General features: G+C 42.0%; 1 protein-coding gene across 3 annotated transcripts; it reads left to right on the top strand.

Annotated features, from left to right (window-relative positions):
* The first annotated feature begins 12,549 nt into the window (after nucleotides 1–12,549).
* Nucleotides 12,550–40,590, top strand: LOC101470583 (TSC22 domain family protein 1). 3 transcript variants are annotated; one of them, XM_014411551.3, is made up of 3 exons: nucleotides 12,550–15,349; nucleotides 37,020–37,071; nucleotides 38,683–40,590. In XM_014411551.3, exons 1-3 carry the CDS (start codon nucleotides 13,311–13,313, stop codon nucleotides 38,929–38,931), a joined length of 2,340 nt encoding a protein of 779 aa, XP_014267037.2. In that variant the 5' UTR covers nucleotides 12,550–13,310; the 3' UTR covers nucleotides 38,932–40,590. The 3 variants fall into 3 exon arrangements, with proteins under 3 accessions (XP_014267037.2, XP_076736864.1, XP_024654437.1); XM_076880749.1 differs by lacking the exon at nucleotides 12,550–15,349 and adding an exon at nucleotides 32,143–32,402; XM_024798669.2 differs by lacking the exon at nucleotides 12,550–15,349 and adding an exon at nucleotides 36,515–36,825.
* Nucleotides 40,591–72,089: the final 31,499 nt, after the last annotated feature.

The following is a 72,089-nucleotide window of genomic DNA, read 5'->3' as shown; positions in this document are numbered from 1 at the left end:
AATTATATGGTCCTAAGTTTGAGTACATACACTCATGAAGGGTTTAGTAACTTCAGATCCCTGCGACAAGCCCAGGTCCAGTTTACTGACGCATGGGTACAGGACCTTGAGATGTTCAGAGTAGAACATAAGACCGTTGTCCGTACAAAGGTAAGTTTACCAGTCACACAAAACTGTCTTCATAAATACCCATTAGAAAACCGTGGAATAACATTCTGTGAAAATATGACAAAATATATCAAATTAGAGATGTTATAGGGCTTTGGAGCGTGATATCACGGGGGTGGGCGTAGAAAGGATTTTGGCCTGATCCGCCATTTTCGGGGTCAAAACAAAGTGCAAGCGAAAAGGGAGCGAAGGCACACACAACAGCCATGGTTCGTATTTGCTGTGTGGTCAGCTGCAATGTTTGATTGCACGACCGGCAAGAGAATAAGCTTGAAAATGGTTTATCTTTTCATTCTTTCCCCACCTAGAAGCAACATGAGGGAGCTCGTGTATCGGATGTTACCATACGAAGGTGTCTAGCCTGGATAACAGCTGTGAGACGAGCTGATATCCAGTTCCCTTCCATCTCCAAATATCTGTTGGTGCTCCAGACATTTTCATTCCGGTAACTGCTAAATATGTTTATATCACTCTTTATAGCCTGTTAGTTTTATTTTCGATGCGCTCTGAGGTCATAGCAAATTAGAACAAACATCCTACTGAGTGATTTTGCAGAACTACCTTCTATTTATAGACTTGCTAATTATTTGGCATTATTGCAGCAAACCAGCCTATGAAATGGATGAAACACATCGTGACTGGGTTCCAGCGCTACACAAGGGACCTGCTTCAAACATACCACCATGCCAATCAGATTACTTCTTCCATGTGAGGGTGAAGAGGTGACCCTTCTGGATAAGATGGCGAAGGTTTGGTGAACAGTGTGGTAGTAAAACCAGGGGAAAGTGAAACTTGCTCCTGTTAAATATTCTTTAGTCTTGTGCTGTATAAATAGCGGTATTTTTTTCAAAAGATACAGTAAATAAAGTAATGTTAGTAGTCGGTGATATCATGTAAACACTGTCATGATTTTGTGTAAACATTTTGTCATTTGTAAACTATAAATGACATGGATCCTACATTGTAACTGATGTGATGTTCTATAAAGTGGTTTTAATTAAAAAAAAAAAGAGGCAAAAATTAGTTTGTTTCTTTATTCAATTTTTGAACAGAGTGGGACTCACTCAGTACATATTCAGTAAATGCAAATTATTTACATGGCAGTGCACTTCAGGCATAAATCTAGACCCCTAGATAAAACATTATGGGTCATTCCCACAACCCACAGCTTTACTGTGTGCCAGCAAAGTATTCAATAGCAGTGACAACTCCTCCACAGTAGCAGGTGGGATTTTTCTTTTTTGAGGACGGCTACTTTGACCTTTCAATACAGATGGTCTGTTTATGTTTTGATTGAGAGCCTTTTTTTGGGCAGCTGAAGAGGAGAAGTCTATCTTATGGCCAACCTCTGGCTGTATCTTGGTCATATTACCCAGCAAAACCCAGTATGCAGGTTTATCTGTAACAGTCCTTGTGCCACGGATCCGCACTGCTGCTTCTACTTTAAACAGAAGAGCAGGGACAGGTCTCCACGACTCCAGCCTTACAGGTGCAGTGGGCGGCTTCAACCTTCCCTGTGATGCGCAGTGACCCATGACTGCAATGCTGGTTCAGTCAGTCTTTAAGAGTGCAGGACCTGAAACACACACAAAGTTCATTTAAAGACAAGAACTATGAGCCAAGGCAGACATAAATGTGTTTTATCTACTTTATCATAAATGTAACAAAGTGTTTAGAAAGTTAGCACATACATATAATTTTTCATTTTTTATGCATCCATCTATAGAATGCTGCATATTATATTCTACATCTGCCTGTTATCTCTCAGAAACCTGCCTGCAGAAAATGAACCTAAAGTATGTAATGCAAGGATGTCATCACTTTAGAGATGGAGAAAGCATAAAGTGACAATTATGAATCACTTAATATGATAAGGAGATTCTGCAGGTCATTAATCAATGTATAAAACTAAAATAAAATGTATTTTTAGTGACACAGGATACAAACATGGAAGCAAGATGTATAATTAGGATTATTTATAATAAATATGAATAAATTATTGCAATTTCTTTAACCATAAAGAATAACTAAATCCTTCAGGACAATGTCACATCAATGCACTGAACTCACTATGTTATCCCTCTAACAGCCTCCACATGTTCTCACTGTAATTTCCCCCTCATGAATGAATTTATGCTGAGAGAGAGAAGAAAGATACTGTGGCTGTAGACACTAGTTATGTTCCTCTTATGCACTCCAGATGCACCTTAATATGCGTATCACCTTCAGAACTATTTTACTCTGACTCTCTTTTTGACCCTTTTTATCTCTTACTGGTAAAATTTAGAGAGAATTATTTTCATTTTAATGCACTGTTCTGTGCCCATCTGTTCTCAGAACTGTACTTTGTTCCATCCCATGTTAAAGTTCCTAAAGTTAAGTGAAGTTAGGTTTGCAGTCCCCCCTCCCATGGTTCACAGGGTACCAAGGCCTCTAAGCCTCTAAGCGATGGCTTGAAGAAGGCAGCAGTCAAAACAGTTCACTTCAGTATTTAAAATTTGATGGCTCAATCACCGATGAGCCAAAGAAAATAGCCAACTTCTGCTCAAAGTTTTACAGTAATCTCTACACATTTGTCAGAAGTCGGCTTCTCAGTTCTTTGACTCCATCCCTAATGTGAACCAGCTGTCCAAAGAGGACAGTGATTTCTGTAACAGACCAGTCTCTTTGAAAGAAGTTTCAGATGCAGCAAGTCAGCTAAAATGTAATAAATCCCCAGGTCCTGATGTTTTGTTTTGTTTTTATATATTATATTTTTATTGAAAAAGGACTTGTTACAATAAAGTGCATAGATATTATTTAGTCAAAAAAAAAAGACCAAAAAAAAAGACTTTTTCTTAGTCCTTTCGTTTTACATTCAAATAACAAAAGTGAACTCGGTGGCTTGACAGTGTATACATAATGCAGCATGTTCAACTTATTTACATAAAGTACATTCAATACATATTATAAGTAGAGGGTCGACCTGACATTGTACAATACATTGGAGATACACCAAGTCAGGGCTGCTCTTACCCAAATTCAGGGGGGGGGGGGGACGACGACGACACACAAAGCTAATCCATTTATTCCATATTTTGTAGAATTTGTCTTTTCAAATTTTTCAGGAGAATGTAAATTTTTCCATTTTAAATATTTCAAAAACCACATTAAACCAGTCCTCAAGTGTTGGCGGAGTTGGATTTAGCCACTTTCTGGTTATTGATTTTTTGCTGGCCGCTAATAGCGCTTGTAAGAGCTTTGTGTCCCCTCCCCAGACCGAGCCAGCAACCAGGTCCAAATACAAATTTACAAAATTAATATCAAATTTTATCTTAAAAACCTCACACAGACTCACAGACTTTCTCCAGAGCATCTGGCCTCTCCCTTAACCTCAATAAGTGTGAACTGCTACCAGTGAACAAGTGTACTGTGTCCTGTGTTTACGGTATTCCAGTGAAAAGTTGTGTAACATATTCGGGAATCCTTATTACCAAGGATAAGAATTCTAGGAACGCTCTAAACTTTAACCCTATCATCAATAAAACTCAAATGTCCTCAACAATTGGTTGCAAAAAGATTTGTCCCTAAAGGGTAGAATGCTGCTCACCAAGGCTGAGGGTTTGTCTCGCCTGACCTATGCTGCTCAATCTTTACATGTCGATAACTCTACATGCAAATCTGTTGATAAATTGTTATGTAATTTTCTATGGAAAAACAAAATTCACTACATTTGCAAATCCGTAGTTATGAACAATTACAACAATGGTGGCTTAAATTTTATAGATTTCAGCTCCCTAAATTATACTTTCAAAATAAATTGGATTAAAAAATATCTCAAAAACCCTTAACTCTCTCATCATATCTTTTCACATTTGGGTGGCTTGGACTTTATTCTTCTCTGCAACTACAATATTCAGAAAATCCCAATTAAACTCTCAAACTTTCATCAACAAGCTTTTTTGGCATGGTCCTTGATCTATAAACATAACTTTTCTCCACAAAGATATTATATTTGGAACAACTGTAACATTCTTTACAAGAACAAGTCGCTGTTCTTTGAAAACTGGTTTAATAATGGTATACTTCTGGTAGGTCAACTATTCAATAACGCAGGCTTATTATACAATTACTCAGAGTTCCTATCCAGATATAACATCCCAGTATCCCCAAAGGAGTTTTGTATTGTTTTTGATGCCATACCACCTGGTCTGTCCATGTCGTTTAGAAATACCACTGCCTCCCCACACCTGTTCATGTCCCGCCCTATCTTGAGAGGCACTCCTTTAGGTCAGATTTGTTTCTCCTCTTGTAAAGGTGTGAATGCAAAGATTAAGTCTCTTTTCCAAGAGTCACATATCTCTATTCCTCCTTCCATTTCTTTCTGGTCTAATTTTGTCAAGGACACTGACTGGAAAAACGTTTGGTCTTTGCCACAAAAATTCCTCCTTACTAACAAAGTGAAGGAAATTTCATTTAAACTAATTCATAGATTCTACCCTGTTAAATGATTACTTCAAAAATGTAAGAGGGATATAGATACTTTTTGGTCCTTCTGTAAGATCATCTCGGAGACCTGCTCGCACCTATTCTGGTCTTGTGCCTTTACACAGATTTTGTGGAAAGACATCGCTAGTTTTATCTCTAAGAACATATTATCAAATTTTGTGCTTTTTTTACCAAAATGTGTTATTTGGTTATACTGACTTTAGTTGGAAAGACTCAAATGCTCTTTACCTCATTAATCTGATTTTACTCCTTGCCAAATATCATATCCATAAATGTAAGTTCTCGAGCAAGAAACCTCACTTTTTAAGAAAGAAATTGAACTCTATGTGAATATAATTTGTCGGAGCATTACGGCTATCGTAGGCAGGAGCCTTGCGGAGTGATATGTACTGTGCTTCAACATAATATTACCATATTGTGTGTGTATAACCTCTTTTTACGTTTTGTGGATATTATACATGGTTATGCTGAGGATATGTCCTTGCATTTGCACTGTTGAATTTTTATATAACTTTAATGCACATAAAAAACAGCTGCTTGTTTAAGTGAAACAAGCAGCTGTTCTGCGAGAGGGCGGTAATCCTTTGCGGCCAGCAGCATTGAGTTGGTGAGGCGACCTCGCACTGGCAACTGTTGGAGGAAGACATGAGTGAAGAGGAATCGACTGTCATCCATTCCTAGGAAGGACAGCATGCTCTCCATGGGCTCGAGAGCGGTACCATCACCCATGCCTGAGAGAGAGAGGAGTTTCATGGCCCACTTTATGTGAGAGAGGGAGTACCGCTGCAGCAGCGGTGTTTTGAGAGCGGTGTATTTCCCTTGGCTGGGGGGATCCTGGAGGCGGGTCATCACATGGCGGGTGGACAGCAGATCCAGCAAGGCCACCACATTTCGGCTCGTGTGCTGAAACGCCACGAAGAGCAAACCGAGCTTCGACATACATGAGCTATAAAGGAGGGTAGTGAAGCCAAAAATCCGGCAGCTTAACCACCACAGCAAAGATTAAAATGTACAGCTCTGCTATCACTTCTGATATAAATGAAGACAGAAAACTAAAGCTCAGCAGTAGCTTTTGTAGGGTTACTGTCTGAAGTTGGGCTAGCTGGTATATTTAATGATGTTCTGTGTGGTGGCTAGCTACACAGCTATGGTTAGCATAACATAAACACAGTGAAGCTGGAGAGTGAACGCTAACCTTTTTCTCTCAATAAAATAATAATAATAATAATAATAATAATAATAATAATAATAATAAATTTTATTTATGAGCGCCTTTCAAGTCACCCAAGGACACTTTACAATAAGATAAAACACTTAGTAAAACAATGGCAGAATAAGAACAATAAAATAAAAGCACAAGATAAAATGAACAAACAGTGGATTCACAGTGAATATGCAGATTTGAACAGATGAGTTTTGAGTTGGGATTTAAACTGGGGGAGAGAACCAATATTTCTTATTTCTGGGGGCAGAGAGTTCCACAGCCTGGGAGCAGAGCAGCTGAAAGCTCTGCTTCCCATGGTGGTGAGGCGAAAGGAAGGTACAGTAAGCTGGATAGAAGAAGAAGAACGAAGTGAACGGGCAGAACAAGTGGTGGTTAACAGGTCAGAAAGGTAAGAAGGAGCGAGGTTATGAATGGCCTTGAAGGTGAGCAGAAGAAGTTTGAAAATTATCCGGAATTTCACAGGGAGCCAGTGAAGTTCCTGAAGAACAGGGGTGATGTGCTGGTAAGAGGGGATTCTGGTGATAATGCGAGCAGCAGAGTTCTGAACCAGTTGAAGCTTATGGAGGGATTTTTGGGGGAGACCATGCAAAAGAGAATTGCAGTAGTCAATACGGAAGGTAACAAGACTATGTACAAGAATGGACGTAGACTGGGTGGAAAGAGAAGGAAGCAATCTGTTAATGTTACGTAGATGGAAGTAGGCAGAACGGGTGAGATTATTGATGTGAGATTTATAGGAAAGTGAACTGTCTAGGATGACACCAAGGCTCTTAACCTGAGGAGAGGGGAAAACTGTGGAGTTATCGATGGTGAGTGAGAAATGGTTTGCCTTCAAAAGGTTGGATTTGGTGCCAATAAGGAGGATCTCAGTTTTATCCTCATTGAGCTTTAGAAAATTAGAGGTAAACCAGGATTTTAACTCGGATAGACATTCTGTAAGGGAAGAAGGTGGGAGGGAGGAATCAGGTTTGCAAGAGAGATATAACTAGGTGTCATCAGCAAAACAGTGAAACTGAAGATCAAATTTGCGGAAGATGGTACCTAGAGGGAGGATGTATATTATAAAGAGAAGAGGGCCTAAAACTGAGCCTGGGGGAACACCAGAGGTGACGGGGAATAGACGAGAGCGGAATGATCTTAGTTGAATAAACTGGGAACGGTCGAGGAGATATGATTGAAACCAGGCGAGGGGTGTGTCAGAGATGCCGAGAGAGGAAAGTCTGCTTAGAAGGACAGAGTGAGAAATGGTGTCAAAGGCTGAGCTCAGATCTAAAAGGACGAGAATGGTGAGAAGACCAGAGTCAGCTCCGATTAGAAGATCGTTAGTGACTTTAAGTAGAGCAGTTTCGGTACTGTGACATGAGCGAAAACCAGATTGAAATCTCTCATAGATGTTATTATTAACCAGGTGTAAATGAAGTTGAGCTGCAACCACTTCTTCGAGTATCTTAGAAATGAAGGGTAGATTGGAAATCGGACGGAGGTTGTTAAAGTTGTTAGGATCTAAAAAAGGTTTTTTCAGTATAGGAGTGACTAGAGCAGTCTTCAATAAGGAGGGAACAATACCGGTGGTGAGAGAAGAGTGAATGATAGCAGAAATGAGTGGGAGTAAAGAAGAGAGGCAGGATTTCACAAGTCCCGTGGGCATGGGGTCAAGATGACATGTGGCAGGCTTTGATTTACATATTAACTCGGAAATATCAGATAAATCAGGAAGATGAAAAGTGGAAAACGGCTCAAAAAGGAGAAAAGGTTCTGGAGAGGGCGTAGACACAACATTTGATCTGAGTTGCTGGTGGATGTTATTGATTTTCGTAGTCCAGAACAGGATCAAGGAGTTGCAGGTTTCAGAGGAATAGAAGTGCGGTGGTAAAGCGTCGGGGGGTTGAATTAGTTTGTTGAGAACTGAAAACAGAGTCCTTGCATTACCCTCATAAGAACTGATAATACCAGAGTAGAAGCTTTGTTTGGCCTTGTTGATGGAGTCTTTATACTGAAGTACGTGGTATTTATAGATTTCTGAATCAACAGTTAAACCAGATTTCTTATATTTACGCTCTAGCTGCCGAGCTTTGGCCTTCAGAGCTCGGAGGTCAGAGGTAAACCAGGGAGCAGAGCGAGCAAAGGAAACAGAGTGGGTTTTTACAGGAGCCAGAGAATCAAGGACAGTGCGTAGACAATTATTATAATATAACAACAAATCATCAGGAGTAGAATAGAAGTCCGAAATCTGAACATTGTCCAAACTGGTAGTGAGAATGTCCATATCGATGTTCTTGATGTTGCGGAACGAGATGAGACGGGTTGGCTTGGTAGAAGAGCAGCAGAGAGTGAGGTTAAATGAAAGGAGGAAGTGGTCAGTTATGGGGATTTCAGTAGCAGAAAGATTCGAGGGAGTACGACCAGAACAGCAGACAAAGTCCAGGGTGTGTCCTTTAGAGTGAGTGGGAAAGTCGATAAATTGTTTAAATTCAGAGCCTTCGAGACAGGAGGAAAAGTCTCTGGTGAGCAGAAGGTCATTATTGTCCATGTGAATGTTGAAATCTCCCACCAAGATCACATTTGGGGAGAGAGATGAAAGATGGGTTAGTAGATTAGCAAAGTCACTGAGGAAGACAGGGTTAGGTTTGGGGGGACGGTATACAGTAGCTATGATGGTGGGAATGGGTCCAGTCAGCTCACATGCAAGGACCTCTAGAGAACTAAAGGTATCAACGTTAACTGGCAGGACTTTCAAGTGCTGGCGAAAAAGGATCGCGAGACCACCCCCACGACCTGAGCAGCGGGGTTTAGAAAAGTAAACAAACCCCAGAGGATCAGATTCGGTTAGCTGAGAAAAGTCATCAGGTTGTTGCCAGGTTTCAGTCAAGCAGAAAAAGTCAAACTTACGGTCAGATAGGAGGTCTTGGATGAGAGGTCCCTTACTTGTCAATGAACGAATGTTTAGAAGACTGAAGTTGAGTGGAGTATCTTCTTTTTTGCTAATCGCGGTGGGCGCCCTGGGCAGGTGGGCTAGAGATCGATGGTTGACAGCCCGATCAGGGTTCCTGCGAGGGCGGCGAGTAGCAGACCAGAACGATTTAGTTCCATTGGAGTTATGGAAAATCCTGCGGGACCCGCGATGGATGTATCTCCGGCGAGGCTGGAAAGTGATGCCCGGGTGGTAGTGGAGCTCCGCCGGCGACGGGAGCGATAGCTGCCCGCGAAGGCGCAGGAGCTCAGTGGCTGTATAGCGGAGCAGTCCAGCCGTAGGATGGTAGACGAGCGTTAGGAGAATCCAAAATAGTGTCGACCAGCTCAGGAACATCTTGGTCCACATCTTCGATTATGTGGAGGAAAAGGAGCCGAGCCGGCCGGAGCAACGAACAGGTAGGCAAAAATAGCTCAAACAGTTAAGCTAGTGCAGCTCACTGAGAAGAAGACGTGAGAACACATTCAGCTGAAATAACAGAAGTTGAGGACAAGCGTTGCAAATCAATCCCTGGCAGAGATCGATCTGGTCCTGAGTGAAAATGTTCCTGTTCATTCAAATCTGAATCCAAATAATCCAATTAATCCAAATAAATCCAAATAATCAAAAAATGTACCGGTGAGTAGCGGCAGCCAGACGCGCCAGCGTTCACTCAAGCTGGAAATAAAAATCAAAGTTAATGTGAGGGTTCCTGAAGGTTAGGGACAAAGGCAATCGCATGTCGGGATGATGTAAACGGATCAAACTTCAGTGAGGAGAACAACTGCAATATAATGTAGTCATTAATATACTGCTGCATGGGCTGGCTGTATTTTAAAAGTTTTAAAAACTGAGCTTTCAAATGAATAGTGATGAGGAAAACCGAGAGAGGCCTACAGTGATCACCGCCTTTTTTAGGGGCTTGTTCAGATTAAATAGAACAAAAACATTAAAACATGTAAAAACACAACAGCCTTAATAAATGCAGAGTAGTTTGGACCTGGAAGCAGGGTTCATCATGTTATCACCTAAAGATTGGATATCCCACCTGCTGTGAATGTTTTAATGCAGTACAGTTGTTATTATTATCACTTGTCACATCCTGTTTATGACAGTTACAATAAAGAACATTCATATAAGAAATAAAATTGTCTTGTGTAAACTGTATGTGGTGTTAAATAGGCCTATACTACTGTACTTTAATGTCAGTCATAAGGGTGGGACTTCAAGAGCCATATATTTTATGAGGTGGTACTTATTGTGAAAAGTTTGAGAAACACTGTTCTAGGGGATCCTGTGAACGAAGACTAAGACTAATATTTTGCTTTCAGTGTGAGTCCAGAAGAGCTAAACAACAGTGTAGAAGTTCCCCACAACAGGTTGCTTCCCTATTTTTCAGGTTTAAAATCAGTTTTTCTGCCCTGATGCAATGACATGTTCAGGTGGCCAAAGGAACAGTGAACAGTAGCATTTAGTGTGTGAATGTGTGTGTGAATGGGTGGATGACTGGGTGTGTGTAAAGCGCTTTGGGGTCCCTAGGGGGGACTAGTAAAAGCGCTATACAAATACAGGCCATTTACCATTTAGTACTATGCTGAATCTCCTCATACCCGTGTGCTGATGTGTGTGCACTGCTCTGCTATTAAGACTGAACTTGAGAAGCTCATGCAACCTAATAAATCTTGAACAGTACTTTTACTGAAACCCAATTAGGAGAGAAGACGCCAAAGTTGATGGAGGTTCTAGACATATTGTAAAAGTGATGAAAATGAGGAAAAACTGGATTTGTTTACAATTAATCCAAGGGTATTTATTTTATGTTCCTTTCAGCATGGACAGCTTTTATTGGAACACCTGTATGAATTAGTAGCACCAGCTTTCAAGGCTTGATCAACCTCCATTGCTGCAGAACAGCTTTAAACTGTTAACCCATTTTGTGTTTCCTGGAAAAGGCCTTTTTGCATAATTCTGAAGTTTACATTATTTTTCAGTTTTGGGTAACCTTATCTTTTTTTTTTAACGTCAAGCAGTTCACCACTTACCTTTGTACCATTTCAAGCTATTTATTGGACTTGAACTGCAAAAAATATAAATGGAAAAATTGGGGTGTTCTAAAACTGTTGACCGGTAGTGTAATTTTTTTACTTTTCCTAAATTAGAATTAGAATTATATGATATTTTATTGCAGCTTTATAAATAGCACTAAAAACGAAAGGTATTTATAAAGTGCAAAAAATAAATGTTGGTGGTTTTATACTGAAATCATTCCACCTTGAATATTTTTTTCTCCTAGGGTGTGCTCTAATACTTCTGTCATAACATGCTTTCATTGCTTCATGCTCTTTAAGTTTAGAAAGCTGCAGTGGCACTTACTTTAGAGCTATTTTATTAAACGTGTTTGTCAAAAAAATATAAGAAACATTAGCCTGTAGTAGTTAATAAGAAGACACTCTGGCTTCACAATCACATAATTTCTGCATGGGCGAAGATTTCGAATAAACCTTAAAAACAAATTAGCATATAAATGTTCATCTAACCACCTGTGGTTTGGATGGTGCTTTTGACCTTTTTTAACGTTAGCTCATTAGATGATTGTTATTTGTCATATTATGTTACAATATGATTTGAAGAGTTAAATCACAGCACCCTGTATTTATGAGCTTGATTGTTTTGTGTAGTTCAATTAGTTATTTGAAATTGCCTGTGTCAGTCCGATGTAAACACAGTGTAAATTCCTGAGGCTGTCCAGGAACGGTGTTCATGATCCAGTTGATCGTTTACAGAAAGCATGACTTGCATCTCACTGTTTACTTTCTGCGGCATCAATATTATGCAATCTTTGGAAACGGACTTCACAGTGGAACTTTCCCAGAGCACACCCTCCCCTCCAGGTGTACATGACGTGTTTGATTTCTGTAGTACTGACATCCTGGAAAAGATTTGACAGGCCCTGCTCAGATCTTTAATTTCTCTTTTTATCTCCTTTTAATTAAATGGCACCAATTCTACCTGCAGTCCTGATTCAATATGTTAAACATGAGAATCTATTGCTAGAAGGCAGGCACAGCAGGCAGGTACAATATCTGAAAAAGGGGATCCTCGTTGGTTGAATAGGTCCCAACAGGCAGAACAAGGCGATCCTATCTGATGAGGTGGTTAGTTTGTGTCAGCATTATAGTTATGGCCTGTTGTCAGCAATAAAAGGGTTGAAACCCTGCCCATAAAAAAGAATACATAAATTTCTTGCATATGTATAGATGTGATTGTTTGAAGTAATAACTCACAATAAGGAAATAAAAACAGGGGTAAGACCCATGCTTGAAACAGGCTTAAAGACATCAATCAGTGCTGTTTATTTTAACAGTTTAGTAGTTCTTTCAAAACAGTGGCTTCCTAGAAAAAAACAAACACAACACTTAGGCTGATGCTGCCTTTCATGTGCAATCAGGTCAATTTGTGAAACATATTCTATCTATGTCGCATATGATGTTTTTACTGTTTTTGAAATTCCTGAAGCCAAATCTGTTACACCCATGGTCCAGAAGTTGGGTCATCAAAAAATTAAATTCATTATTAAGCTCAAAACCCGTTCTATTACGCGACAGTGTTCTAGTGTTTGGGGAAATCCGTTCCAACAATCCAACATGAACGTTGCACTAGTGTGAAGAAATGGACCCGGATACGCATGCGCAGTGGTTATGTTTGCGTTCCTCCTCCCTCCTCTGAGACTGACAGCCCGTTAGCTGCTGCCGCTGCTCACCGGCAATGAGACAGCAAACACGGACGTGATACGACAACCTGAGATGGACTTAACGAGTACTTTTTACCACTACAAAGACGGATATTATTTAACACCGTCGTTCATTAAGAGCAGAAGGTGTCTCTGACTCATTTTTTGGTCTCTGAGGTGTAAAACGAGACTCGACGTCCGGGAGAAGGAATGGATGCGACGGCTGATTTCCTGCGACACGCACCGGCCAGCTAAGAGGCTTGCAGATTCGCGTTGAGGAGCGGTTGAGTGCAGCTGAATTTGCTCACGGTTTGCCTTATTTCTCCGTGCTTAAAGTGGCAGCAATATCCTCAAAAATACAGTCGTAATCGGGAGGGTGAAAGGATACACGAAGTTCCAGAGGAGCGTATCTAATCGACCCAGCGCAGCTTTAGCTAGCCAGCGGCTACCTGGATTTCGCATTCTGTTGATTTATTTTGTAATCGATTATAGTGTTGTTTTTATTGTCATGCAGCTTAGCTCCTGCAGAGTTAGGAAGAGGAACACCGCCTGCAAGCTTGGGTTTTAGCCTGACTGCAGCTGGGAGCGTTTGGCTTGTGTGTGTGTGTGTGTGTGTGTGTGTGTATATGTGTGTTTGTTTGTTTTTCAAGGCACGTTAATCACGTGACTTTTTCACTTATGGCTCGCTATTTGCGCTAGCTAGTAGGCAGCGCAGCTTTTTGGCCTCGAGAAACTCTTTCAGCATAAAAATGCACCACCAAGACTTCCCCGGAGACCTGTCCGGGACCGGGAGCCGGAAAACCGCTTACCACTACAGGAGAGGCAGCAGCGGGGCGCCCCCAGCCTCCTCCGCTGCCGGTGTCAGCGCAGTGGACGACAATCCAACCCAGGTTGGATCCTCCTCTCCTGGACTCCACCATCAGCCTCAGTCCCAAGTGGCTGGAGCTCAGGTGAAGAAGAAAAGCGGCTTCCAGATCACAAGTGTCACTTCTGCTCAGATAAACGTTAGCGGCAACAACAGCTTGGCAGATGATACTGAGAGCTACGACGACATGGATGAGTCCCACACTGAGGACCTGTCCTCCTCTGACATGCTAGATGTGTCCGTGTCAAAGGCCACGGATACGGGTGTGCCGGAGAGGAGCTCCTCTGATGAGACTTTGAACAGCCTCCATGGAGTCGACACGCCTGGACTGGTGTCACCCAATGAGCCTCTCCAGCCTCATTCTATCCCACAGGGGTCTCAGCATCACCCCTCTATGGTAAACGGGACTGTGCATCATCAGTACTACCCTCAGCAGCACAGCCAGGCCCACCATCATCACTCTGACAGCTTAGGAGGAGGTGAAGCATCACTGCCAACACTTCCCATTGCTCCTTTGGCAAGCTCCAGCCCATCTATAGCTTCCAAAGTTGGTCTTAACCAGCCTCAGAGGCCACCAGCAGTGTTTGATAACACTAAAACTGCAGGGGGGGCAAGCCAGCCTGCAGCCTCTGTTGTTGGTGGGGCAGCCACTGATCCACTTGTACAAGGCAGTGTGAACATTTCTACTGTGTCGGCTGTTGCTGCTGCTCCAGGTTTTGATAACACTAACATGGGTGGGCAGGTGGCTCCTGTTGGTGGAGGAACTGGTCCATCTGCTGCTACTGCTCCTCCTCCCAGCACTCAGACTCACCACACCCAAACTCAGACAGCCACCGGCTCTCGCTTCAGGGTGGTCAAACTAGACACAAATTCGGAGCCGTTCCGCAAAGGGAGATGGACTTGCACAGAGTATTACGAAAAGGAGGTTCCTCATCCTCCTATGGCGGAGGCAGCAAAAGGTGCAGAGGTGGTTGCAGACCCTGAAGCAGGTAATGCTGGGATCAGTCCAGGTGTAGCTGCCGTACAGCTCCCTCACACCGTGCAGCCCTATCAGCCACCAAGCCAGGACTTCACTAGTCCACAAGCCATGCAGAGTCCACTGCTGGGACTGGCACAAACCACACCTGTAACCTATGTTTCACCTCAGGAGGTTGTTGTAGGGAAGCCAGCGGTTCCTGTCAGTATCCCTCCTGCATCACCACAGGTGACACCACAGACTGGTGTAAGCCAGCCTCCACTAGTAAAACCCCAGCAGCCCTATTCTGTGGATCCTCTACAGCCTCAGCCACAGGGAGGGTATCCTGCACCTCAGCTCCAAACGGGGGTCAGACAACCAGACTTTATTCAGCCCACCGCACCTTTCCAGACACAAGTCCAACCTCCACTGCCGCATGCCACGGCTATAGTCTCTGTGACGCCACTGTCAGGGGTCACGGTGCAGCAGCCCGTAAGCATTACCCAGCAGCTGCCCCATCATGGTCAGGTTGCCCCATCTGCTACAGCAACCATTGCCGCAGGACAGCCCCAGACCCTCCCAGCTCCACCTCAACCCCAGATTCGTCCACAGCCACAAACCCAACCCCATTCTGCTGGCACCATCACCATAGCACCCACCCACGGGACCCCCTACATGCCTCTGACTGCGCTGCAAGCTGATCTTCAGCCCATCCTCACGCCAGGCACAACCTTCACCCATGTTCCTGCCATAACAGCGTCCCAGCTGGAGGACGCCCAGAAGCTTCTGCTCCAGCACCAAGGTCTGCTCGGGCTGCCCAGGCTGGGGGCTGCAGCAGGTGGAGACGGCGTCGCAGAAGCTGGCAGTGCTGCTAGAACTCTGGCCCACATGGGGATGTCCGCTGAGGCCAGTGCCTTCATGGTGGCTGCAGGCCTGAGAACTCATCATGGTGAAGGAGAGGAGGACAGGTGAGGATGAATGGCTTGTGCTACCTAAACTGTTTGATTCTAATGTAAACTGTGAAGGTCTTTAATTAAACAAAAAGCTATTCTTGGTACATTGTAGGCAAAGCTGAGGTACAAACAAAATAAGTCTTTCCCATTCCTGTAATTTCTTTTTCCCCCCCACATCAGTGGTACACACTCTGGTCTTGTTGTTTAAATCAGAACTAGAAGTTCAGTGTCACATGTGCTTGATCCTGTGTCCCTTGAGGTGGTCCCCCTGACAGCTATCAACACACCAGACATCAGAAAAAAAAAGCCGACTGGACACTGCTGCTGTAAAACATCAGTGGCTGCGGAGCTGCTGACTCACTGAGGTGCTTGTGACTCAGCAGATGCTGTAGCCTGTTCATCCCCCCACCCCCCATTTCTATCCATCTACTGGACACTTGTCCAGTTTTTTAGTCTGAGTTTCCTTTCCCTTCACTCTCCCCTTAGATTTAATCTTTTGTTAGACACCAGCTCTGTTGATATGTGCCATGATATGGAGAACTGTGCAGCAGTTTATTTATATGCACACATACCAAATGCTCATTTTCTAGAGTTAGTAGTTTCTAAAAAAAAAAAAAAAGCAAGCTTTGTTTAAATTTAGTTGCTTCGGGGGGGACTTGACCCATTTGCGTAAAGTTGTGTTGCATAAATCTAAAAACTGTGGCGACAGAGAGAAACAGAATAGTGTCATGGAAGCATTCTCCTGTTACCATAGTGCTGCCCTGTGAGCTGGTTAAGCAGGAGATCCATGTTGTGAGTACCGTTAACCCCCCCTCCCCAGAGTGTAGAGGGCATTTGATGGACTGCCACCAGGCTCCACTGAAGACCACTAGGAGAAAAGGACAACATATTCTGTGGATGTTGTGGTGTTTTTGTAACCAACTGTTGGCAACAAATAGACTTTTTTTTTTTTTTTTTTTGCTTCCAAATTGTTAGCAGCAAAAGAGAGAATATTTAAAGCTGAATTCAGTTATCACGTCATGATTTCAGTTGTCTTCTTGGCGTTCGAGTTTAAGAAACAGAGAAACAAATGATTGCTGGCTTAATGTTGACGTAATCTCAGTAACGCTGAGCCACAGACAGAGCAGGACAGTGTTCGCTTGTGGAGGCTTTTGTCAGCAGTTCGTGGCACCCCATCAAGGCCGTGTGCAAGTGCGTTTCTGTCTGTCAGTCAGCTTCTTTTCTTGCCATGAATCAGCTACTGTCCTGCAGCAGCAGACTGTCTTGCTGTGTGTGTGTATCATCTTTGTTTATAGTCATTGTCCTGTCATGCTGCGATCAGGCTGTGTGTTTCCGTTACTGTCACAGCTTTCGTTCCACCCCCTCTGTCACAGTCTCTTTTCTTCCTGTTTCCTTTCTTTGTGAAAGCATCTGAGGTGATCTCTCTTCTCTTAGACACCAGGGCTTTTGTCTTTCCAATCCTAAGATGCTCCTTTCTTCTCTACAGGTTGTGACCTTAATGATGACTAACATTTGTACACATCCAGTTGTAGGTGTAGCTTTTCATGAAAAATAGGGTGGAAATTGTTGTCTGTGGCTGTTGGCTTATTGGAAACATGTCAGTGGCTATCGCTGAGGAAAAATAATTTCCAAAGAGTTTCAGAGGTCTCTTTCCACTTCCACCTCTGAATCGACACTAACTCATTATCCTGGGTGATCGGTTTCCTGTTGAGCCCAATCAGCCCTGTTCACACCCAATATTGTTGCTTCTGTGTGTCAGAGTCCAGATTGAGTCTTTAAAAGCCGTCACGTTGCAGCTGTCAGGAGGTCGAAAACGCTTGATCTAGCACAGCTGCGGACACGGACACTGCCAAGTTCTGAAACAAAGATGCAAGGGTGTGTCTGCAAAGGATCCTGCTCTCGTTTTTTTTTTTTTTATATCTGCCCCTGTGATGTTAATTAGTAATATCACAGCAAGACCAGGGTCCTCCTCCCTAGGGCAGAATATCAGCTTGCTGTAATTGGACTTTGGGATATCAGAGTAGAAGGAAAACACTCATGACCTCACACAAACACACTTCTAGGTGACCGTGCACTTGCCGTCTGTGTCCTGCACACACGTTTCTCCATTTCTGTCAACAACACTGTGTAGAAGTGCGAATCTGCAGAGAAAGTGACTTTAGGAGTAGCCTCCTTTTCAACCTCTGCAGGTAGTTTCAACTCAGAGTGTACATGGTCTCCTGTGCAAATTTTTTCCTTTTACTTCCTTTATGTATGATGCCGTATGTAAATATCTGTCATGTGCTCTTTTAGACTTTCAGCTGACTGAATGTCAAAGTTACCTGAGCTTTCAGTTTGCTTGCAGCACATTTTGCATGGATATTTACCCATATGACTTCATCCTCAGCTGTAAAAGCTAGAGGTGTGCTCTAGTGATTTATGGCCTGTAAACTTTTTACACAGCTTCTTTTTTCAGCTTTAGATTAGCAGCATTGTGTCTCATCTTGAAGCTTTCTTCTGTGTTTTACAACCCTTTTCAATGAAGTCCACATCCTTGGCAGCAGTTAAAACATTTGTTCATTGTTGGATTAATTCCACTATTATTATTGATCATTTTTAAGAGTCTTCATCTGATCTGATTCATGAGCATCAGAGTGTAGCTCTTCCTTCCTGTTTAAATGACTCCCTTTTAGATATTTTAGCAGAAAAGGGCCATATGAATTTGAGATGTTCGGCTTCTTAAAACCTCTTCAGGTCATAGAGATAATAAGCCACCTGTCAAGCTGTATTTGTAGTTATACTGGCTCGGCCTCATGATTCATGTTTGCTAATATTGGCACACCTGCTTTTAACTGACTTGTCATTCATAGCTAAGCTTTGACAAAGCAGAGGAAGTCCCCGATGGCTAAGATTAAACTTGACTGTAGCTGGCATCAAAGAGAAGTTGCTCTGGGTGCCCTTTTATTTCAGGGAAATCCAGCTGAGCACTCCCACAGTTACCAGGAGAAGGTCCAACAAGTCCAAAGCAAGTAATATGATGCTTTAAAAAAAAAAAAAATTACCTGGGAAAAGCAAATGTTACCAAAAAACCTCATACTGTTCTGTTAATGGCAATGGTATTAAGCTTTAAAACAGTCATAGTGCAGCACACATTTTTGCACCATGACTACTACAAACAAGCTGAGACAACAAATTAAAGAGTAAAATAGAAACTCATGCCTGACAGCATCAGACTCTCAGGTGTCCAGGAATGTTTTATTCTATTTTTGCATCTGGGTGTTGGATTTAAAGCTTTCAGTAATACTAGTTCCTAAATGAAACCTTTTGAGGTCTTGTTTTTTCCACGTAGAGCCTTTAGGGTGTTCAGTAGCATTTATGGTTTCATGCCAGTTGTACCTGTTGGAGCAGTGTGCTCAAGGTGAGTGACTTTTCCATTTATTTCTTTTTTTTTTTTTTGTGGTTAAGGCAAACCGACAGACACACCTGTGGCAAACTGTCTCAATGCCGGTGGTTCTCAAACTGTGGGGCAGGCAAACAACCAGGTGAAAAATGTGATGGGAATTCAGGGCTGTGTAATTGTGTTTTGATTTTGGAAAGTTTCTCAGGGGGAGATACAAAGTACACATTTAACCTTACTGCACACGGAGAGACATGGAGCAGACTTCTGATCAGATTTTGTAATTGATACCTTAGATTTGTCTACGAGAACGCTGAAGGGTAGTTTTTATTCAGTTATTGTCTTGTCTATCACATGGGGAAAAAAGTTAATGCCCATCACAGTTCTTCAAAATTACCCCACTACTGATTAAAATTTTTAAGGTGTGGGGCGGTCCTCATTTTCTGAGGAGGGCATGTCACCCAAAAAAAAGATCTGAAATGTGCTCAGTTCCTTTTACGTTCCCATCAGATGAAGGTTTTGCAGTAAGCCCCACCAGTACATAACTTTCCTCCATCACCTCATCAGACGCTTCTCCTCAACTTCAACAAGCATTCTGATCCAGCTTTTTATGAGATTGACCAGGTTTTTCTTAGAAAGGATGTTTGGCTTCCAGGTGCCTCTTCAGCTTTGTATAGCAATATGGTAGCATTTGCTAAAATTCATTGAAGCCACAAAATAGTAGCTTTCACTATAGTTTCTGCTGATAGTGTTATATCTCTTTATTTTAGGTGGTGAGTTATCTGCACTGGTAGTTAATTGTTAGCTTATGGATGGGTACCAAAGGATGGTAGTTTTGATTCGGCATTTGCATGCTTGCCTGTGTAAATTTATATCATTTGCACAACATGAATGCAGAAATACTTCCTTTATATACAATGCTGATATGTAAATGTCTGTCAAGTACTTATTTTAGGCTTTCAGCTGACTGAATGTCAAAGTTACCTGAGCTTTCAGTTTGCTTGCAGCAAATATTATGGGGATATTTCTTTATGAATTAATTCTCAATCAAGTGATTTACTGCCTATAAAACTTGCACATTCGCATCTTTATATTAGCGACATTGTTTTGTAGTTTGATTGCAAGCATTTGGATTTCATTGAAAAAGGTATTTCATTGGTTATGGTAGAAGTTTTGCCAATACCAAAGTATTGACCGTTAGAAAGCAGCAGCTAATTTCATAGCATAATGCAGTTTAATTAAAGACAATGCGTGTGAAGAGGTGGTTTCGGTTAAGCAGGTTAACACCAGCAAGCTCCTCGCAGGTTGGCCTGCTTGAAGCTTTCCTGATCATTTCAGATAATACACCTTATGAAAATGAATTGCTCACAGCTGTTTTCAACAGGAGAGAGAGATGCCAGATGCTGGCAGCAGAGGTGCATAATATTGAAGGTTGAGATAGAAAGATGTAAAGTTTCATTGGTAACAAGGTCTGTCAAAGCTAGCATTAACTACTTTTATGTCATTATTTTACACCCACATATGGATAGCAGCACTGATAATAGTATTGATAAGTGTCATTGAGTAAATCAATAAAATCTGAATGATAGCCACCCCAGTAAAACTCATAAGGCAGTAATACCCCCCCCCCCCACACACACACACACACACACGTTTTATTGTTCTCTTTACCATCAGTCAGAACTGTTTGATGTGAACTAATATAATTATGTAATATTGGTTTCCACATGGGAACCACTTTTTTTCTTGATAAACCAAGCTTCAGTTTTTCCCACGTGGAATGTTTGCTTTGATCAAGACAAACCTATGAAATCACAGATGTTTTCTGGCAAAAGATGGCTTTGTTTTGCAAGTGGAATCAAATGTTTTCAATGGTATTTGGGGTCATTTCTTTGAGGGAACACAAAGACTTTCATGAGGTCAAACTCAATGAGTTCACAAGCACAAGTTGTTCCCTCTTTACCATAGGTGTCAAACTCTAATTACATTTGGCCCGTGAAGCCATATCAAATTATTATTAGAGCTGGCCTACTGGTGTTATACAGCTAATATATATATTGTTTAGTATTAAGCTTTCCTTGTTCCATATTCAGTTTTTCAGCAAAACTTGTTTGAGTCCATAAGAAGAGATTCATTCTTAAATCTGGAGGAAGATTATTATTATTATTTTTTTCAATAAATATTAATGTTAGCCCGCGACTTTGTTCCAGTTTTGAATTTTGGCCCACTGTGTATTAGAGTTTGACACCCCTGCTCTATACAAATATGTCTGTGAAGTTTTGTGAAATCCTGCAGCAGAATTTGTCTTGAGTTGGCCAGCTTAAACCCTTTCCTGCAGGCGCCTCTCCAAGCACGCTCATCACAGGTGTATTATTTGAACTGTGAACTGCCGCAAGAGCTCAGCAGGTTTCCCTTTGAGTTGTCGTGGATGGTTTAGCTCTGCTTCAGGTTTACTGGGCGGCATCTCCTATCTGTCATGAGCGATAAGTCACACCTGAGGGCTGTTGTTTCTCCGGTAATTAGTTTTAACATCACGTTACGCTTCAGTAGAGACGTTGACTCAACTGTTGGTCTGCTCTGTTGTGCTGCTGCTGAACCACGAGGTGGCAGTGTGGGCTCATAAATGATCACAGCATTGAAACGTGGTTGTTTATGTAACCGTAATATGCTTGTAGAGTCACTGACCTAAAATATGCCTTACAGCTAAGCGGACACATCCCTCCTGCGTGCAGTGTACAAACAAAATGAGCAGTTTAGGATCTTCTCTGTGCTTGCTGTCAGAAATCGGCATGTAATAACTGTTTGGACAGTTGCTGCATGCAGGGGTTGTTATGATTTATCCCAGGGAAGGGTTTGAAATGCACTGGAGGTTATTTCTGAGATGGATTTGCTCCTATAAGCATATTTGCATCAACTTGTCGCATAAATATGCATCCCCTTTGCCTCAGTGTAGAAACATTTTGTATATAGTTGCATTTGAAAGGCAGTAGATGAAGTTGTCATGGCACAGTGTAATTTTTCTGTGTGGTGACAAACCTAAATTCTGCACATTAATTTCAAGGTCATTGGGGATTTATATGCAGTGTAACCTGCACGCAAATGTCTGCTTTCTACATGCGCATTTGATTTTCTGTCATGTTTGAGACTAGGGCTGCCACAAACGATTATTTTGATAGTCGACTAGTCACCGATTATTTTTGCGATTAGTCGACTAATCAGATCATCATCCATTGGACGTAAAACTACAGCTTATTGCACCAGCAGCATCTGCTCTTATATAACTATCATTAGCTTACAGCTTTAAGTGTTTAAGGTCTGTGCTAACTAAAAATAAAGACAAGATGATAGTTTATTAAATTTTAATGAAATTTGCAGATTGTTTCGGTGAAGTTTAATAAACTCCTTGCTATCTAAAATATAACAGGACACTGGAGTATATTCTGGAGCATCTCACACTTCTGATAATCAGTTGTCTGCTTGACGTTTATTCAGCTGTGTAAAAACTATAACTTTAATCTCAGACAAACTGATTTACTCAGGAACAAATAAAATACTAAAAAAAAAAAAGTCAAACAATAACATTTTAAGTTATCTAAGTGACTCATATATATTTAACCTGAGTAGCGAAAGACGGCGGTGGGTTTGAAAACGATTTGCGGGGAGTCCGGTGTTCTCACGGCGCTAGTGACCTAGCCCCCGGCTCGCTAACGAGCTAGTGGGTAACAGATGTCTCCGAAAACGTCGGAGCGCTTTTGAAAATATGTGGTGTCCTGATAAACTGAGCAGATATTTGAGGTTTACACAGCTACATTCTCACCTGAAAATATGTTAAACGTTTATTTTGTGACCCAGAAAGAATAATAAGAGTAACATTAAAACTAACTAACTGCCGCCATTGTTGGAAACTGCATTGGGCCGCGCTATGAATTCTGGGACACAGCTGCTTCTTCTTCTTCTTCTTCTTCTTCTTCTTCAGGGTTTAACGGTAGCTGACATCCTTGTACATGCAATGCTGCCATCTTCTGTTTCAGTCCGTTATTACACTCTTAAATCCTGCCACTTATTCCTGCGTCTTTTGTGATCTTACAAAGCTTCAAACGACGCGTCGACTATTAAATCAGTCGTCGACGATTTTGATAGTCGACGTAATCGTGACTAGTCGACAAATCGTGGCAGCCCTATTTGAGACTGTGCTATCATCTCTGAAAGTGCATCTTTGTGCGTGCGTGCGTGTGTGTGTGTGTGTGTGTGTGTGTGTGTGTGCGTGTGCCTGCGTGTCCTGAGATCAAGATCAGAGTGTCCGCTGGCTCTGACGGGTTCTGTTTTGGGCAGCATGTGTTGGGGTTTTAGGGCAAACGAGTGTCACGTTTCTCCGCCTTGTGCCTTCATGCAGAGCTGCTCCTAAAGAAAGTCCCACACCATTGAGATCATAATGTGGGTCCATGCATGTAGAAGCGTGTTTATGGCTTGAGCTGCTGGCATGGTTTATGGTGCATGTATGTGTGAAGTTGTCGCTGTTTACAGGAGAGGGAGTTTATTGGAATGAGTGAGCTGCTGTTTTCCTCCAGGCTTTTGTACTGAACGGAAAAGATAAGCAGGGAGGTGCATTTATGATTTTAACTGGCTGTGTCACAATAACTGTGGTGTTATTTTTTTTTTTTTCTTTTTAATTCTCTGGCTTTTCTCACACTGACCTAAGAAGTAAGAAATGTGATGATATTGAACATGAATCCATGCATTTATGGTAGGTAACTGAGCATATAGTAATTTCATATCCTCAGCGTAGCTAGGAAGTGGGAGACTGCTTGTACTACTGAAAGTTTTGTTTTTGCAAATGTAAAGAGGATCTACTTAAAAGTTTCCACATGCTCAAACTACATTCTTTAAGTTTAATTAAAGCTGATCTCCAGGGAAAAAAATTCTCTACTAAACCGTCCAAAATAACTATTCTTCTGACAACCCAAAGCACATGGCACATTTCTGAATTCATCTTCTATAGCCTAATGCACCTTCTTGGAATTTTCTTTTAAAGATACCCGTTATGGGGGGAAAAAAATCCTTATTTACTTAATCCCTTTCCCTTTATTCCATCCTTCTTCTGACTGGCTGCCCTTCACAAACAGAACGTTTGAACAGCAGGTGCGTGGGACTGGTGTGCATGAGATGACAAAGTCTCTGAGTAGTGAAAACCATCTGAAACAAAACATTTCAGAATGTGGAACTTTTAAAATCATGGCGTAGTATGCTCATAATGCCTGGCTTTCTAAATTATTTGAAAGGCTGATCCTTACAGCTTCACAAAGTAAACTCTGTAAGGAGTGTAACTAATCAGTACATTTTTACAAAGCCTCAAATATATCCCTCTAGATATACATGGGATTTCTGACTGTCCTTAGTTATTATTTTGCGAGTTGGTCATATTGGCTTTTAAAAATTTTTTTTTGAAAGCCACTTTATCATATAGCAAACAGTATATTAATGGGTGTATAAATCTAGTGTTTGTAAAGCTAATGTATAAAAATGTCTGAGACAAGAGGCCCAAGCAAGAAAACCTCTGTGGCACATGTTTGATTACAATTTATCTATAATTAATTATTGTTTTTATGTTTTATTTTTTTAACTCATCAACACTAAATAAATGAGAATAACCACAGACATGATTCTAGATTATTGGATGGCCATGCTGCCTTATTGTTTGGCCTGTTTGTGGTGTTGGTAAACTGACACACTAAATCACCTGGAGAGACTAAAGACATGGTGTTGGATTTGGTTTATATGCTAAAAGTGGATCATTTTAGCCTTTTGCCAGGTTGGTGTGTAACCTTTGTGGTTATACATGAGAGCTCATTGTCATTGCGAAATTGAAAAAATGGGATGCTTTGATAAGGTGTTGTAGCAGCATCGAGGCTAAAATCGGGCCTTTTTCAGCCTTTTGATAGCTGGTTGCCAGGTAATGTGATGGCATCATAATATTAGCATCCTTCAGAGAGCTAAGCTGTAGTTTTTGTTAGTTTGTTTTTGTATTTGAACAACCAAACAGGCAAATAGATTCTGTGTTATAGTGAAAAAGTAATAGTAACAAAGTATAGAAATTAGGCGTATTTTTTTTATGCTTTAAGCTATAAGACCTGAGCTTATACACCTAGGTTTTTTTGTTTGATTGGGGGGTGATTTTAATCACAGTCTGATCACTTGATCTTGATTGGATCATTAACACAAAATAAACTTAGTTATTGTTATGCATTTCTAGTTCATTGATTGCAGACTAGCATGCTTTAAGGCAGCATTAGCAGCTCTACATGGGTGTTTTGGTGATAGTAATGTGGAATATGATATTGGCGATGTTTGCATTGTGGTTTCAGTTTCAGTGCTGAGGAGTTTCTGTCCCAAAATAAACTTCGTGGGGAACCCGTGTGCTGTAGTTTGATATGGCTGTGTTTCTTCAGGGGGACTCTGTGCAGTCATTACCCTACACCTGCTCTCCTGAGCTTCTCCTTTCCAGTTTCTCTGGTCTGTTTTTGAACACCTTTCATTCTCACATGACAAGAACATGAGAATTGTAGCACCCATCCAAGAAAAACATTTCCCCCTGAAAGTGAAGCGGTAAAATCGTAATTGTGTGTGAAGCCTCTGCGGTTCTCATTGTTCAAACACATTAAATTCACTACGTGATGCCTGCTGACCACGGAGAGCTGCAAGCAAAGTTTCTCAACTGCTGGTGAGAAGATCTTTACTGTTACTGTAGTGACAAGCAAGCTCGCTGTGTTTCCACCGAGTGCTCGAACTTAAAACAAAACACTTACCCATATGACCGAGGCTTGGCAACATAACTTCCTCTATATTGTAATTGTGTCCAAGGTTGTCTAATATTTGGATGTATAATCATTTAACCCATGGATTATAGTGAGTAAAGTGTGCAGGGGAAGCATCATTCTGGGTACTTGGAAAAGCTTGGAAAAGCTTTTTAGTACTACAGAAATATAGTCAGGCTCATAAATATTTAAACACTGGCATTTCAGGTATTTCTTGTATACTCAACCACCACAGTGCGCTTGAAATTCAAGGTGTTTAACAAAAAAGTATTGCAACACCTCCTAGAATTACAGGCGTTGTTATAGACCTCCTACCTTCACAAGCTTTAGGGGTAAACTGTTGATTGACAATCGATTATTTAATTGTTCAATTTGAGCTCCGTTTGTTGGGAACTACACATTATCACCTTATTTTGAGTGTAACTAAATTTATAGACATTCTGTCGACCACATGATTACAAAAGTGATGTCTAAATTCCCTCATCGAGTCTTGTCATTCAACGTAATTTGAGAAATTTTTAAAACATTAAAGTGACGTCTCCCATATTTTCCTTATTTCTATTTGTTTGATGCGGGTAAGATTTATTGCAGAATGTCTTTTTCTTCTTCTTCACTGTGTCCAGTGGTATAGAATCTGGATTGACATGTTTATAAGATCACTTCTAAGTTTGCGCGTAGTCCCACCTCCAGTATTATGAATGGATAGTCATAGAGGCCTATCAACAAGTCAATGATCCCCTGGCAACTGCTGGTCAATGGTCAAAAATCTTGCCATCTCCTAGTTTGCATTGAAGACACGGACTTGTCTGGAACTCCTTGCTAACTGCTTGCGAAGTCTTAATCATTAGTTATTAGTAATCTCTGGCTCTCTTCCAGTGTGTGTCTGTTGTCCCGTCTTCCTCCCTTCACCTCTAACCGATCACAGCAGATGGCCGCCTCTCCCTGAGCCTGGTCCTGCTGGAGGTTTTTTCCTGTTAAAAGGGAGTTTTTCCTTTCCACTGTTGCCAAGTGCTTGCTCATAGTCAGCCATTTGATTGTTGGTGTTTTCTGTATTATTGTCGAATTTTTACGCTATAAAGCACCTTGTATTGTGAGTTGGCGCTACATTAATGAAACTTTATGTAACTTTATGTTGAAGAGTGCGACACAAACTGGTAACAAACTTTTATCATTAAAATTAGTCATGCCATTTGAAGCATGTTAGTTACAACTTTAAGTTACAACTAGTAATCACAGGGAGGCTTTTGGTGTGGCACCCTCTTGGCAGCTGATTTTAATTAGCAAACATTTCCAACCAGTTAAAGAATACACCTTTTTCGCCCTAGTGACTGTCAGGGGTTTTCTGACTGGTAGGTAGGCTTGTGTGACCGAGGGCACCTATTGCCCACAAACACAAAAAAACGAGCTACCCACATAACCTCATTCAAGGAGGTAAAATATGTAGATTACAGTTATGTGTATCACATTCGGTCTTACAGTCTCCTCCCTTGGCTGTTTCTGATTGTCTCCTTTTTTGGCAATTATTTATTGTTGCACTTACTCCTCCCAGCTTTATGGCAGATCATTATCTGTCAGATGGCAGATAATGATATCTCTTTTTTTTATTTTTTTTCCCATGAGGAGAAGAGGGCACATCTGCACCATCACGAACTAGTCGCTCAGTCTACATCTCGCTGTCTTCCCTCCCTTTCCTGGACCATATGGCACTGAGGCTGGTTATGTAAGGCATTGCGTGCACGGCAGTGAGCTATTCTCTTTCGCTTCACTGAGCTTCAGCCCTGAAGGTCTGATGCCATGAGACGTATTGGAGTTTTGTCTGTGTTTGGGCATAGATCAAGGCAGATTATCCTCTGCTGCGTGCCTCTCATAGGCGTGAGATGGTAACATGAAAAATGTAACTATTTAAAACTAAATACTTTTTAAACTACATGTAAATTGAAATAATCAGACGGGTAGAATGGTGGCTTTCATCGCTACCTCTGCCCAGTCAGGTGTTCCACCCTTCAAAATACTAAAATGACTCAGTTGTCATTCCAAATTCAGTTCAAACACACCTTTGTTTTTTCCACATTTGGAAAAATTATCTGAGATGTCATCTGTTGCTGAGTAAAGGACAGAGTTAAAGCCTCCCAAACTGGATTCTGCCAGTCTGCATACATGACCTCAGACGCACACACAAACATGATGCACATGCCCAGGGAGACACACACAAGCTCACGCCTACCAAAGCTGGATGCTTTTATGAGGCAGAACATAGATAAACGGAAGTAAAATACACTAAAGGGCATTTATGTTGCTGTTGGTGCAGTTGGTTTCTCACTTTTCTACAGCATAAAGCTACTAAAGCCTAAAGACATCCTCTGCTTCGCTTGTTTTGGCATTTATCTCCATTTCTCTCTTCCTATTTCTGTACACTCTTCAGACACAGAACAGTGCTGCTCCTCTAGATTTACAGAATATTTAACGCTCCACGATTTTTATTTTTAATGGTCCCTATCCTGCAGATTAAATTGATACTGCCTGACTGTGCAGTTCCCAGTGTTGAACAGAAAAGCCCTAACACTCAATTCTGAAGCTAGGAGCCACAAACTGGGTGCGATAACAATCAAACTGAAGCAAGGTGTAAAACAAAACATTTTAGTTAACTGAAATATGAATTTAAACTAGGGCTAAGAGAAATATATTAAGTAACTGAAGCAATACAGAGCATAGGCGTGAGATGGTAACATGAAAAATGTAACTATTTAAAACTAAATACTTTTTAAACTACATGTAAATTGAAATAATCAGATGGGTAGAATGGTGGCTTTCATCGCTACCTCTGCCCAGTCAGGTGTTCCACCCTTCAAAATACTAAAATGACTCAGTTGTCATTCCAAATTCAGTTCAAACACACCTTTGTTTTTTCCACATTTGGAAAAATTATCTGAGATGTCATCTGTTGCTGAGTAAAGGACAGAGTTAAAGCCTCCCAAACTGGATTCTGCCAGTCTGCATACATGACCTCAGACGCACACACAAACATGATGCACATGCCCAGGGAGACACACACAAGCTCACGCCTACCAAATGCTCGAGAAGAAGTGATGCGGAAGGAGGTGGGTGATGTGCAGCTTGGAGGACGGGAGAGATAAAGAGAGGGATGTAAGGGGAAAAAATGGAAGCAGAGGAATCTTACTTGAGGGATAAGCTGAATACCAAAGTGTGTGAATAATTCAATTTGAGCTTTTCTGAATGCTGCTGCTCTCTCTGGTCATTTTTGAGAGGACCCCCCCCCCCCCCCCCCCCCAAAAAAAAAAAAAAACAGCAGCCGACAGCACTGTACATGACTCGTGCGTAATAAGCGAATGAATATTGCAGAAAACAGAGATTTGAGATAGAAAACTGTTCTTGAAGAACATTGAGAGAAAGAGCTGTGCAGCAAGTGTGATTTTTTTTTTTTTTTTATCGTGGTGGAAGCAAAACAGCACAAGTTAGAGGAAATTCATGACGATGTTTATGTGAAGCTAAATGTGAAGCTTGGTTTTGATCTTCTTTTGCTGCTGGTTCAGTCAATTTTGGTTGGAGAGAGACAAAACCTGCAGCAAAGAATATAGCACAAAAAAAGATGTAAACGCAGGGCGCGGAGCTGATGCATGAGAATCTGTGAGCTGTCGGCTTTCAGCACCGATTGTGTGTTCGTGTACGTGCCGTCGGGTGAGAAAGCCGATATCTCAACAATTCTGATGCGCCAGGTTCGCGCCCTGCGTTTACGTCTTTATGTGGAATCCGTTTATCTGCTCTCACTTACTGTTTTAGTTGCTTGGTGGTTGTTGAAATAGTTTTGAGGTTTAACCTCAGATTCCGGGGTTTCTGACAAAATACAATTACATTTAAAAGTCAATTCAGGATTTAATGAATTGATATCGCGTTATTCAAGCTACTCACCTCTCTCTATCCGCCTGCTCTTTCAAACATATACACGGGAAGGACTACAAGAATATCTGGACCACAACCAATCAGAGAGGTCCTGGCCCTGACTATCTTAGATCGTGATATGGGCATAATGTGTCTGTTGTTGATAACGCAGAGACTTCCAGAGTTGCGGAGACCCTTTTTTTTTTCTTTTTCTTTTTTTTTTCGCATAGGAGACCAAATTGGTCACACTGTAAAGCCCTGGTGTTGGTCGCCCAGCTCTGCTTCCTCTCAAACCACATAATAAAAATGAGGTGGAAGTGCTAGTTACACTCAGCTGGATGCTTTTATGAGGCAGAACATAGATAAACGGAAGTAAAATACACTAAAGGGCATTTATGTTGCTGTTGGTGCAGTTGGTTTCTCACTTTTCTACAGCATAAAGCTACTAAAGCCTAAAGACATCCTCTGCTTCGCTTGTTTTGGCATTTATCTCCATTTCTCTCTTCCTATTTCTGTACACTCTTCAGACACAGAACAGTGCTACTCCTCTAGATTTACAGAATATTTAACGCTCCACGATTTTTATTTTTAATGGTCCCTATCCTGCAGATTAAATTGATACTGCCTGACTGTGCAGTTCCCAGTGTTGAACAGAAAAGCCCTAACACTCAATTCTGAAGCTAGGAGCCACAAACTGGGTGCGATAACAATCAAACTGAAGCAAGGTGTAAAACAAAACATTTTAGTTAACTGAAATATGAATTTAAACTAGGGCTAAGAGAAATATATTAAGTAACTGAAGCAATACAGAGCATAGGCGTGAGATGGTAACATGAAAAATGTAACTATTTAAAACTAAATACTTTTTAAACTACATGTAAATTGAAATAATCAAACCCAGTGTGGGAACTAAATGAAAATAAAAATGGGAGAAAATGCATTCAAATTAATTTAACCCCCCCCAAAAGAAGCAAAACATTATATTTAGACTAATATATTTAACTAGGTGAACAACATAAACCCTGCATCATCTGCTACCACATTGTGGCAGCGCATCCACTCTTATGTAAGCTCCACAGGGTGTGGCAAACGATGTACCCCACCACTGTTTTGCCTTCTGCTCGGAGCTGTACAAAAAGGTGGACAACAGTGTTGGTCGAGTTCTGCTTGTATTGAATGAAGAGAAGGGTGAAGCTGTTGCAAAGGTGCGCTGCTAAAGCGTTAAATTGAGCACAGACTCCTGCTTGTTGTTTTGTGCAGCGTTTGGGACGTTACCTAACTAAGTCAGTCTCATAGCTTGATGCAGTTGCACAACAACGTATCACCGCCAAAACTAAGAGGATTTTAATTTGCTATTAAAGTCCCTGAAACATCAGGGTCACATCAGTGTTACTACATTAGTTCTTATAGGCTGTAGTCTTCAGGGTCCAATATCTACAGTAACATACAGGTCAGACTTTTGTACAGGCCACACACAGAAGCTTTAGAGGGACTTGGATGCATAATGAATGAAAGCAGCCCATATGCGATGTCATGACGTCAAGGTCTGCCACAATTGGCTGAGCCAAGTCTGTTGCGGCACCAGTGATTGGCTGAAAGTAAAACTGCCTGAACATCAGTGAAGGCTTAACTCAGACCTTTTGTTCCAAGCGAGCATGCGTGCGAGCACACAATGTACAGATATACAGCGTGAGCAGTAACGCTGGCCGTCTTGCATCGGTGCTTCAAGTCAAGTAATTGCACTGATTATTTCCGATACCAGCCAACTTCCAGCTGTTACTAGGATTAGTGGCACTGGCAGTTAAGGAAAGAAAAGATGATGTGACTTCCACCTAATGGGGTTAATAATTTCACTGTGTGCATCGAGTTGAATCCCACCAACAAACTCCCCAAGTGTGCCCTTTTTCCGCCATTTTGTGGCGCCCACGGCTCCTCGCCATCATCACTCTTCAGAGTTGCCCTTTTCCCTCTTTGTTCTCTACTTTTCTTCAAGTCAGCAACTCACAGAGCTGCTCTCTGTGCTGCTGATTGACCTGATTGACGATGTTGGCAACAACAATTGGGCTCAGTTTGTTGTTATTGTGGCCTTTGTTCAGACACTAGTGTAGACTTTGTATGTGCTTGTGTTTGTTTGAAGTATTTCCCCATCTCTTTTTTTTTAATTTTTTTTTTAAAATTTTGCTAGTGTGGAGGTACACGTGAGGCGTGCTATAGCTGAGACCCACACTCAGGGCACGTGTGCGACCACTGATGAGAGGTGGCAGCATGGCTAAAAATGTGAACGTTCTCCGCGAAATGAGTTGAAGAGTCGGTGCGGTGTGCGGGGAAGTGCCTGGTGTATTCAGGGCTTACCTCTCTTATCATCAAAGACAGGCTGTTACAGAAAAGATGAAAGGGAGACGAGGTGTAGAGCAAAGGGAGTGATTTAAAGACAGCCAGGAGAGTTCTTATGGGGGGTGCGTGGTCAAAAGTGGCTCATCCTATTGGACGGATCACCCTGATTTCTGCTGACAGTTTACATAACAACAGAAGAGGAGGTGACGTGACTCCTTACGCAGTGACATCACTGCCCACCCTCCTATGCTTTTGCTCCACGTACCCAATCATCTCAGCCTCTACTTGTAATTCAGGCCTAGTTAGGAGGCAAATCAGGAGGACGTAACACACTAAGGTGCACTCCTGTTGTGTACGCGCACACACTCCTCTCCTAGTCTCTGCTGCTGGTCAGACGCCCCTATGTGAAGCTCCCACAGCTGAAGGGAGTGAGGGGGTCGGGCCCAAAGGACATAGGTCAGGAGGACAGAGGAGGGGGTGCGGTTGTAGTGTTGGTGGCAGTGGTGTTTGTTTTGGGGACACTTTGGTGGGGAAGTGGGTTTGCATCAATGAGAGACAAGGGGCTGGCCAGGGCAGGAGCAGCAGAGCAGGACAGGGACGGAATGGCCCTGAAGCTGCTCTTCTGGGAGCTGGAGAAGCATCTGAAGAGGTAACGATAGCTGTGGTTTTGTCACATTGTCAGAGGACTTGCAGCGGCTAGGTGGGGTTAAATCCAGGCGGATGGCAGCGGGGCTGTGCGGTGATGTGTCTGTGTGCTGTTGTTGATCTTGTGGTGCAGTTTCCAGTATAAACGTGCATCAGCGTGTGAATGTGTTTCCCACTTCTACCTGCAGCAAAGGCCGCTTAAACTCCAGCTGCCAATTTGTTCAGTGACAATGCGGGCTTGCTTCTACATGTGCACGTTCCCCTCGACTGTGAGAGCACGAGGGCGTGACTGGCTGTAGCTGCTTTGTCTTTGTCATTTTTCCCTCCAGTCCAAACTGTCAGTGATAAGCACTGTGTTAAAGTCACTCTAATGAGCCACTCAACACGACCAGACCCCAATAAAATATTTGCATAACAATCTTTTTTAGTAGATAAATTGCCTTACTTTTTATAGTGGGCGTGCAGCCCCCTCACCTCCCCATTGTTTTCTTTTTATAAGCAGATATCACCGCAGCATGTGATGATGCTTCTTAGGATGTGAAGTGTGCTAAAGGGGGGAAAGCAGAAGTAACTGGAGATGTTATTTTTCCGACTTCTCTAAAATCACTAGATCCTATCAAAGTTCCTTCATCAGAGCCACCACAGTCAATGCCGGAGCCAGAGGAAGTGAAACACAAAGATATTAGCAGGCCACAGGCCTTGTCGTCCTCCTCCTCCCCAGAGAGGGGTCTGATCTCCAACCTTCAACACTCCCTTGTTTAAACACAGCTATTTTTTTAATGAATATCCCAGCCAGGGACTGATATAACCCAACTAAAGTGCTTAAAAGGTGCAGATTGTTCCAAGCTCTGATTACAGTCTCTTACATGCGTGCAGTCAGTCAATGAAATTCAAACCGAAAACCACAACACGAATGCCAGGACAGTAACGGCTTCTTTTTTTTCATGCTTTGTTTCCAGTAAATTTACTTCCTTTATTTTATGTCCACTCCTCCATACCGTAAAAATCACACGGTTAAATAATCTGATTGACCATTTAAGGAAAATATTGATCCTATTGGAGAGGTTTGTGCTTTTGTAGTGATCTGAAATATAATTATCACAGTATGGTGGTTTTTCTTTTGTTTTGTTTTGTTTTGTTTTGTTAATTTATTACTGCATAACATTTTAGTTTTCCAAGGTGGAATATTAAAAAAGAAACTAAATATTTACATTTGAAATTGAGAAATTTCTATTTTGCTTTTTCTTTTTTTTCTTTTTCTTTTTTAAAGGAAAAAAAATCCATGATCATATATAGATGATGATGATGATGTATGGAGGGTTAATTTGAGAGTCATTGCCATTTTTTCCCACTAATCTTGTTCCACCAGTGCTGAAAGCAAATAATGGTTAATTAATTTATAATTTAAAAAAGTAAATCTGGGGGCTGGACAAAAATAAATAACTCCTTAATTAATGAGAGATAAGATGTCAGCTCTGCAGTTTTCCTATGCCTCATTTAATGTTTTGTTTTACTCGTAATAGTAGTAGTATTACACAGTTGTAATTGATATGTTTCAGGTAGAGTTGCTTTATTAATTTAAACTGGAATAATATATATTTAATGTGATTACACATTGTATTTCCCAATAATTACATAAAAAATGTTTTTTAAAAAAAGTCAAACCATCCAGTTGTTTAAATGAAATTAGAACGAAATTAATCAGGAAACTATGGAAGTTTGTTTCCACCACTGGAAAAAAAAACCCTAAACAAATTTAAAACAAAACAAAACAAAGAAATAAGTCAAAATTTTAAGAATTCTTCTATGAAGAAAAATAAATGAGAAAATCTGTGGCAGCAACAAACAGCAAAGTGCCGAATTTGGGTTAACACCCATTCGTTTCTGTTTAATGATTAACAGTTAATGAAATTCAGTGCTGAGCTTTCCTCCAGCTGAATCGTTGTTCTGGCAAAAGAAGAGCAGGAGGGAGTTTATAAATAATCTGCAACAACGCCTCCTCGCTAACAAAGAAGAGAGGGTGGTCCAGTGTGACTGTACAGCAGAGTGCATCCACATATCAAACAGGCCTGGAGAGGAGAAAAAGCTGCTGCACTGTTTGGTATGAAACATGAAAACCACTCGGCAGACTTTCAGGCTTTGTGTTTATATTTATCTTTGACATCTGGCCAGTGCCAAGGTTGGCTTTTACCTGCTTTTAGGGTCAACTCCTGGTCAGTTTGATAACATTTGCTCAAAGCCCATGGTAGTGCCAGTAATGCATTCAGATGTATGAGTGGCTTTAATACACGACTTACACCCAATAGGGGGCGACATTGTTTTACATAACAGCTTCTGAAGGTTTGCCATACCTGCATTACATTTTTATCCTGTGTATGATGTGAGAAAGCAAAAAAAGGCTTGTTGTGTCTGAACAGCTGCCCTGTTGTGTGACCCTCTTTTAGCGGTGGCAAACCTAAGGCTCCGGTGCAAGAATCTGCCCACTAGTGACTCCAATCTGTCCCACTGGTCAGTTTTGGAAAATGTGAAGAAGGGGCATAAATCTTAGATCTTTAACTGTATTTTTACAACCTTTGCAGCTTTTACTACTGATAAAGACCTTCCCCATGGTCAGTCATACTACACGAAAGCAAATAAAGTACATAAATAACAACTAAGTAAATAAACAAGTAGATGATGAAAAGTTTTTGCTTTTTCTCTACACTTTTTTTTTTCACTAAAATTTTCATCTATTGTAAAAATACATGGGTTTTTTCAGTTTTTTATTATTTTATGTATTTTATGATCACAGGACAGTCTGCACAATAAGCTAACAGAAACTTTACTGTCATTTTAAAATATTTACTTCCTTCAGTTTAAGCCAAGAGTCATGCTGACACACTTCTGCCATTAAATATAACAGTGTTTCTTTATCATGTAGAAAAACTAAGTTGAACTGGTCAAGTTACATTTACTAAAATGATTTTGTGAACTTGGAAAACTAACGAAAATAAAACAAAATATGGAGGAAATACTCGTTTTAGTATTTGTTAGTCTGGTTAAAAAAATGTTACAACTTGCCTGATGATTGACAAACATGATTAATAACAATTTGGACGTCTGCTTTACTGAGTCAACTGCTTTCAAGAAGTTTGTTTTTATTGTAATATTTGTGCTGATTTTCCTCAAACTTACGTGGGACATATTTCTTCCATACAATAAGAAGTCATAATCAGTCAAAGTGAAATAAAAAATAAAAGCTAATTAGAAAACACAACTGTAATAACTCTTGAGGTGTGACAGGCAAAACAGGGATGTTCTTGTTTTATTTAGTGAGCCACCTACAGCCCAGTTTGATATCAATGGGAGCCGGACCAGTAACAAAAAAAAAAAAAAGAAAAAAGAACTATCAGTGTACAAACATTCAATTACACATTTAATCTCCAAGATATCTCAATGTAAGATAAAGTAGTGCAGTTTAAACATCACGCCCCAGTTTTTTAATATGATAAAAAAAATTCTGCTTGAGTAAATAGGAGACATGAGTCAGCGTGACTCTGGGCTTATATTGTAAGATATGGGTAAAATTACAGAAAAGGTTCTGATGGACTTTTTTTTTTTTTTTAAATTATAAAACACAAGGTTTTTGTTTTAAAAGGACAGAAAAATGTCCCATCTACATTTCTACTGTAGATAGTGGGGGTGGGGAACGCAGTAATTTTCTGTCATTATGTTTTTTAATATATTAAGTAATTACTCTTTCGTAGCATAAATAGCCATGGGGGAGGTCTTTATCAGCAAGAAGCTGTAAAAAAACAACAAAACAAAAAACATTAAAAGTCCAAATATGCCTGTCCTACTTCACGTTATCCAAAACCATCCGTTAGTCCGTATTGGAGTCTTTGTCGGGCCGATTCTGGGTCCCCGGGCCTCATGTTTGACACCCCCTGAGATAGCTTAAAAAAAAAATATATATATATATATATATATATATATTTTTAAGCTGTGTGTCGCATATATTGTTATAAGCAGCTTCCTCTCCGCCAATCAGGCGCCAGCCAGCCGCATGTGTTATGCAAATGAGCTATCTCGTCCTCCAATCAGCGGGCTGCTGGAGCTGTTTTCCCGCATGCATCAGGGAGAGAGGGAGCGGAGCTGCAGCCCGCCGCTTTCAGTCTTTGTGTGCTCTCTCCCGGCCGGTCGCCCGGAGAGCTGTGGCAGCACCCGGCTCTCAATAATGCGCTGTTTTTTCTACTTTTATACCGCCGGAGTCCAACTTTGTACACACGATGCGTCGCCTGCGGGGCTTTTAATGGACGGGATAGCATGAGCTCCCAGTGCTACCCGGTGGCGATGGACCTTGGCGTTTGTCAACTGAGGAATTTCTCGATTTCGTTTCTGTCCTCTGCGCTTGGGAAGGAGAGTGCATCAGTCAGGGTTGACAATAGGTAAATGTCAGCACTCTGTCTTTGAGGCTGTAAGCAGAAAATTAGAAGGGGGGGAAGGTGCCTTTGCAGACTTCTTAAAATCCCTCTCAGCGCTGTCTTTAAGGGGAGAAGGAGAAAAACAACAGCCGCAGTGGTCACAGCTAATGTTGCATCATCATCATCATCAAACAGGTTTTCCTCTCTCTGTCTTGCAGCTCCTCGGGTGCAAGTGTGGTGGCCATCGACAACAAGATCGAGCAAGCAATGGTAGGTGACACTTTGTACCCCTTTAAAAAATGTATTTATTTTTAAACCATCTGCAGTATGCTTTCTGCACGTACTTGCAGCCCTGTGGTGTTATGTAACCCGAGCACCTACAGCGGTAAACTGTGCCCCTCCTGCCTTTTTATTTTCGCGTTTTCTTGCACTGCATGCAGTGTAGTGAGCACAGAGCGCTGGAAACTGGAAAGAGCTTTCTAGAAATTAAGATGCAGATGCGTCGGAAGGGTTTTTTTTTTTTTGTTTTGTTTTTTGCGCACTAGGGCACCTGCGGGTTTGCGGGGAAGCTTTCTGCTCTGTCGCGATTTGTCCCGATGACCCTCGAGCTCTCTGGTAGCTCAGTTTGAGTCGGGCTAAGGATTCACACGCCGCCCCCACCCCCTCCCCCCCAAATACATCTACATACGCCCCTTCTCTCTCTAGTTTCCAAGTGTTGCTAGGCAAGCAGGAGCCTCCCCTCCGCGCGGTATAAATAACTCGGCCGCTGATTGGCTCCTCCCACTCCGGTGCAGGAACATTTTGTTCCCTAGTTGCTACATATCAGGGCAGGGGGGAGGAGGAAGGAGGGTCCACCAAGGATGCTCAGATTATTAAACCCAAATCCCCCTTCAGCTCTGTTCTGCCTTCATCATCACCGTCATCGTCGTCATGGGAATAATCTGTGAAGCTGTTTCTGCAGGAGTTCATGTCGCCCTTGTTTTCCTCGTGCTGCTGAGACAGCTGGCATGCCCCTGCAAGACTCATGCTAATTTAGCCTTTGCTGTGTTACCCATTTCCCCCAGCAGCCTGTCAATGTCTGCTTGTTTTTATTCTGCAGAAATTACTCAAATTACATTTGTGCATTGTGCATTGCAAGTGCATTGTGCAAGCTTGCCGACTAACCCTTTTGCTTATAAAAAGTCTTAAATATTGAAAAAAACATGCATAAATATTTACCTCACAGTGATGTAAAGTAGAGGAAAATGGCGTTTAGTCATATTGGAAATGCCAAATCGTGGCAGGTGCACGGAGGAAAAACTTTGTAGTCTACTCATGGGTTTCTTCTTTTAGTATGTTTTATAAAATGTCAACAAAAATGCGAAACCTGACTGTAGGGGAAATCTAAATGTAACCATTTAAAGCCTGAAAAATAATTGCCAGAAAATTTGTTTATTGAACCTTATGACAGTTTATTTTCATTAATTAAATATTCATTTAAATGTATGGATTTTAATTTGTCATATTTGCAAAAAAAATGGATGTAACAATCTATTGCTTCAAACTGTATTGTGCAAATTATTCAGTTTTTTGGAGCCGTGCACCTCTGACACATCCATATCACACTGATGTAGACGTGTCAAACTGTGTAACCCCTTTTGAAAGGGGTTAAGGAGCCTCAAATAGTACAGTTTGAGTTTTAATTTAGCTTAAAAACTACGATAATTGTTGCTAGCTTAGCTTTCTGTTGAACAACCAGCCAGTAAACATTCAATAATTTCACTTCTGACTGGAAATATAAAGTTGAAAGAAGCACATTTGTAATTGTTGTCGTCATTGTGTAAGGAGCCCAGTGCCGCTGTATTATTTACTCATTCTTTATCCCCCACCCTCTTCCTCCAGGATCTGGTGAAGAGCCACCTGATGTACGCCGTGCGCGAGGAGGTGGAGGTGTTGAAGGAGCAGATCAAAGAGCTAATCGAGCGCAACACTCAGCTGGAGCAGGAGAACAATCTGCTCAAGACCCTGGCCAGCCCCGAGCAGATGGCTCAGTTCCAGGCTCAAGTCCAGACTGGTGGCTCCCCGACCGGCACCGCCCAACCTCCGGTCCCGGCTGGCCCCTCCACGCAGAGCTCCGGCACATCTGCGTAACCCAGACATTGGAGAGCCCTCTGACGATGAGAGACCGGGGGGATGGAAGAAAGAAGATGAGAAGGAGGAGAAAGGAGTCTCGTCATACTGTGAACAGACTCTAGCATTAAGACTCTGCCAGTGTTTGGAGGAGCACACACTCGGGCTCAGCCGGAGGATGAACCACTCTCTTTTGTTGCACATTTTATTTAACTGACTTTGGAGTCACACCGATGTGTAATGTGTAAGTGTGTGTGCGTCTGCGTGCGCGTCTTTGCCTCGTTTCTGACTTTTAACCACCCGCTTCAGACAATCCTCATTGTCATGCTGGTTGTTGTTGTAATCATCATCATGGTGACAACAACAATGTGGGGAAAGGGACAGAGCTAACAGGAACCGACCCTGCCGCCATCTTCAGGGCCGCTAAAAAAAAAAAAAAAAAAAGAGGGCGGGAGGAGTTAACCAAGGGCCCGGCCAATCAAAGAAGCAGGCTCTTGTCAGTGCCGTTGAATACGTTGCGGTGTGACCCCCTCCCCACTGAAAACATGTGCCATCGTCCCCTACCCCGCCTTGCCGCACCCTGACTGTCCATCAGCGCACAGTGTTTTTTTTTTTTTTGTTTTTTTTAATTCAACATCTTCCTGTTTTCCTGTTGCACTTTTTTTTTCCAAGCGGACTTTTAACGGATGACCGAAGATTCATACAACCCACCCTCAATCCGGGAAAGTCCCAGATCTCTGAGGATCACCAGTCTTGACATTCTTCAAGGGGAGGATGGTCATAAAATCTATGAATTAAATATCAGCTGCTTCTCATTGTTCACTTTGAGAACTGAGTTTGAGGTCCACGTTGCCCACCCTTGACACCCCCTCCTTGTTCTTTCTCAGACAACGCATTAAAGATTTATGCAGGGGATCAATGTTTTTTGGCGTTTTTTTAAGGAGGGCTGGGAGAAGCTTGTTTTGTCTGTCCTATTAATTTTGTTTTGGCTCTTGTTAATGTAATAATGTCCAAGTGATCTGTAAAAATAAATGGCAGGAAGGCAGTTCGATAGGACATGACTGTTTCTAGCTAGTGATCTTTGTATAGGTGAAAATTTTCCAGTTCAACTCTGCCAAGTGCCTGGTTTCCAACCATAGATACATATATAGAAGCCTTTTTGTTGTTGTTGTTGTTCTACTATTTTGTATATATATCTATGGTATGGCCAGGTTTTTCTCTGATCTACCTGTGATGTCATTACTCAGGGTGGCAACAGAAGAGGACCTTTTACCTCCACACTAAGATGCTGTCTCTCCTGTGGTGACACACGGCCTTGTACTGTATCTGCCGTTGCTTCAAACTCACTCGCTCAAATGTTCTGGACTCTTTAACCATTTGGAGACGTGTGTAGTTTTAGTTTTTTTTGTTTTGTTTTGTTTAAATAAATCTTAGCATTTTTTTTTTATTATTATTATTATTTTTTTTTTTGTACAGCCAAGTGTTTGAGTTGCTCAGTGCAACTGGAGCGCTGAACACAATAATGAGACATCTGGCTTAAAAAAAAGAAAGAAAAGGAAAATGCCCAGCAGCAGAAGTATGTTGATGTTTTGTGCATGTTCCTCAGCCCATCACAAATGTGACGTTACAATTGCACTAGACAGTTGCACCTCAAATAAAAAAAGAAAAACATGACAAAAATGGGAATGTTTTTTTGTTTGTTTGTTTTAAGTCATAAATTTATCATATGTTTACATCTTTTCTCCTCTGGAAGCTGAAAAATTATAGGTATTAGAAAAATGGTAATTTATAAATATTTATGGCTTCCCAGTTTACAACATGAATGGCTGGCTCTGCCAAACCTCCGTGCGCATGCGCAAGTGAGTCTACTACGTAAATATTTATATATTACACGGGTGTCTCATTGGTTCCATATGGCCGAGCCTCCCCAACAGAACCTTATGGTCGGCCCGCCCATCCGCCCGATTCACATGGACATGCCCGCTAATTGCGAGAACGTGCAAAGGGGGAGCGAGCAGGAAAAATGTAGAACGACGGCTGAGGAGCCGAAGATGGCGAGTTTGACACTGAAACGTGTTACAACGGAGGTCCCGCCCCGTTTTTAGTGCATTATATTTAAACGGGTAAAATCAGCCGTTAGTTTCATTTTGCAGGGAAAGTTGAGACTTATAAAATGCTTGAACAGTATGAATGTGTAGTTTTGCGGGTAAAGATTAGCTGCCTGTTCAATCAGGTCAAAGCCACACCCAGAATCATTAACGTGTGCAGTAAAACTGGTCATTAATATTTATGACTGCTTGTCAATGAAAGTCAATAAAATCACCTGTATTATTTATTAAAATAGGACCATGCTCTGTTGACTTTTACTAATGGTGAGCTGTTTATATGTTAAGGTAAAGGTTTGATGGAAGGACATTAAAGTATAGGAAGTGCAAAACATAAGGTTAAAAGGAGCATCACTGAGAATTATGTGTAACCAAATGTTGCTGTTTAAGTGGGGCTACACAGCATCTTTATTCCTTGTCCCCCTGTCCCACTTCTTGAGACAATGTCCCACATTTTGACTGGGGCTCTGCAGAACATGCAGGTCCTTACAGTCCATCTGTGGCCTTTTTCCTGAAAGGCTATAGATGGACTGTAGAGTGAAATGAAAATTATGCCTATCAATGAAAGTTACAAAGTGTGTGTCATAATTGGATAGAAATTGCTAAAATTAGTCAGATATGTCTCAAAAAAGCCAATCTATGGATACATCCCAACTGAAACCCCAAAACTGTTACTAGACAGAAAAGCATCTGAAATAACAGATAATACAGTATATGAAGACTATCGCATGCTAGCGTAAGAAGAATTTCTTTTTCTTTCTACCAAACCTTACTAGCTATGCATGGGATATATGGAACATAAAAACACATGTCTATACTATGATATTCAATTCTATACAATAGCATTCCATTTAGTGCTCATTTGAACCATCACATTTACAAATATATATGATTGTGGGATTTGCATGAAACATTTGTATATGCCATATAGATGTTGGCAATCACGGTGCCCTAGACAATGTTTATGCAAAGCTTCATCAAGATTGGAAAGAAAAGAAAAGTTGCATTTAAATATAAAACATCTGACTACCTCCCAGCATTGTTAACGTGTCACACTTTTTCCCACACAAACACTGTGTTTAGTTTGTTGGGTTCTGGTCACCCTAACGAGAGGTTTACTGGTTGAACTGTAATATTTTAGTTTTACCAGCACTTATATTTAAAAATTTTTAATTATTTGGTTCACTTCACAATCTAAGCAAACACCATCCGTTCATGAAGGACATGAGTTGTGGCAGAAAGCTCGAGAATACCGAGGCTTAACCACGTCGCAGTGACTGACGTTTAATTTCAAAGCCTCATTTGAATCTCACAGTGGAGCAGCTCACTGAGCCTGCACGATATTTTTAGTAGCTTTTTCTAGGCTTCACTCTGCCTCCTGTGCCAGAGCCGACTCAATTTCCTCTGACTGCAGGGAGTCTAAAAGTCAACTTTTAGGTTTTTTTCAGTTATGTAAGTTAAAAACGACCTGCCTTGTGTGATATTCAATCAAATTAAACTGTTGGAGCCCATAATTTTATGGCCTATGTATAAAAAAACACCTGAGTACGACAGAGTACATCACTTTGGGGAGTCCTGGGTTAAAATCTAATCAGTAGTGGTCTTTGATCTAACATATACGTAACTAAAGGCTTCTGACCTGACCTCCTCAGATCAGTCTGATCTTAGATCCTGACCTCGTAATGACCATCTCTGGTGGATCAGACACAGAGTGGAGGCAGAGCTTCTGCTCCTGTGTCCAGATGGCACTTTCGCAAATCCCATTTCATTGACAAAAGGTGTTTTCTTCAGGCAGGCCAGACCCTGAGGACAGGATGTACAGCAAGCCTGAGGGATAACGTGCAGATTAATCTCCTCATCTAGTCTCCCATCTATTTTTGGTGATGTTCAGAGGTAGATATGGAGGGCACTTACTCACTTTTTTTGTGGTTGTTGTCATCCCTAGTCAGTGTTTACTGACAGGTACATATAAGCTAAAACTAATTCTCTGTGTATTCATGGCCTACTGTTTTCAGACATGCAAAGACCATTCTGCCCCACAAACGACCCCTGAAATCCTCTTTACACCCCCACGAGTGGACCTCCCCTGTGTTGTTGATGTATTCCTTATTGCTGAGAAAGCAGGTGTCCTGCTGGTTAAACCCTCAATGTCCAGACTGGCAAGAAGTAGGGCTCCACCTCCTCTAGACTTACCATTAAGACTCTATGTAGGGATTAACTCATCCAGAGTCCAGAATCAGAAATACACCTTGTGTTTGTACACACACAGAGAGAAAACCTGTTAACATGGTGAATGTGAAATCCCAAATATATAAGTTTTAAACCAGATTTTAGCTGAGCTACGATAAAAAATCCAAAGTAAATCATCTAAAAGAGATAAAAACGTTATATTTGTAAAGGGTTTCAGGCAACGTTTAAAGTCATTTTCTTGTTCTCCAGGCTTCTTGAAAGATATTCAAAGCTCTTCTTTGGATGTTTCTGCCTTTTGTTCTGTTCTCAGTCAACATGATTCCACACTGCTTCAATAATGTTAAGGTCTGGGCTCTGGGGAGGCCGATCCATGACTGATAGAAAAACACAAAGTGGGGCACTATCCAGGTATGATTTTACTCCATTGGCAGTGCATTGGCAGTGTATTTTTTTGTGTTCATAATTCATCAGTTTTGAAACGACTAGCTGAAATGTAACCTAAAACTATGACAGAGCCTCCACCATGTTTCACAGATGGCTGTAGACGCCCAATGTTGTACCTATCCTGACCTCTTATGTACATACCTAGGATGATTCGAACCAAAAATCAGTCCATCAGACCTGTTACCACTGATTTTTAGTCCAGTTTTTGTGTAATTTTGTATACCTCACCCTTTTCTCACTGTTTCCTTTCCTTTAGTGTTGCTTCTTGATAGTCTCCCTTCCGCTGAGGCCATTTCTATTAAGGCTGTATTGCTATGAGGTTCAGCCTGTCTAAGAAGTTTGGCAAGTGAACTGCTAGAATTTTACTAGTCTGTTGTTTGACATTAATTAGAAGGTATGTGTCTGTCTATAGTGAAATTTACTAGTTTCAGCGGATAAATTAGTAGCCAGCTCTCTCAAAAAACACCAGCATGCCGATGACATTAAACCCCACGTCAAGACAGCAAAGCAGCGGGTGACGTCATGGTGGCAAACACAGACACAGCAGGACACATGTGCCCTCAATCAGCACTCATACTCAATCAGAGTCAGCTGCTGTCACAGGCAACCCATGAGAACATCCCTGCACAGATCTTAACATCAACTCACGCAGAAAGTACACACAAAGAGCGAGCCGGTTGATTCACCATGTGATGCCAATAAGAGAAATGCTCCAAACTCGTCCGTAGACGTTCCTGTGGAATCACTGTGACTCTCGCCACAGTTAGTTAGCTGCTGCTGTATGTGGGTCATGTCACTGTGTTTGGGTAGCAGCTGAGGGGAGGTGTGAACACGCTGCTGCTGTGCCTAAATAGAGCGTGACAGACGAGGAAAGAGTCAGCTAGAAGAGAGATTACAAATTATAGGGAGTGCACCTCTAATACCTACAGAATAAAGTATGTCAGATGATGATCAGTGCTCTGGAGGAGGTGTTCTGATTGGTACAAAAATGCTGCAAAGGCATCAGTGTGGTTATCTCTGTGACCTTTGAAAAGCATTCCCATGCATGCCTTCATATGGTGATCACACGTGGGCGTCTATCACTTTTTATGTGAACAATTGCGTGCAAAAAACAGGCCTCGTTCCCACTTTTTTGCTTTGTTTACTGCGTGGATACTTTCCACATGCTGCTTATTGAATCAGTGGCTCATAAACAAGATACAAAAAGCACCGCTAGTAATACTTTGTGTGATTAAATCCAAATGAAAGATTCTGCAGCTGTATGCTCTTCAATGTTTAGCAAAAAAGGAGAAGAAATAAATGGAGAGAAGCTACACAAGTTGGGTATTTTAAGCCTCGAGATGCAGTTGGGGATGAGCACATCATTCTGGATTAAAAAAAGTTATGCCCTAATGTACTCAACATGCAGCGCGCTTTGAAAAGAGGAGTCAGTTTCCTGCTGTTGTCCAGTGTTGCAAGATTATTATTTTTACTTCATGCCTCATATTTTCCGTTGACCAAAAGCAATGTCAGTGACCTTGAAGCAGTAATAAGACAGTGAAACGTTCATCTTCATCCTAAAGCACACAAAATAACACGCTTAAGTCATCTTAAACCCAGCTGCTGCCTTAACCTGAATTAGGCCCTTAAATTAACAAGGGACATTGCAGTAGATGTTCATGGTGGTCAGTACGTGTCTGTGTGTCCTCGTTTGTCCTCCATCCAAAGTCACATGTCTCAGAGGCACGTGCCCCCACTGCTGTGCCATGGGCCTTCTGAAATTTCAAAACAAACAGCAGACGGAAGCGTGGAGAGAGCGGCACGTAGCCTGCGCCCCCACTGGCGAGAGAAGGGTGGATTATGGGGGATTATGGCTCTATGTTATCCTCCACTTTTCCTCCCCTTAGCACCTTCACCGCTCCCCGGAAGATGTCAAAACAGGAAACACCTCCAGCTTAAAAGTGTCCAGTTGCCATAACTGGGCAATTTGGTCACCTTTTCCCTTTTTACTTTCTTCTAAATTTAAAATGATATTTTATTCACACAGCAGACACAGATAATGATTTTTGTCTGTTGTCTGTCTGAAGTTTCTCTCAGCTGTGCTGAACTGGTTTGACTGGTTCTCTGAGCATCTTTAATTTTTTCACCGTGTAACTGTGAAAAAGCATTTCTGGCTTGTGCTGCTGGAAGATTTGCAATGACGATAAAAGAAACCACACAAGGGCAGGGCTGAGCTTTTAAAATTCATAAAATCTACACAGCCCTTGTGTTATTTAAATGAACACCCAAATTTATCCGCCTTTTTCCCACTAACTCTGGGAATCTTTGTTCACCTGCTCATATTTTCTCAAGCAGACTGTATCTAAATCAGTGTCGCATGCTTTTCAAAACAAACTTTATTCTCCTGCCTATGTGCAGTAACTTCAAATGTCACTTGGATTCTTCTTAAGTGCACTTCACTTTAATTATGTTTGCTTTGGCCGCTTTGCTTTTGCCTAGTGTGAGTGTCTGTGCAACCAGACAGTCATTACACCACTGCTAACCTGACACAGCAGGACAGACAACAACAGGCCCAGCAGAGGTACGTTCACTTAAAGAGCTTTCCTCTTAATCAGGTTGTTTATGGTACAAACTGATCCAGTTTCTGAGAAGGATGCTTGAAAGACTTTCAGTTTATGAGCCATAAAGTGGAGTACAGAGCCGGTGTCTGGTAGGTTAGCCAAATAAAATTAATAAAATGAGAGTGGTTGAAAACTGTAACTAAATATAAGCTACTGTCACACAATAAAACACGCGCACAGACACAAAGAACAAGAGAAACAGAGGCCATATATTGGCATCACACTTACAAACACAATTCAATAACAGTTTGACCAAAAGAGCCAATTTGTGTCTGACCTACTTAACTCCATAACTCATCAAACTAAATAAGCTATTGGCTGTCCACTCATACTAGTACCCTTCAATATGTCTGTAGATTCCTTTGATAATAGCTAGCACTGGTAACCCACAATCCAAACAAACATAGCTTAACAAGCAAAACTACTATCGAACTGCAAGCCATTAACAATTATTATAACTGTTAGGTACAATTATTATAATTAGCATTTAAAGTTTCTGAGAAGTAAACTTTTCTGTAGTAGTATTCAAGGATAACAAGATATATAGAATTTTTTTTTAATTTATTCTCTTCAAAGTTTAAAAAGTGTAAAGTATTGATTAAATGGTGTTTATCTGCAGTAATGGATGCTACACATATTAGCTCAAGTTACTCACAGTGCTACGCACAGTGGTATTAACACAACGTGACTTGTAATAAACACATTATTAATTAAATTAGCCTGGAGAATTACAGGTTATGTTAAAAAGGGGTGTTCATGACAAATATTAATATAGTATTACAGGTATTAACAACGTCATCAAGTCTCTTTCCAATGTGAGAAGACGTTACTATAAAATATGCAGCAATAGTTTATTTTGCACAAGTCCTAAAAAGCCTCTTTCCTCTATATTTTACCTCCAAGCAACCTGACTTTCTTGACATTTTTAAAGTGCTTTTGAGCAATAGTTCTTCAGGCTTTCTGAAGGTTTTTCAATGTTTTTCTTTAGACACTAGCTGCTTTTTCATTTATTTTCAGTCCAGTTTTGTTTTTGTGTTAAACCCCTTAACACTGACCGATAAATTAACAAAAAAAAGGCACCTATCTCAAGGGATGAACCAGTGTTGTGCCCACATAACAGACAACTAGGCAAAGAACCAATTTTAAATGATATCTTTAGGCACTTTGTTACAAAAACATATAATTTGTTCCCATTTCTTTAGTTGAATCTATGAAAAAATGCCAACGATAACAAAATTTGACAGACATAAAATAGTTATTTTGCACCAACAAGGCTCTTTCCAAACAGCTATTAGCTGAAAACTTAAAATCTGCATGTGCAGTGTGTCCTTAAAAAAATTGAGGAAACTGGACAAGTGGGCGGCCAAAGAAATGGCAGGCCTTAAAACTATCCTTAAGAAAAAGAAAAGAATCCAGCATAGACCTGACACGGGACCTGACAGATGTATCTGGGCATTTAGTTGATCTATTTATTGTTATTCCTACTAAACTTTATTGTTATTTCCAGCTAAACTCTTTTGCACATTCAAAAGCAGACAGTTCTGAGATGTCTGGCCGACAATGTGCTGAGCAGCAAAAATCAGAGGGCACGCATGGCTGTCACAATGCCACTGTGAGCATTAAATGTGTTCTTCCTCTGCTGCCACATGGAAACTAAGCACTCAGACTTCAGACCACAGGAAACAGAAGTCTTGACCTTGTGTGACACACTAATATGACCTAAAACCACAGCGATCTCATAAATAGCCACGACCCCCAGCCAGTGTTGCAAATGTTTCTCATTGGCACGGAGGACCAATGTGAATATGACCTGATTGATATAATCCAGAGTTTTTGCATGTAAATTATTCTTGTTGAGTAAGTTAGACTCTTTCCTTTATGCAAAGTCTCCACTGGTTGAGCAGATGTGCACCAAATGGTGGACAAAGCCTGAGGCCTCTCAAGAAAGATCCACTAAAAGCCATGCAAGCCTGACCCTAGATCAGCCCAGATACTGGAACCTTTTTGTAAATGGGTAAATAAGCAGCTGGTTGACATGTGCCTGTCTGGATCGTGCAAAGCTCCTTGCAGAAACTCACAAATCCTCCTTTTTGTTTGTGGAGACGCAGCCTGGGTGTGCACAGTGTGGACATCATTTGAGAGAGCAAAGTCACTTCATATTTATTCTGAGTTCATCCTTCAAGCGAGCATTCCTCTGCAGCTCGTATTTCTGTCACAGGACTGCAGGGAGGCATTTTGCTTACGCTCCAAACAGACAGCAATTTAACTGAGATAGATCGAGCTGATGTGGGTCAGTCTAAATATCGTTCTTGGCCTCACAAAAAGCATTCAACCACACACACATACACACACAGCTTCTATCATTGCAGTGTTTCCTGTTTTTTTCCTGTTCCCCAGACAGAGGAAGAGAAATCAGTGCTCTTCTTTTTTCTTCCTCACGCCATACTTCGCGTCTCACCTCACACCATTTCCACATTCATCGTCTTTTTCCATCAGCAGCGGAAAGACACGCAAAACCTTATCACCAGATCTGTAAAGTTCCTTTCAAGCTGTATTTTTCCTTCCTATGCTGAATTTTTCTCCGTCTATAATCTATCTGCATCTCTGATGATGGCAGCACTTTCTCTACAGTCCCGTTTATAAATAAGACTTGGTGACTTTGACAGTCCTTTTCCTTTTTAATCCTTAAAGTGTGAGAGTGCTTAAAGGCTTTCATGCAAATTTACAGAATAAACACTATATACATATTATATTTTCAAAAAGAAAGCTAAAAGATTTTATACACTTAATCTAAATAGACAATGTTATAGGTTTTTTTTTTTTTTTTTTAAATTCTTCTCTCCTATGATGTGTGTGTCCTGGTCACGTTTTCAGTGTGGCTCCAGGCAGCAGCCAGTGACACATGGAGCCAGCATCAGCAGGAAGAACCTACAGACGGAGGCAAAACAAAGAGGAGAGCTCAGACACACCCGAGTGGAGCTTAACTTGCGATGACATTGAAAGCAAACCATCTCTACTGACACACACTGTCCATCTTCTTTAATTGGACACATGAGCAGCAGGCATGTGATACCTCCACAGGTCATGTCTCGATGTTCTGCAGTTATATGTAACTCAGTTAGCATTACACTGTTAATCATGCCCTGCAATCGGCGTGTTGCAAGCTTTAGTGCATTAATTTGAAGCCAATCAAAAGGCATGTGACCTTCAGGTGGATCCTACCAACTGATCCTAATTTACCATCATCAGCTGATAGGAAGCAACTGGCACGAACACTTTCCATTTCGTAGTCCCGTTCAAAGCCTACTTTATTGCATGCATGGCTTTTTGGTATGCTGCCAATCACCAGTAGGCTGTGTGCACATAAAAAATGCCATCAGATACAAGTAAGAAAAGTGAAAAGATTTCCAAAATGCTTGAGATATTGCTGCTGTCAGGGTCAAACACATGCTTGATCATCTACATCAGAACTCTGTGTGAAGGTGAGACATGCAACATCTTATTTTAACGTGTTGAGTTAGAGTCATATACCAGGGGGTTAATCTGTGAAATCCTGCTAGAAAGCACTGATATGCAGGGCAGTGCTGAAAAAGCATTAGGTTTATTATATATGAAAAATCAACCATTTCTGAAAAATAGCTAGCACATGACCCCCTCACTCCCCTACTGTTTATTTTTATTGTAAAATAACTTGAACATATTTAAAGGAGTCCAAGATTTTACCTACGCAGTCAGACCATCAGACCGCGTAATGTATAAAAACCCAAGTACTACATCTCAGACTCAACAGGCCTCAGTTAGCAGGTTAAATGTTTAAGAGTACAATTAGAAAAAGACAGAACAGGTTTGGCTTGCTTGGATGGGTTGCCAGGAGAAAACCGCTTTTTTCTAAAAAGGTTTTGTCTCCACTTTGGTCTTCTTGTTCTAGAAGACCAAAGTGGAGATGTTTGACTATAAAACACAGCAGCACATAAGACCTTATACCAACTGTCAAGCACGGTGGTGGAGGCGTGATGGTTTGGGTTAGTTTTACAAGTAACACGTTACTGCCCATCTCTGCCCACAATATAGATAGTCCTGCTCTGTTCAGTCATGTTCTTCTTTGGTATGATTTTATTGAGCTAATATGAACACAGCTATTATGCTCAAAGTAAACCAACCTTTGAGAGGAAGTGGGAGGAAGTGTTTTGTAGTTTGAATTTTGGCCGACCTCTGACCCACTACATGGCGTCAGAGCAGCAAACTACAGCAAAAGTGGATTCTTCTTGATATCTGGAAGAGGAGTAAACACTGTCAGGTGACTCTTAGAGATGCATTTTGGTTTAAATTAATCTGAGGGTAAAATTAACCAAGTCATCCACTGGGTTAGTTCATTTAAATATGCAGACATGGAGGGACAAGCAAATCCTGCAGCTGGAAATGGAGGAAATGAGCTACATGTTTGGCAGCAGTCTTCGCAGAAACTTCACAAACTCAAACTTAATGATCTTTTTTCTTATTAAGCCATTAAAAACTCAACTAAACGTTACACTTGGCACAATGCAGGCAGACAAGTAACACTGTTCTGCCAACCCCTGAACCCTCACCAGTCCATTGGATTCCCAGACGGAAAAGTGTGACTCCAGAAAGCACTGTTGTCTCCACTGCTCTAGAGTCCAGTGATGGCGTGCTTTACACCTCTGCATCAAACACTTTGCATTGTGCTTAGTGAAGTAAGGCTTGGATACAGCTGCTCAGCCATGGAAACACTTTCCATGAAGCTCTCTATGCACTGTTCTTGAGTTAATCTGAAGGCCACATGGAGGTCTGTAGCAACTCTCTTCGCACTATGTTCCTCAGTATCCGATAACCCCACTCTGTGATTTTACATGACCTACCACTTCATGGGTGAGTTGCTGTCATTCCCTATTGCTTCCACTTTGTTATAACACCACTAACAGCTGACTGTGAAACATATAGTTGTGTGAAATTTCACAAATGGGCTTATTGCACAGGTGGCATCCGATCATGGTACTACACCGGAATTCACTGAGCTCCAGAAAGCAAGCCATTCTTTCACAAATGTTTGTAGAAGCAGTCTGCATGCCTGGCTGCTCAAGTTTCTACACCGGTGGCCATGGAAGTGAGTGAATACTTTTAGCAATATAGTGTACAAAAAAAGTTTTATTTCATGAGACCTTCCTGTATTCTCTCTTTCCTGTGCTCTTCTTTGTGCAGCTTACTTTTGACCAATCCCTCCCTTATTTTACATCACCTACATGCATGTATCCATGGAGAAAGAGGGGAACACACAAAAACTCAAGGCCAAGATGGAGAGACACTAATTGCCTTCTCGTGAAATAACACCAGAGATATAACAGATACACACACACACACGGAGGTAATATTTAGGTCAATCCCACTATGGGCGACACACTGTATAACACCCCCCACCCCCATCCACACCACCATCCCTCCTCCCTTAAGCTGAGGGGTTTTAGGCTTTCAGAAGTACAGAGTGTCCCAGCACATGAAGCATACAGTAGACTAGCACGTATTCGCACGCACACTCATAGGGAGTTTTCCCTCCCAGCTCATACCCACATGCAGACAAACTGCATTTGCATTCTTTGCATTGTTTTAAATATTTCCATCAGCCATACAGAGCGGCACATCGTCCTCTTACAGGGCAGGTGCAGGGCCACATTTAAATATGCAGCCATGCGAGGGACAAGCAAATCCTGCAGTTGGTTGGACATGGAGTTTACGGGAATTCATCGTGTGTTAAATAGTAAAATAGGAGTTGAGTCCATGTTTCTGGGGAAAAAAATTAATAGATCTCAATTCAAAAATAACATTATTTAATTTACAAAATAACGTGTATTTTTTTTGATTTCATAATAAATTGCAGGACTTTTCCCAGAAAAATAACTGGCAAAATAGACAGTGAATTTGCTTATGGGTATAGATGGAATGTGTCTATTTGTTCTGTTATTATGCAGTACTTTCTGGAAAACTACCAGGGAAATGAGCTGGAAATGTCTTCAAAGTAAAGTGTACCACAGACGTTTAAAAGGTCACTAATAACAACTGTTATGTCATTCCATGACCAGCACAGTAGGATTTTAAGAACTATAAAAGGTAATGATTTTATTTTCTATCAACTATAATCAAATTTTCATTACCTATTTTAGGCATTATTGAGAATTTCTCCTAATTATATTCTTGAACAAACAAACAGGTCAGTCCTGAGCTGCATACGTGCACAAATAGTTTCCACCCATTAAGACATTCCTGAATCATCTGTCATGCAACGGTGTGCACTGACATTTGTGGGCATACATTTTAATGTCTCTTAAAAATGAAGCACAACCTCATGCTTCTAGACTTCATCATGTCTCCTGCATCTTCAAAACATTCTCAGAAATGATTTTATTTCTCTCCCTCCTCCAACTCTCACACAAACGGCATGATTGTAACTTTAGAAATGTGGGAATCTGCACTTGGCACAAGTCACGCAAACTCAGACTGATACTTGCGCACAAAGAGAGAGAGAGAGAGAAAGATAAAGAGACAATAACTAAGCAGGGGTAGGGTCAGTGTTCCAGCTGAAGTCACGATACAGCAGAGCGTGGGCAGGATGTGTGAAAAACTCTTGGATCTCGAGTGCTTTAAATAACAAACCCACTGCCTTTTCTGGGTTTTGCACGCCAACGTTTGTCTGTTTGCTTTTGGCAGCTGTGTCAAATTTGTCATTTTTACAATAAGAAGTGTCAAAGCAAACATGACATCAGACGTTGCCGAGGCTCACAAAGACATCCTGAATAACAGGACTTGACAGTTAGGCTTGTAACGGGACATGTTGTGATGGATTATTCCCAGAGAGAGACTCTCTGTACACAGGGGCTGATGTAATGCCACATGCTTACATGTTACACCTTAGTAGATTGAACTCTCATACTGATACTCTCCTTATGTAACAAAATAACAGCAGGAAAAGGGCAAATATTAGTGTCTGAACACCCCCATACACCTGCTCTATGGTACTAGGCAGTAAACAAGAGATCATCACAAGCAGCAGATAAAAGGGCTCCTGGGTTTGTTTGCATAATGTGTTTATCTCAGTCTGGAGCCTCTTTTTGAAATGCAAACAGGACAAGTCTGTCTACAGAAGTCTGTTTTGTAGCGAGTGACCCTCCTTTCGAATGTACTGAAAGAGATCCTGTGGATATTTCAGGTGTTTATCTGCCTTTTGTCAAGTATTTTAACATCAGGTACAGCTGATTTTCACTTCTAAATACTGAAGCAAGAAAACTCAGTGTTTATGTAGCATCATGTTTTGCAAATTTCTTCCTTGGTTAAGTTCATTCAGCCCTATAACAACCCCTCACGTTATTGTTTGATATTTCTGACAGAAAAACAACTGCAAGGGTAAAGTCAGCAGTCTTGACCTCTATCTTAATTTGGCAGATTTGTTCTTCGTGATCACCTCCTTTTCATCCCAGGACCACTTCAAGTACTTTATACATAGGGGGAGATATTTACTAGCAATGAACAGTCAGCTACAAACTAATGGGCTACTTGTACATTATATCATTTGTAGTTTTAAGCTAGAGTACATGCCAGTGTTTTTTACATTGAAGTTTAACTTATATTTAAGTTTTAGTATACCAGTGTGCAAAGCGCAGGTGGGGCAGATGGGGATATCATTATTTCTTTGCAGAATGTGCCAAATATGCTGTGCATAAAATACTTAAAATGTATCCACAGGGGAATAACTTTCTGATAAATTTCATTGTAATCCATAGAAAATCATGTTTGAACAACAGGAAAAGTGCAGGATATAAAATTCCTCTGCTGGGGACATAGTAAGAGAAGTAAAGCCAACATGGAAGGACCTTAAACCCGGATTCTTTTGAATGGCCACCAGGTAGCTACCATTAAATCAACCACTGCCTGTAGTTGAAAAAAGTTTCACCCTTCTGTCACTCATTTTTGTTCAAATGAAGTCCATTTTGTAAGGATTGGTCATAGTATGCTTCAGAAAGGATATTCTCAAGTATGCTGATTGGCTAACAATTTGTAGATGACAAGTTATTAACCAATGAATGTCTAGTTTCATAGCGAGACCTGGCTCTCTTGTTACATCTTGTTTTATAACACCAAAAACACTAACTGATCAGGTCTTCAGAGACCCCAGCGGGTGACCTCATGAAAGACATGTCAATGGTCAGTGGTCCCCATGTCCGTCAAAGCATCCACCATCATTCCTGTTCCCAAAAAATCAGTGGTCTCCTGTCTAAATGACTACCGTCCTGTTGCACTGACATCCGTCATCATGAAGTGCCGGGAGCGGCTGGTCAGAGGTCACATCTGCTCCTCCCTGACACACTGGACCCTCTTCAGTTTGCCTATCGGACAAACAAAGCCACGGAGGATGCCATCGCCCTGGCAACGCACACCACCCTCACTCACCTGGAAAAAGGGAATACATATGCAAGGATGCTCTTCATCGGCTACTGTACGGCATTTATCACCATCATCCCCTCAAAACTTGCCATGAAGCTCGTTGACCTTGGGCTGGGAACACCAATCTACAGATGGATTCTAAACTTCCTCACAAACAGGCCCTAAGTGGTGAGAGTTGGTAAAGACGCCTCCTCACCACTCATCCTAAACACAGGTACGCCACAGGGTTGTGTGCTTAGCCCCCTCCTATATTCCCTGTTCACACACGACTGTGTTGCTAAACACGAGTCCAACATCATCATCAAGTTTGCGGATGACACAACCATCATCACAGGCAATGATGAGACGGCCTATAGAGAGGAGGTGATGGTGCTGTACAAGTGGTGTCTGGAAAATAACCTGACTCTCAACATCAGCAAAACTAGAGAAATGATAGTGGACTACCGGAAACGACCAGTCAGAGAACAACAGCCCATCCACATCAACGGTGTCAAGGTCGAAAGGGTCAGCAGCTTCAAATTCCTTGGAGTCAACATCACCGAGGACTTCTCCTGGACCCTTCTGTGATGGCATGCCACACATGGTAAGCTCAACACCTCACCACCAGTTGATTCACCTTAGTCTAATTTACAGTCACTACTTTAAAATATTCTACTTATTGTTCAATATTGTTTCTTTATTAAATGTATTTATTTTTCCATCACAACTTCCAATGTTTATATGGCGTGCACACATATTAACCTTGCAAGGTCAAAGTTCTGTTTTATGTTATACTAATACATCTTTCTTTGTTTGAGTTACCTGGGGGTTGGCTGGCGATTGTGGCTCAAGAGTTGGGAGTTTGCCTTGCAATCGGAAGGTTGCCAGTTCGAGCCCCGGCTTGGACAGTCTCGGTTGTTGTGTCCTTGGGCAAGACACTTCACCCGTTGCCTACTGGTGGTGGTCAGAGGGCCCGGTGGCGCCAGTGTCTGGCAGCCTCACCTCTGTCAGTGCGCCCCAGGGTGGCTGTGGCTACAATGTAGCTTGCCATCACCAGTGTGTGTGAATGGGTGGATGACTGGATATGTAAAGCGCTTTGGGGTCCTTAGGGACTAATAAAGCGCTATATAAATACAGGCCATTTACCATTTCTCCTTCTGGCAAAAGGTGTGTCAAAGGGCTGGGAGAGCTGAAGTACCACTGACAACCTAATTGGATAGCACCACATGCTTCATTCCCTGGGGGGTGTTTCATGTTTGTTTAATTGTTTTGTTTTGTTGCTTATATGGCAGCCATTTTGTCTTCCCCCATGTGTGTCATTTGGTTTAGCTAAACCGGTATTTAAGTTCCCCCGTGTGTCATTTCAGCAGGTCAGTTTATCTTATGTTTGTTTGAGGTTTTGTTAATTATTATCTTGAGTTTAGTCTATTGAGTTGACCTCTTTAATTGGTCTGCCTGTTTAAGTTTTGGCTTTGTTAAATATATTTTCATATTTTTGGGTCAATAAAACCCCTTTTTTTAATTAAAACCACCTGTGTCCTTTATGCTTTACTGCTTGGTCCCTGCCACCTTCACACAGACACTGCTATCAGGAAAACTCGCCAGCGGCTTTACTTACTGAGGAGGCTGAGGAAGTTTGGCATGAACGCCAACATCACCTCAAATTTCTACAGGTGTGCAATTGAGAGCTTGCTGACGAGCTGCATTACAGTTTGGTACGGAAGCTGTTCTGCCAGCAGCCGTAAATCACTATAGAGGGTGGTGAAGGCAGCAGTGCACATCACTGGCATGAGGCTTCCTGGCATTCAGGACATTTGTCTTCAGCGATGCCTCCGTAAAGCACACAGCATCATCAAGGACCAAAGCCACCCAGCACATCAGCTCTTCTCCTTGTTACCATCTGGCAGATGTTACAGGAGTCTGTCTGCTCGGACTACAAGACTTAAACACAGTTTCTACCATCAAGCCATACAACACCTCAACCACAATACTTAAACTCACCCAGCACAGTCCACAGGACACACTCAGAAGCTACCCTGCAGCTTCACAAGTACTCTGTACAATCTGCACTGGTCACTCCACTTTATTGATATTTATATTTTTTTAAAAAGTGCAATACTGTAACAACTGCCACAAAAAAACCCAAAAAAACTTGTACTGCTCAATTTGTACTGCTGCTCATTCCTGTGCAATATCCCATCTGCCACCCCCCGCCCAGAAATCTATGTTTTTTCTTTTACTACATCTTATTAATATTTTGCTCTTTACTATTTTTCTATTTATTTTTTATTATTATTATTTTTCTTCTACTGTACCATTCTGCTGAGTGACTGTCTTCTGCTCGTCAAATACATTTCATTGCGATGTCGACCCTGTGTTAACTTGCATATGACAAATAAAACTGAAAACTGATCTTTTATACTTTTATACAAACTGTAGCTCCACAAATGACCACTTGAGGCTGAATCCGCAGGCTCCTTCAACTCCATGGATGTAAATGTTAGGCTCTCTCACACAAGCCTAACATGGAAATCCATTTACGCTCCAAGCTGTTGTGAAGCTTGAACAAGTGAGACACAAATTGGGAACTGAAAGTGTTTCCTTCAAAATAAAAGATGTCCCTTAAGTACTGCAACTAACACATTTCAAAAGGTGCAAGTTCCAGTTTAAAGGCAAATGTGTCATGTTTAACAAAAACTGGATCAAAACTGTGTCCATATGTCAGGTCGGGTATCAGACGCCACCTCTCTGGGGACATCTTGGGCCCTTCAAGGTATGGAGGCCTATCTCCCCCACCACACCACTGCTCGGGCCACTTCGGGGGTGGGGTGCCCTCGGCCTCTCGGCCTGGGGCTCGGTCACTCTGGCACAGCTGGCTGCCGGCAGAGCTCACGGGCACGTCACTGCAACCCCCCCGGCTTCTGCTCCGCGGCTGCTGAGTGAGCCCTCATCTGGGACTCTCCTCAGCTCTTTCTGGGATAGTGGCGCAGCTGCCCCTTTGTTGGTCTTCCTTGGTCTCTTGTGTTCTGAGGGCCTCTGGATGTCTGGAGTCTTGATCTCCTCCATACCTGCTTCATGCCCTGGTGGACGGGGCTGTGGCTCCCCACACCCTCTACAGATCATTACATGAAGGAACCTTTTAAAAACAAGCTCGTCCATGCTCACAGGTGCTCACACACACAAACGACACCCTTTTTGGCTCCTACCTCAAAGCACACTGCGCTGTTGATCTTGCATGCTGCACAATAATGTTTAATATTTAGTATTTACCTTTTTCTTTTTTCTTTCTTAACAGGTGATCCAGGTGATTGATATATGTATTTTTTTGTCTGGTTATTTAGTTGGTTTTTGTTTTTTGCCCTTTATCCCCGTCCCTCTTCTCTGCTGTTTTTCCTTCCCTCTTTCTTTCTCCCTTTTCTTTTCCTCATTCAAGTCTGTCCCGTATCTAACAAGTGAAAATAAAAAATAAAATAAACAATAAAAGGTGAATCAAATAGATCATTACGGCAAGGCTGGGATGGTCCATTTGGTAAAGTTAATCCGTTGGCCATCTTTCTTCGCCTTTAGACAATAATTCTGATGGCAAAAGAACCAAACGGGACAGGCAAAACCCCCCCCAAAAAAACTGGATCAAAACGCAAGGGTCAAAAACAACAATGAACAAGAGCAGGTTACTGAGTTGTGTGACTGAGGCTTTAGTTAATTAGTTAATTTAGTTTAGTTAATTTCCAGTTGATGACAAGTTGGGCGACCGTGGTTCAGGGGGTTGGGAAGCTCATCTTCAACCGGAAGGTTGCTGGTTTGATCCCCCAGCTCTCTCTGTCCTGGTCGTTGTGTCCTTGGGCAAGACACTTCACCTACCGCCTAATGGTGTTGGCCAGAGGGGCCGATGGCACGATATGGCAGCCTCGCTTCAGTCAGTCTGCCCCAGGGCAGCTGTGGCTACAACTGTGAAAGTGAATGAATTGTAAAGCGCTATATAAACGCAATCCATTATTAAGTTAGGGTTGCCAACTGTCCCGTTTTAGCTGGGACATGCTGTATAATGAGAAAAATTGGTTTGTCCCTTATTCTACCTTAAATATCCTGTATATTGACCATTACCTGCAATGTCACATAAAGTAAATAATTACATTATATGTCCAGCATGGCTTTGCATTGTGCTTCCAGTACTCCAGAGCGATAGTTAAAAAGTTGGCAACCCTATGACAAGTGCAGTGAGGCCAGTTTTAATAACTTACATACTCAAATTGTATTAAAGAATAAGTTATGCACAATTAAAGGAATAGGTACTTTGAGTATCAGGTAGGCGTCATTTCATCTTGTTTTTTATCCACTTGTCGCTTAGCAAAAGCCATTTTAAGAAGTTGGTTGTTAAGTTTTTTCCAGTATCTTGTTTCAGTCATCATACAGATGACGTGTTCCAAGCTTGAGAAGAGACAAACATGGTCATTTCACATTCACCAGAGACAGTCATTCAGGGTAATTGAATGAAGTGAAACATCCAGTGTTATAGCGTAATATTTAGTCTTAAGTCTGTCTGATGTAAATGCTTTGCAAGTCATCCACTGTTCTTGGAATAATTTCCATCTCAACCTTTCATCACATATGACGTTAACAATGAATAATTAAATTCATCTCGCATAACAGTTCTTTGATGCAATAACGTAAGACCAGTATTACAAAGACCAGTATTTATCTCTTAATTCTTTCTTTCATAACGTCTGCCCTAATTTCAAAAGCTGGACAAACCTAAGTTATGAATGAGCCAGGCAAGGTTTGTTTGCTTTTTTTGTTGAGAACACAAAAAGCAGGTACGTTGGTGGGAATGCATTGTTCTTTTTTTTCATTGGCAACTTTCAATACCCTGAAAAAAACAAAAAATCAGTGCTGAGTGATAAAACTGCAGCTGTGGTTTGTGTGTGATGGGGGAAAAATCGGGAACAGTTTGTACAGGAAATGGCAGAGCTTTTCTATCTCTCTATGTGAGAGAAGAAAGGAAACAGCAGAGAAGAAAGACGCCAGAGTTTTAGTTCCTTCTCCTCCAATGCTCCCTTCTGGGTTTCATTCATAATTTACTGCCCCAATGTTCTGTCTGCAATTAGGATACAGAGAGGGAACGAGTGCAGGCAAGCCTCTCTCGTCCTGCCAGCACACACACACACTTGTTCTTATGTGATGTGATGGATGGTCCGGGACTCCCTGTTGCCCTCCACCCCCACCCAGCTGTCCTACTTTTTGACAGTGGAGGAATGAAATAAGCCTCCTCATCTCTTGTGCTGCAGTATCAAGAAAGGCCAAGGCTTTTACAGTCCTGGCTGTCTGTGTGGTATGTAAAGCATCCAGTACCCAACAGGACACTGTTTATTTACCACAGTATGAATAGTGTGCCATAGGCATACTTTGAACTGGCAAGGACTATTTGAATTTACAAGCTGGTATCTAATTCCAAACACCAGGTTGATACCGTGTTCTCAAATTTTGCCCATTTAGAAAAGGTTGTGCTGTTACACATCAGCATCAGCCTGTTTCTTTTAATCTGGGTCGCCATATGTACTATTTATACAGCCACATCAGATTAAAGCACAAAGAAGATTAGCAGTGTAAAATGAGTTGCATTGTATGTATGTAAGAATAAAATGATAAGTTTTCTTTCATATATACAGGGAGTGCAGAATTATTAGGCAAATGAGTATTTTTTCCACACCACCCTCTTCATGCATGTTGTCTTACTCCAAGCTGTATAGGCTCGAAAGCCTACTACCAATTAAGCATATTAGGTGATGTGCATCTCTGTAATGAGAAGGGGTGTGGTCTAATGACATCAACACCCTATATCAGGTGTGCATAATTATTAGGCAACGTCCTTTCCTTTGGCAAAATGGGTCAAAAGAAGGACTTGACAGGCTCAGAAAAGTCAAAAATAGTGAGATATCTTGCAGAGGGATGCAGCAGTCTCAAAATTGCAAAGCTTCTGAAGCGTGATCATCGAACAATCAAGCGTTTCATTCAAAATAGTCAACAGGGTCGCAAGAAGCGTGTGGAAAAACCAAGGTGCAAAATAACTGCCCATGAACTGAGAAAAGTCAAGCGTGCAGCTGCCAAGATGCCACTTGCCACCAGTTTGGCCATATTTCAGAGCTGCAACATCACTGGAGTGCCCAAGAGCACAAGGTGTGCAATACTCAGAGACATGGCCAAGGTAAGAAAGGCTGAAAGACGACCACCACTGAACAAGACACACAAGCTGAAACGTCAAAACTGGGCCAAGAAATATCTCAAGACTGGTTTTTCTAAGGTTTTATGGACTGATGAAATGAGAGTGAGTCTTGATGGGCCAGATGGATGGGCCCGTGGCTGGATTGGTAAAGGGCAGAGAGCTCCAGTCCGACACAGACGCCAGCAAGGTGGAGGTGGAGTACTGGTTTGGGCTGGTATCATCAAAGATGAGCTTGTGGGGCCTTTTCGGGTTGAGGATGGAGTCAAGCTCAACTCCCAGTCCTACTGCCAGTTTCGGGAAGACACCCTCTTCAAGCAGTGGTACAGGAAGAAGTCTGCATCCTTCAAGAAAAACATGATTTTCATGCAGGACAATGCTCCATCACACGCGTCCAAGTGCTCCACAGCGTGGCTGGCAAGAAAGGGTATAAAAGAAGAAAAACTAATGACATGGCCTCCTTGGTCACCTGATCTGAACCCCATTGAGAACCTGTGGTCCATCATCAAATGTGAGATTTACAAGGAGGGAAAACAGTACACCTCTCTGAACAGTGTCTGGGAGGCTGTGGTTGCTGCTGCACGCAATGTTGATGGTGAACAGATCAAAACACTGACAGAATCCATGGATGGCAGGCTTTTGAGTGTCCTTGCAAAGAAAGGTGGCTATATTGGTCGCTGATTTGTTTTTGTTTTGTTTTTGAATGTCAGAAATGTATATTTGTGAATGTGGAGATGTTATATTGGTTTCACTGGTAAAAATAAATAATTGAAATGGGTATATATTTGTTTTTTGTTAAGTTGCCTAATAATTATGCACAGTAATAGTCACCTGCACACACAGATATCCCCCTAAAATAGCTAAAACTAAAAACAAACTAAAAACTACTTCCAAAAACCTTCAGCTTTGATATTAATGAGTTTTTTGGGTTCATTGAGAACATGGTTGTTGTTCAATAATAAAATTCCATCCATCCATCCATCTTCATCCGCTTTATCCGAGGCCGGGTCGCGGGGGCAGCAGCCTAAGCAAAGAGGCCCAGACCTCTCTCTCCCCAGCCACCTCCTCCAGCTTATCCGGGGGAATACCAAGGCGTTCCCAGGCCAGCCGAGAGATATAATCTCTCCAGCGTGTCCTGGGTCCACCCCGGGGCTTCCTCCCGGTGGGACATGCCTGGAACACCTCACCCAGGAGGCGCCCAGGGGGCATCCTTGTCAGATGCCCGAACCACCTCAGCTGGCTCCTTTCGATGTGGAGCAGCAGCTGCTCTACTCTGAGCCCCTCCCGGATGGCCGAACTTCTCACCCTATCTCTAAGGGAGAGGCCAGCCACCCTTCGGAGGAAGTTCATTTCTGCCGCTTGTATCCGCGATCTCGTTCTTTCGGTCACTACCCACAGCTCGTGGCCATAGGTGAGGGTAGGGACGTAGATCGACCGGTAAATTGAGAGCTTCGCTTTTACACTCAGCTCCCTCTTCACCACGATGGACCGGTGCAGCATCCGCATTACTGCAGCTGCAGCCCCAATCCGTCTGTCGATCTCCGGCTCCCTTCTCCCATCACTCGCGAACAAGACCCCGAGATACTTGAACTCCTCCACTTGGGGCAGGAACTCATCCCCACCCGCATATATATATATATATATATACATATATATATATATGCGGGTGGCTTATCGGTTTATCCTTCAAGCTGTTCCCAGGACTACGCTCTTCTGGACAGAGATCTCCAATGTTGTTCCCGGGATCTGCTGGAGCCACTCGCCTAGCTTGGGAGTCACCGCACCTAGTGCTCCGATTATCACGGGGACCACCGTTACCTTCACCCTCCACAGCTCTTCTCTGAGCCCTTGGTATTTCTCCAGGTTCTCGTGTTCCTTCTTTCTGATGTTGCTGTCATTCGGAACCGCTACATCGATCACTACGGCCGTCTTCTTCTATTTGTCTACCACCACTATGTCTGGTTGGTTAGCCACCACCATTTTGTCCATCTGTATCTGGAAGTCCCACAGGATCTTAGCTCGGTCATTCTCCACCACCCTTGGGGGTGTCTCCCATTTTGACCTCGGAATTTCCAGGCCATATTTGGCACAGATGTTTCTGTATACTATGCCGGCCACTTGGTTATGGCATTCCATGAATACCCTGTCTGCTAGCATCTTGCACTCTGCTGCTATGTGCTGCATTGTCTCAGGGGCATCTTTACACAGCCTGCACCTGGGGTCTTGCCTGGTGTGATAGACCTCAGCCTCTATGGATCTTGTACTCAGCGCTTGTTCTTGTGCTGCCATAATTAGTGCCTCTGTGCTGTCTTTCAGTCCAGCTTTGTCCAGCCACTGGTAGAATTTCTGGATATCAGCCACCTCCTCTATCTGCCGGTGGTACATACTGTGCAGGGGCCTGTCCTTCCGTGATGGTTCCTCGTCTCCCTCCTCTTTCTTGGGTTTCTGCTGCCTGAGGTAGTCACTGAGCACTTGGTCAGTTGGGGCCATCTTCCCAATGTATTCTTGGATGTTCGTTGTCTCATCCTGGACTGTGGTGCTGACACTCACCAGTCCCCGGTCCCCTTCCTTCCGCTTAGCGTACAGCCTCAGGGTGCTGGACTTTGTGGTGAAACCCTCCATGCATGGTAAGGAGCTTTCTTGTCTTTATGTCAGTGGCTTCTATCTCCTCCTTTGGCCAACTTATTATACCAGCTGGATACCTGATCATGGGCAGGGCTTAGGTGTTGATTGCCCGGATCTTGTTCTTACCGTTCAGCTGACTCCTCAGGACTTGCCTGACCCTCTGCAGGTACTTGGTGGTTGCAGCTTTCCTAGCTGCCTCTTCATGGTTCCCATTCGCCTGCGGGATACCCAGGTACTTGTAACTGTCCTCTATGTCTGCAATGTTGCCTTCTGGTTGCTCGATCCCTTCAGTTCTGACTACCTTCCCTCTCTTTGTTATCATCCGACTACACTTCTCCAGCCCGATGTCATTGCTGTATATCCTGGTAGTGTGGATCAGTGAATCGATGTCTCATTCACTCTTGGCATACAGCTTGATGTCATCCATGTACAGGAGGTGACTGACAACTGCTCCGTTCCGTAGTCGGTATATGTAGCCAGTCTTGTTAATGATCTCACTGAGGGGGTTCAGGCCTATGCAGAACAGCAGTGGGGACAGAGCATCTCCTTGGTAGATCCCGCACTTGATGGTGACTTGTGCTATGGGCTTGGAGTTGGCCTCTAGTGTTGTACGCCACATCCCCATTGAGCTCTTAGGGTCCTGTTGATCTTGTACAATTCTAGGAATTCCAGTATCCAGCTGTGGGGCATAGAGTCATAGGCCTTCTTGTAATCAATCCAGGCAGTGCACAGGTTGGTCAACCTGGTCTTGCAGTCTCGGCTGACTGTTCTGTCTACCAGTAGCTGGTGTTTTGCGCCTTTGGTATTCTTGCCAAACCCTTTGTGTCCCACTCATGTATTGACCCATGTACCTGTTCATCTTAGCTGATATGATGCCTGACAGGAGCTTCCATGTAGTACTGAGGCAGGTTATTGGTCGGTAGTTGGATGGGACCGGTCCCTTCTTGGGGTCCTTGGGGATCAGGACCGTCCGACCTTTGGTTAGACATTCCGGGTGTCTCTCGTCAACTAGCAGCTGGTTCATTTGTGCTGCCAGACGCTTGTGGAGTGCAGTCAGCTTCTTTAGCCAGTAGGCGTGAACCATGTCGGGGCCTGGTGCTGTCCAACTCTTCATACTAGAGACCCTTGCTTGGATGTCTGCCACCGTGATGGTTACTGGACCCTGTTCAGGGAGGTTGCTATGGTCTGCCCTCAGATCCACTAGCCACTGAGCATTGCCGTTATGGGTTGTGTCCTTCTCCCATATGCTCTTCCAGTATTGCTCCGTCTCCAGCCTTGGTGGTGCTGTTCTCTTATTGTTCCCTTGCCACTGTGGACAACAGCTCGTTAATTCTCCTGCCTTCTATCTCTCTGGTGTACCTCCTCAAGCGGCTGGCCAAGGATGTGAGTCTTTGCTTGGCAGTTTCCAAGGCCTCAGGTATGGACAGCTTGCTGTATTTTTTATGCACCTTCTTTGTCGTGCCTGCAACTCCGTTAGTTGGCTAACTTCCCTCCATGCTACTTTGATCTTGCCCTCTAGCCTCCTTCTCCATGGAGGGTACTGCTCCTTGTGGCTGTTCAACTTATAGCCAAGCATCTCACTGATCACTGCTGCCGTATTGTAGATCAGCTTGTTAGTCTCGGTAAACGTGGCTGTAGGTATCATCCGTAGTGCTGCATTAACATCATCGAGCAGACCTTCTGAGGGTACTTCACGTAATCTTGGTAACCGGCTACGGGGGATCCAGGTTTCAAACTTGGGGCTTTGTACCCAATCTCGGGTGGGGGTGATGATATCTCCCCCCTGACCTGGCGTCCTGGCTCCCCCTTGCCGTAGCATTTATGTTGTACCTCGTCAATCTCTAGCTGTGAGAGCAGTCCCTTCTTTCGAATGTTGGAACACTGAGCTACTAGTTGTTTCGCCATCATTGTGGATGTTGGGTATCGAAGAATCCATAGGTCCCTCATCCTATTCATGGAACCCTTCCGCCAGGGTTACTTGCGTAGTAGCATTCCAACAACGCCCTGTTTTTGTGTCTTGCCCACCGATGCCTATTTGTTCCAGTAGCCCACTTCTCGTCAGGGTGCCCTGGTTCCTCAACACCTGACTCGGACCTTGTTGAACCGGGTGACGTCCGAGCCGGCATGCCTTCATATTTATCTGTCTCGCTCATGTCTGCGGTAGGCTCACTTAGCATAGGGGGTCTAGCCCTAGGACCTTTACTGGATACAGACGCCCCAGGCGGGAATCGGACTTGCGATCCTCTGCTCCAAAGGCGTGTTGCGAGTTCACCTTGTAATCGGAAGGTTGGCGGTTCGAGCCCCGGCTCGGACAGTCTCGGTCGTTGTGTCCTTGGGCAAGACACTTCACCCGTTGCCTACTGGTGGTGGTCAGAGGGCCCGGTGGCGCCAGTGTCCGGCAGCCTCGCCTCTGTCAGTGCGCCCCAGGGTGGCTGTGGCTACAATGTAGCTTGCCATCACCAGTGTGTGAATGTGTGTGTGAATGGGTGGATGACAGGCTGTGTAAACCGCTTTGGGGTCCTTAGGGACTAGAAAAGCGCTATCCAAATACAGGCCATTTACCATTTACCATATATATATATATATATATATATATATATATATATATTTATATATGTATGTATGTATGTATGTATGTATGTCCAAAATCCCTGTTTCAGCAGAAACAGTAGTGCTCTATAATTGATGTTATTACAAAACATACTGTGCAACACAATTCAGTGCATGTTAAAATATTTTTTACAGATATTCCCAATCAATTTATTTACTCACATACTGGTTTCTAAAGTCTGTAGAGAAGGGGTTTTTGACAAACTGTCATTTTAAAGTCTTTCTTTTGGGAGAGAACAACAACACTTGGAGATACTTGGGTTGGGAATGCTGTTCTGTTTGTATTTATCTATGGTCTTGTCCAGTGATAACTGTGGTTTCTTGTCTCTCTGTCTGAATTTGGTCCTGTCCTTTTTTCTTTTGTAGCCTATTTCCTGTTTTATTGTGAAGGTTAGTTCCTGGTGTGATTTTTGTTTCCTTACTTGTGGCCCAGCTATCTGCTTGCTGCACCACTAGAACTTAAATATTGGTCTTTGGTTCAGAGGCTGAGGGTGGGTTTGTCTCAACAAAATCTACCAGAGTGTTTTCTTGATTTTTATTTTAATATTTTTTGATTGTTTTTATACATGGTATTTTTAATGAAATACAGTGAAGACCCACTGAGTGTCTTGTCCTGTCTTCCTTTGCACTTTTCTCTTTGCCCTCACCCCTCCAACTTACCTCTTCCTTCCCACTGTAACCAAATGCTTGTTCAATAAACATTACTTGATATTTACAATTTTTCTCTCTAATAATGTAGGGTCTTTCAAGACAAAACACCTTGAGGCAACTGATATTGTGAATTAGCACTACAGAAATAAAATTCATTTGAAATGAAGACCCTGTTATATTACCCAAGTGGTGAACTAATGGAAGCTGATTTATTGTGTGCATTGTGTTATTAATGTGGTAGGTTTAAAAAATATAAATCATGCAAAATGTATCTTAAATCCACTTTTATAGATTTGCAGTCAAGACGATGAATAAAAATGTTTGCACTTTGTCACCTACATCATTAAATAGCTGCTTTGATACATGTTTGATAATCCAGGTAAGGAAATCCCCGAAAGTCGATTCAGTTCGTCATGTTTTCACCGGGAGAAACGTTTCATGACTCATCCATGTGACTTCTTCAGTCTCAGCTAACTGTTGGTTTCCCCAGCCTTATAGTTACATAACAAGTAAAACGAGCATAATTTCCTAACAATAAACTATGAGCTCAGTTTCATGATCGTTACTATGCAAACTGTCACATCTTTTGGTAAATAGCGATGAGGCAATAAACGCCTGTTTTCCTGTTAGCATATATTCAATGAATAACAAAGTATTACTGAGGGAAGCTTGAGAATACTTTCATGCTATAACAACAAACTTTTACTGAAGTAAGATTTTTAATGCCATAGTTTTATGACTAAAGAAGTTAAATTTGATGTTTACATCTTTGCTATGTTCGGACTGAAGGATTTCAGTTGGCTAAATGCTAAACAGGCTTTACAAAAATGACTCAGTGGTGGGCGGCTGTGTGGCACTGGCTGTACACATCCACATGTCATTTGGCAGCAACCCCCAGTTGATACAAAAGGTAAACTGTATACATATACACGTTCATTGGACTCTTGACTCATCTGAGTATCTATTAATCATTCTATGTTACAATTCCTGTCAATGTGAGCAGAAATATGGTATGATGTAAGTTTGTTTTTGGACAATGACTGCGTCACGCTGTAGTTTATGAAATGTGCTGTTACCTGCCATGGACACAAGGATATCAAAGTGTGTGTATGAGCTTGTTTGTTTGCGTTGCTGTGGGACGTGGCAGGGTGGAGCTCTGTTAGAGGCTTGCTTGTGAGTTAAAGGTTTCTTTTATTATCTATTTTAAGCTCGGCTACTTCCTAGAGTTGAGTGAGACCTTTGAACCACACCACGCTCTTAAGTTCTCTCATCCCACATTCCTGAAAGTGTGGACCCTGTCGTGTCTGTGCAAATCAAAACATTACTCATGCTAATGCCTAGCCACACCTTGACACAGCATGAAACACCTTTACCTGGTTTCTGTGTGCACTATGATGCCAAAAAAAAGGGTACAACTCTTAACTTCTGAAAAAAATAAATCTCCAATAAAGCCTTGGTGACCCACCCAGAAGGCTTGTTTTAAGCTGAAAGTGAACATTTTAGTCATCAATGAATCAGCTGCTGACAATTATTACTGTATATGAGAACACAAAAGCAACAAGGATAGGCTGGATGTTTAAACTTGACTTAGAAGTCAGCAGTGTTGTCGGTAAACCGGGAAGCGGCGTCACGCTGTTTAGTCTAACTAGGACCACTGGGAGCAATTAGAGGCCAGCAAAGTCACAGCGGTTTCCCTGTTAGTCCAACGCTGGTTTCTGAGGGATATCCCCTCCTCACTTCTTTTTAATTTGCTTATTCATGCACAAACCTTTTCCCAGCAGCATCATGAACAGCTCTGTTACTGTCTCAGCACAGCTCTGGATGGTTTATAGACGGTAAAGACTAGAACAAACAAAAGAAGGTTAAAAACAAAAGGCCTCAGTTCTCAGGAAATGCATCCATACTCAGGTTGACAATAAGCTGTTTCATGCAGGTCTTTGAAGTTGGAAAGCTCTTGAACCCACACTGAAACAATTACTGGCAGCAGGGTGATAGTTTTTTTCTTTGAATTGATGCTTCTTAAACTGGAGCAGTTCAAAGCCAAACAATCCTGCAATTACTCTAAACTGCTGTGTCACAGGTATGATGCTCATTGTGGAGCAATTCAGGTTTATTTCTTGTTCCCGGACACCTTATTCCACACTGACATAAAGTCAAACATACCTACCAGCTGCTGGCTGTATCAAATGTGTATGATTATTGAGTTTTAACAACAAAAAACAGCAGAAAAAGTATTTACAGAGGGAACAGTTAGAAAAATTCAACTTTATTTGGCACTAATGACCCAAACAGGTCCTGATCTGGAAAAGTTAGTGAAGTATTAAAAAAGGTATTTACAACCCCTCAAATGGGATACAAGGCTTTAATTTTATTAAAGTGCCTGTGCTTTAAGTAGTTGAGCAAACATATTGCGCAGACTCTTAAGGAACTGCAGTCGGGACTGAATAAAATATTAACAACTTTTGTGTGAAGGTGGGTTTTTTTGAATTTCTTTTAAATTGATTTCACGATACTTTGTCTCTTATGGTGGCAACTTGGCATATTTTTATCATCATGAGAAGCCAGCTGAGAAGCCTGATTCCAGCTGATTATGAACACTGTATGAATTTTCTGCCAGCTGACAAAGTGTTTGAGTATGCTGCAAAACGTATTGTTTAGATCTCAGCACCCACACTGCAGCCAAAAGCAGTCACAGCCAACTGCCATCTGTCTCTTTGTTTAAATTGTGCCAGACTTTGATGTTTAAGTCTTAAATGTTTAAGTCTGGCACAGGCAGAAATAAATACTAAAGAGAATATTCAACATTTTCAGAGACAGGCTGGTTTCTTGATAAGAGTAGAGTGATACTATTGTTACGTCTGTATTCAATTTGTGTTAACATGATGATAGCATAAAGATAACAATCAGGGTATCACAGCTGAGCTTGTATTGCCTTCAGTTAATAATAATGTTGTCGCTCAACGTGGTTTCCAAGAAAGTAGGTGAAAAACAAGCTACTCTACATGCATGTTGGGGTTTATATCTGTCTGTCCAGCAACATCCTCCTAAATCTTGTTACAGGAGCTTTTTAATTTTTTTTTATTATAAGACTTATAATATTTTCCTATTTTTATTTTATTTGTTTTATTTTATATTTTGTTTGAAATTGTTGTTTTCAGATAGTTCATTTTTCTTTTCTTAATTTTTAAAAAGCATTGGGTTTTAGGTCCTTTTTCATTAGTTTCAGTGTTAGTTTTAGACTTTGTTATTAAGATATGTTTGTACTGTTGAACTGTAAAACTGCTGAAATTCAGAACAGTCCAGAACAATGCAGTGACCTGACCAGTCCCGTGACTGATCTCAACCGAAAGGGTACCCCAGATCAGGTGGCATTCATGCAGGTGAAGGAGCCTAACCCTTCCATCCCTTTTATTGTACAGACAGTGTTGGGAAGGTTACTTTTAATATGTATTCCATTACAGAATACAGAATACATGCCCCAAAATGTATTCTGTAACGTATTCCATTAGGTTACTCAATGACAGTAACGTATTCTGAATACTTTGGATTACTTAATATATTATCATGCTTTTTACAACTACGTGAATGTACTATTGCTGTGTGATTTATTACTATTACTGAAGGTCCGCGGCTCCGAACCTTAGTAAAGGGACCTCTGACTAATACGGCGGGGTCCCTGTCGGCTCGTAGCTGAAAAATAGCTTTACTTTGTTGTGTGGGTCAACTTTTCTTGCGAGAGACAGAGAGAGGCGTTGAAAGGCTGCTCCAACGGAACTTATTGTTTTCGGAGGAAAACACGAACACGGTGTACAGTCGAGTCTTAATAGCTTACTTACAACTGGGCTCCTCAGGCACTCTTCTTGGCTGCAGTGGTTATTATTATATTTACATGCTTCCAGCTCCCGTTTTTGCTCGATGACTGCTCGTACTTTTCCACTATCCTATCCTATAGAGGAGGGAGACTATTTTCTCCCTCCTCTTGCTCACAGACACATAACGTGTATGGTGGTCCATTCTCCCTGCAACATGGACTACACTGCCCATGAGGCTACATTCTTTAGAGCTATGCTTGTAGCATGTTAGCTTAGCACAACAACAACAAAAAGGCGCTCTCTCACCCAGGAAACACACAGGTCGTGCCCAAATTCATGGGCTGTATCCTCCTGAGGACCCGGCCTCAGGACTTGTCAGCAGCTTTTGACACGGTCGACCATGGCATCCTGTTATCACGGCTAGAATTTCATGCTGGCCTAAAAGGATCTGCCCTACAGTGGTTTCGTTCCTATTTGTCAGAAAGGTTTTTTTTTATGTCAATATGGGCCCCCACAACTCCAAAATAGCCCCTCTTAAATACGGTGTACCTCAAGGCTCTATTTTGGGTCCTGCCCTGTTCGCACTCTATTTGTTGCCATTGGGCTCCATCTTCTCACGGTACAGCATTTCGTTTCACTGTTTTGCTGATGATTTGCAGATTTATCTACCTTTAAAAGCAGGGTCAGACCATCTGCAGCTCTTATTACACTGCCTTGATGATGTCAAACAGTGGTTGTCATTAAATTTTTTAAAGCTAAATGAAAATAAAACTGAGGTTGTCATTTTTGGCAACTTTAATCATATCAACAGCACTCTGGGCGCCCTTTCCTCGTATTGTAAAACACATGTAAAAAACCTCGGTGTCTACATTGATGGTTCTTTTAAATTGAATAAGCAGGTGAGTGCAGTAGTTCAGTCCTGTTTTTTTCAGTTAAGACAGCTAGCCAAGGTAAAGCCATACCTTCCGGCTAACGTCTTTGAGCGTGTTATTCACCTTTTTCTTACTTGCAGATTAGACTACTGCAATTCATTGTATTATGGTCTAGATCAGGCCACCATCCATCGTCTTCAGATGGTTCAAAATGCAGCTGCTCACCTGCTAACTAGTACCAAACGGAGAGAGCATATATCCCCAGTCTTAGCTTCTTTACACTGGCTTCCTGTCTCCTACAGGATCCAATTTAAACTTCTACTTTTTGTTTTTAAGTCACTTAATGCTCGAGCCCCTCCTTACCTGTCTGAGCTCCTCTCTGCCTATGCTCCAGGAAAAACCACGAGGTCTAGCTGAAAACTAATGCTGTCCATCCCACGGACTAACCTCAAATCCTGTGGTGATAGATCCTTCTTTGTGGCAGGTCCCAGACTTTGGAATAGTCTCCCCTTAAATATTAGATCTGCACAAACACTTGAGCAATTTAAATCATTACTAAAGACACATTTCTATGCCCTGGCTTTTAACACACTATGACCCAAGCATTTTGGTCTTATTTTAATTAG

Source organism: Maylandia zebra, linkage group LG23 (assembly GCF_041146795.1).
Source record: "Maylandia zebra isolate NMK-2024a linkage group LG23, Mzebra_GT3a, whole genome shotgun sequence".
Lineage (NCBI taxonomy): Eukaryota > Metazoa > Chordata > Actinopteri > Cichliformes > Cichlidae > Maylandia > Maylandia zebra.
This window is presented reverse-complemented; position numbering and strand designations above follow the sequence as displayed.

Excerpts from the sequence above, each read along its gene's own strand:
- LOC101470583 (XM_014411551.3), top strand. The coding sequence starts at position 13,311 with ATGCACCACCAAGACTTCCCCGGAGACCTGTCCGGGACCGGGAGCCGG. Across the intron at positions 15,350-37,019 it reads GGTGAAGGAGAGGAGGACAG|CTCCTCGGGTGCAAGTGTGG; the intron begins GTGAGGATGAAT and ends TCTGTCTTGCAG. Across the intron at positions 37,072-38,682 it reads ACAAGATCGAGCAAGCAATG|GATCTGGTGAAGAGCCACCT; the intron begins GTAGGTGACACT and ends CTCTTCCTCCAG.